This window comes from Esox lucius, chromosome 6 (assembly GCF_011004845.1).
Source record: "Esox lucius isolate fEsoLuc1 chromosome 6, fEsoLuc1.pri, whole genome shotgun sequence".
In the NCBI taxonomy this organism is placed as follows: Eukaryota; Metazoa; Chordata; class Actinopteri; order Esociformes; family Esocidae; genus Esox; species Esox lucius.
The window spans coordinates 25632811-25689899 of NC_047574.1; the positions used below are offsets into that span (position 1 = coordinate 25632811).

At 40.6% G+C, this 57089-nt stretch overlaps 1 protein-coding gene across 1 annotated transcript; it reads left to right on the forward strand.

Annotated features, from left to right (window-relative positions):
* The first annotated feature begins 215 nt into the window (after positions 1–215).
* LOC105025512 (synapse differentiation-inducing gene protein 1) lies at positions 216–33923 on the forward strand. Its single transcript, XM_010896238.4, has 4 exons — positions 216–572; positions 7583–8255; positions 15136–15273; positions 30675–33923. The coding sequence occupies exons 2-4, from the start codon at positions 7689–7691 to the stop codon at positions 30831–30833; spliced, it is 864 nt and encodes a 287-aa protein (XP_010894540.2). The 5' UTR covers positions 216–572; positions 7583–7688; the 3' UTR covers positions 30834–33923.
* Positions 33924–57089: the final 23166 nt, after the last annotated feature.

Sequence of the window (57089 nt, forward strand, 5' to 3'; positions counted from 1 at the left end):
ACGAACCTTTTCAAACATATGTTCTAAAACACTATTTCAACACGAAAAAGTCTGAAAACTAGTTCAAATAAACGCCATTTGTAAGACCGTGGGGTAAAGTATTTAATTTGCTTGGTACCTTCTGCGTTAGACTGATTGGACTAGCTTAGGTATGCTAAGAAAGGCTGATGCTAATCGACACTTTCGCCTAGTCTAACTACAGTGCATCTGGACTTCGCTTCACAAGATGCTCTTGTGGGAGATTGGTCTGTAGGTTATGGTGTATGCATTCCAGCAGCAGAAGCCAAAATGCAACACACTCATTTCAGGTACAAGAAAGAAAAGTCAGATTTAAAAAAAATTCTGTCTGCTCTTCAGAAAAGTGGAGGCTCTAATCAGATGCTTGAGTTTAGCATAACACCTTTTGGCAGATAAGGCGGAGACTGAGTTCTGACCAGATCTATATGGGATACCCTGTTAAGGATTCCCAGACAAAGGAAAGGAGCACTAGCGGATTGTTAAACCCTCGGTTCACTTATGTTTCCCACGAGATCGAGCATATTCGTCGCAGAACGCTCTTTTCACCTTGGGAGGTAAGTGTTTGTGAATACCTTGCCAATCAGATCACGGACTTGTAGGTTAAAGCAACGAATGATTGCACCAAGATTACATCGGTGCATAATATTCTAAATGATATGCAGTTCTAATAGAGGGACACATTTGGCCAACGTTGTATATATATATTTCATTATAGTATTAAACTGAGAATACTGCAGTCATCATAAGCATGCCTATGATTGCTATTTCCATTGTTTTGTTAGGTGATGTTGATTGTGAATGATAAAAAACACAAAATAAATGGGTTGCATTAGGTCAACAGAACAGTAGCTAGATCTCTTTTAATACATATTGTTTTTAATTATGTTTCACAATAGCAGACAGCCATGCAATATCCATCATGCCAACTCTGCACTCGCGCTAGCCTATCTAGGAGCGGTGTTAAATGTCTGGGGAGTGGGGACCGTCCCGTGCTCAACAAACAAGATATCCTTGAACGAAACCACCATGGACAGCTCCTCTGTTCTCAGGGATGAGACTTCGTGCCGCCAATTTATTACGCATAAGACTACGTTTTAGACTAATTTCCCAATCATTACATAGACTTCGATTAGCCTATATTGTAATCAGTTCAACAGGACATGTTCATATAACCGCACGAGCATCCTATGCTCGATTTATGTAATGGAAATTCAAGGAAATTGGAGACTGGTGAAATTGGCCAATCTGTTTTGGGGTTAAATTCCCCGCTGCACTTAGCCATGATAGCATGCGTTAATGGAACCAGTAAGAAATCCCCACCTACCCCAATTATCAGGAAACGTAAGCCTTATCTGGCCGGACTGATTGCTTTTGATTGTCATCTTGAAGCGTTGTGCTAGATATGTTACATTGTAACCTTTCTGAATTACGTAGCCTCCAAGTAACAATAAGCATCTCAGGGTATTTTGTTATAAAAGAGACGCTGCAAGCATTATAAATCACAACACCTGCAATATGGAAACCGAGACTAAACAGAGACTATATACTTTTGAATGCTAAACGTATGTTATATAAAATACAGTGGGGAGAACAAGTATTTGATACACTGCCGATTTTGCAGGTTTTCCTACTTACAAAGCATGTAGAAGTCTGTAATTATTTTATAGGTACACTACAACTGTGAGAGATGGAATCTAAAACAAAAATCCAGAAAATCACAGTGTATGATTTTTAAATAATTAATTTGCATTTTATTGCATGACATAAGTATTTGATCACCTACCAACCAGTAAGAATCCTGTTAGTTTTTCTTTAAGCCCTCCTGTTCTCCACTCATTACCAGTATTAACTGCACCTGTTTGAACTGGTTACCTGTATAAAAGACACATGTCCACACACTCAATCAAACAGACTCCAACCTCTCCACAATGGCTAAGACCAGAGAGCTGTGTAAGGACATCAGGGATAACATTTTAGACCTGCACAAGGCTGGGATGGACTACAGGACAATAGGCAAGCAGCTTGGTGAGAAGGCAACAACTGTTGGTGCAATTCTTAGAAAATGGAAGAAGTTCAAGATGACGGTCAATCTCCCTCGGTCTGGGGCTCCATGCAAGATCTCACCTCGTGGGGCATCAATGATCATGAGGAAGGTGAGGGATCAGCCCAGAACTACACAGCAGGACCTGGTCAATGACCTGAAGAGACCTGGGACCACAGCCTCAAAGAAAAGCCAGTCTCCAGACCTGAACCCAATAGAAAATCTTTGCAGGAAGTCTGTATTGCCTAGTGACAGCCCCGAAACCTGAAGGATCTGGAGGATCATGACTATAGGTGAGGGTAGGAACGAAAATTGACTGGTATATCGAGAGCTTTGCCTTCCGACTCAGCTATCTTTTCGTCACAATGGAAGTGATACCGATTCTCCGGCCAATCTCCCGCTCCATTGTCCCCTCACTCGCGAACAAGACCCTGAGATACTTGAACTCCTTTACTTGGGGTAATGCCTCATTCCCTACCCGGAGGAGGCACTCCATCGGTTTCCTGCTGAGACCCATGCCCTCAGATTTAGAGATGCTAATCCTCATCCCAACCACTTCGCTCTCGGCTGCGAACCGGTCCAGTGAGTGCTGAAGGTCACAGACCAATGATGCCGTCAGGACCACATCATCCACAAAAAGCAGCGATGAGATCCCCAGCCCACCCTCCCCACCCTGACTACGCCTCGATATCCTGTCCATCAACGTTACAAACAGGACTGGTGACAAAGCGCAGCCCTGGCGAGAACCCGAACACAGCTCTCACTTTGGACGTACAGGGAGTGGATAGCCCTCAGAAGGGACCTCCTCAACCCATACTCCCGCAGCATCTCCCACAGTATCTCTCGGGGGACCCGGTCATACGCCTTCTCCAGATCCACAAAACACATGTAGACAGGATGGGCATATTCCCAGGCCCCCTCCAGGATCCTTGCAAGAGTAAAGAGCTGGTCGGTTGCTCCGCGACCAGGATGGAATCCGCATTGTTCCTCTTCAATCTGAGGTTCGACTACCTGCCGAACCCTCCTTTCCAGTACCTTTGAGTAGACTTTCCCAGGGAGGCTGAGAAGTGTGATACCCCTGTAATTGGCACACACCCTCTGGTCCCCCTTTTTCGAACAGGGGAACCACCACCACTCCTTTGGCACTGTCTCCGACTCCCACGCAATGTTGAAGAGGCGTGTCTCCTTTTGGCTTATACATTTTATATTTGTATGACAAGCCTAGAAGATACAATTCACATAAAAATATTCAAAATAAGACTCGAGTAATGTTTTCAGTATAAGCAAATGTCTTTATTTGTTCCGGGTCTCTCTTATGCATTGTTGAGGTTAAGGTTGGTCAGTGGCAAAAGAGCTCAGTAACATAATTTTCCCAATTTTTTCAGGCTATTAAAAATATTGTTCTAATAACATGGCATTGCTAGGCCTATTACCTAAATGACATAAGGACATTTATGAAACCTACTGAAATTCATGTTACATGGCCTATGAAAAATCCAATCACAAACAAAATTGTCAGTAAAGGTAATTGGACTTTAATGAAAAATAATCTTAATTGTTTCCACAGTATTTTATTGGTGAGTGGAGAATAATTTTCACTTTACATTCTATCTTCACATAGTTCTTGTCAACAGGGAGCTATAGTTAATTTTTGAAGTGGCCCATCCAGCATCTTTTCAGGAAGATGAGAGTTCCATTATTGTTCTTATTGAAAGCAAGGCTAGTTATTTACTCACATGCTTGTGGAGGCTCAGTGCTGAGTTAAGCCTTTGAAAGCTTGGTCTTGCAATGGCCAAATATGCTTAGAGATAGCACTGTCATTATGTCCATGGAGCCAAAAGTTGACAGCTAGATATTCTACTAATGTAAATACAGATTTTGAAATGATGAACAGTTGAATGACTATCCTGCCTGTAGGTTTTAGCCTTGACCTTAGCATTGACCTTTGAACGGTATGGAAAGGGAATTGTGGCATGCTATTTTCTTCTATTTAATTAAAGGAAACATGTTTGATAAAACATGCCCAAAATCTGTTGGTTTACTTTCCCTGCGAGTATAAATACAAAGCAGCAGCAACAAAGAACTATTTTTTAAAAGACAAAAAACAACAAATAAAGAATTGAAGTTTGAATACCTCTTATACTCTAAATTGGTCACAGGGTGCTGCACAGAAATCTGCTTTCACAGGCTGTGGCAATGCACTCAACAGATGACCAGAAGGGATAGTGTGAACAGCTGACTGGAAGGGTATATTAGGAACAGCTGACCAGAAGGGTATACTATGAAAAGCTGACCAGAAGGGTATACTATGAACAGCTGACCAGAAGTGTATAATACTAACAGCTGACCAGAAGTGTATAATACTAACAGCTGACCAGAAGGGTATACTACAAACAGCTGACCAGAAAGGTATACCAAAACAAAGGTTGCAGAAGTAAGCAAGGTAACCTTTGTCAACTTTGAGTTCAGGTCGGGATAACCACTATCAAGTCACACACTTTTAAGCCAGATATATTAAAGGGGCAGTTGTAATGAGCCTTGCTTATTGAAAACCCTGCCTGTGGAAATTATCTATTCACATTTGTGGCCAGCATTCTAAACTATTTGTGTTGGTAAATGCATATTCAGATTTGTGTTAATGAATGTTAATGTTAATATTATTGTTTGTTGGTATGGTATATAAGCAAGATAATTGTGAACATGCTGTTTACCAGTGACATCTGTTGAAGTTATTTATGGGTGCATTACTGGCTCCAAGCAAATGAAAAATGTAGGAGCACCTTTCTGTGTTTGGTTGCATTTACTACAGCCAGGCACAGAACACCACATGGGCATGATCAACGGTAGTGTTTCAAAAATAACTATTATTTTAAAGATTGTCCATTTAATCTTTTAAAAACTATTATCATTTTCTCTGATTGCCATATTGTTAGTGAGGCTGTATCTACTACGTTTGCTATGAATTCCCAAACTTTTATGAACAGATCAATACAAAGGAAGACAATTGTACTGCAAAATTCAAAAATGTTCTATTGTGTTGAGAAGATTTTTGTTAATATTAGTAATTATTACATTAAGTAGTAGAGCATTTCGAAAGATTGGAACATTTGCGGCAGCAGTGCACTGGAATCAGTGGCTTACACCACTTGACTAACCTCAGCCACTCTCTATTCTCTCTAACACTTTTGGTTTCTCATCATACTTAAATTATATAAAAATATCCCCCAAACACCAGATCTCAAATTGGATGACTTACTTTTCATTGTTTTTTGTTTCTTTGCATTTTTACAGCGTTATCTCAACTTTTAAGTTTTTACTGAAGTCTCATCTCTTCAGTATGGTCTATGATTAAGTGTAGTCTGTCTTAAGGGTGTGAAAGTGAACGCCAAGGCACTGTCAAGGTTCAGTTTAGGAAGGACACGAGGCGCAGAGCTGTTGAACATCCTTTTATTAACTTTTTCCACTGAACAGAAATAACAAAAGGAGAGTACAACCATGAACTGAGGAGCAGCAAAACACAACGCAAACTACAAACAATGACCAACAAATGAAAGCAGAACTAAATCAACTTAGACAGGATCCCCAATCAGAGGCAGCTGCTCCATATTGCCTCTGATTGGGGATAAATAAACATAAGCACAGAGATGCCCTGACTGTGTCCTCCAGGCACATAGACCTGACAGGACCTAACAGGCACTAGATTGACCAACCATCCTTGCTTTGCTGTCGTGTGCCTGGAAGGCTCACCACTCTCCACTGGGATATACTCTCTCCACTGCTATTATAATACAGGAGCAAAGTCTCTGGCTTACTTGTGTTACCCTGTACCATACCTTACGCTCATGCAATGGGAGTGAACTCTACTGGCTATACACGGCCTTGTCTCAGGGTGGTTTGCAGTTGGTTGTGTCTTTTTGGTGATGTTGTGCTTGTCAAAATGGGTGGAGCTATTTCCTGCTATTTGGCTCTGTCTGGGGTTGTCATTGGTTGGAGCCACAGTGTATCTGGATCCCCCATCTCAGTCCCAAGTTTTTACACCGCAATGTTATACATGTGCCTAAGGACTATGGTCATTCTGAATTCCATGCTGAGGTATCCTTTTGGATCTCAGGAACATTCCCTCTATTTTCTCTGGTGTCCAATTTGAGTCTTTGGAGGATCTGAGTTCTTGGACCATGCCTTATGACCACCTAGCCTGATGACTCCTGGCAGTCTCTGTGCAAAGTCCAGCTGATTGTGTTGCAGATCTAGCATCTGCTTGACAAATCCCATCACTGCCCACATGGTCATCCCTGCAATTGTCCACCTGGTTGTGCAGCTGATCTTGATTTATTAATCCGCTGTTTGGCTGAACGTGTAAAAACGTAAAAATATTGGGGTGGCTTAAAAAGGTTACGTCCTCTTATAATCTTCACCTGGAACAACCAGTAGACGACTGGCCCACCCTCAGGGTCTAGCTCCGCTCCAGGTTTCTTACTAGATTCTGAACCTACTGGTGGGTTTTCATAGACACCGTGCCTCAATTTCTTGTTTTCGCTCTCTCTTTGGGATTTTAGTTAGGGTATCTGTGAAAACCACTGACGTGAAAAAGGGCATAATAAAATATACATGAATGATTGGTATCCAATGTCATGGGTGAACCCAGAGCTGGAATGTGAAGCTGACTGAAGCTGGCTAGGTTTGAATAGACCAGCTGGGTAGTAAGACCACTCAGAATGTCATGTCTATTAAATTCTTCCCTGCACAGGATCATTTGTCACCCTACACACAGTTTATTGCTGAAGCTAGCAAAAAAGCTTTTCCGTTACAGCCCTTGGCAAGGAAGAGCATGCAGATAGATAATGCAACAGTGGAATCAATGGCTCTGAGATGCAACATTGCTGTTTACGAGGGTATGTTGCATTTGCATGGTTCAGAACAAAAAGCTTGCACAGCAGACAGAGGGAAATGTAAGGTGAATGTGCTGTGCGTGTATTTGTGTCCATCCATGTGTGTGTGTGTGTGTGTGAGCACGTGCATTTATGGGCATATGTGTGTTTGCCATCCAAATGCATCTGTTGGTACACACCTCACCACATGAAATGCAAAGTGATAAATGCTGGGAGTTAGGTGGCACAGAAGCCCACAGGATTAATGCTTGGCGGGTTTGATGTTTTGTAACTGGCAGCTGTGCCATTAAACCTTTGCAGAGATTGTGGCAGATAATTGACAAAACACTTCCTCACTTTTTCATAACCTCCTTAACGTGAACATGACTGAGCTGGATTTACCTAAATCAATTGGCGCAATTAAAAACATTAACTACTGAAAGCAAGGTTATAAGAAACTAGGCAGAAAATCTAACACTAATGAAAAAAAGTGTCTTATTTTCCCCTGGAATACCAATTCAATAACCTGAATAAACAAAACAGCTAGTGGTAAAAATCTGGCTGACTTTATGCTGCATCGATGGAGAGAAAACAATGCAAATTGTATATCAAGCAGTTTAGATATGGTCAACCATTTTAATCTGACCTCCCACAGGAGAGTGCAGCCTGCCATCCCATGCCTTCCCCAACCCAAGGACCATGTGAGGGAGGCCTCTGAAGAGGAGGGGATTTGATCCAACAATCCAGCTCAGTAAGCCAAGATGGAAGGTGAACTGGGACAGGGTGCAGGGTTGGGCTCCAGCCAGCCTGTGGAGGCTGAGCCCACTACCCAGAGGACGATGTCGCCAGCCAAGGCAGGAGGAGATGCAGGGCTGGGCCCCTGCAAGCACAACGGTCTGATCAACACACACAGCCTGATGGTTGAGACTAAGGAAGGCCTTGTGTCGGTGTACTCACCCCCCCAGTACCAGGGTCACATGGTAGTCAACCTATCGCCCCAACAGGAGCAGAATGGGAGGGGCATGGGCAGTGGAGGGGCAACCCCACAGCTGCTAAACCCCAGCACTCTACCCCAGGGCATTGACCCCTGCTTCAGGCCTAACCTGATCCTGTACTCGGAGAACATGCTGCGGGCCTGGGGGGATGGAGGGGTTGGGGACTGCTGTGAGACTACTTTCATAGAGGACTTGGCGCCTGGCTCTTCAGCCGCCTCCAAGGATGCATTGATGTACGCCGACAGCAAGTTCCTGGACCTATCTGGGGAGGATGCAAAGATCCAGACCCTTTCCTACGACATTGATGACGATGATGAATTCCAGGAGCTGGAGGTAAGGCTCTGCTTGATTATATCATAATATATATCATAACATTTTACAGTGGTCTTCAACCCTCTCCTCAGGGACCCCCACATATATAATATATCCCAGAGCTAGCAAACCTGATTAGATTTGTCAGCTAATTTGCAAGGCCATGATTTATGAATCAGGTATGCTTTCATACATGTCAGTTAATCAGGGATGCATGTATTGTTCAGGGCTACAACAAATTTATAAAAGGTTAGAGGGAGAGAGTTTTAATGTCTGAACAAAAGAGTAGATGACCAACAGTAACAGACAGAAGTTTGGAGCCATCTACTCATTCCAGGTTATTTCTTTATTTCTAATATTTTCTACAACCCCCTTTCTAAAAAAGTTGGGAGGCTGCGTGAAATGTAAATACAAAGAGAATGCAATGTTGTGCAAATAATTTAAACCCTATATTCAATAGAACATATTACAAAGACAACATATGACATTTTTAAACATTTTATTGTGTCTTGAAAAATGTATGCCCACTTTTAATTTTATGCCAGCAATACGTTTCAGAAAAGTTGGGACAGAGGCAACAAAAGAGTGGAAAGTTGTGTAATCCTAAAAAACCAAACCTGGTGAAATATCACAAAACTAATTAGGTCAATTGACAATAGGTCACTAGCATGACTGGATATTAAAATATCATTCCAGGGAGAACGGGTTTGTCAGAAGTGAGGATAGTGAGGGGTTCACCACTCTGTGACAGACTGTGCAGACAAATAGTGCATTTGTCAAAGTAAAATTGCAAAGAGTTTGGGGATGTCATCATGTATCATTAAAGATTCAGAGAATCTGAAGTAATCTCTGTACACAAGGGACAAGGCCAAAAATCTATATTGGATGGCCGTGATCTTCGGGCCCTCAGACAGCACTGCTTTAAAAACAGACACGATTCTGCAGTAGAAATCACTGCATGGACTCAGGAACACTTCCGAATACCATTGTCTGTGAACACAGTATGTCGCTGCATCCACGTTAAAACTCTACCATGCAAAGAAGTAACCATATATAAACAAGGACCTGAACCGTCGTCGTCTTCTCTGGGTCCAAGGATATTTGAGATGAACTGATCCGAAGTGGAAAACCGTCCTGTAGTCTGACAAATCAAAATTAGAAATTATTTTTGGGAACCTGTAATGGCTACTCCGCATGGCGCTGTGTGCTCTCTCCCTCTCCGGTGCTCCACCTCGCCAGTCTACTAATCGCCGGCTGGAGCAGATGGCAGCAGTGTACCCATCACACCCACACACCTGTTTTCAGTTCGCCATTTCCATGTCTATTTAGGTTCCTTATTTTCCCCCACACCTCACAGGTTATTGTGTCTATGTTTGTTGAGACCGTGTGGTACTGCTATTTTTCTTTGATAAAGACAAGAAATGTCAGTCCTCGTGTCAGTATTGTTTTATTACTTTTGTTTTTGCCTCTCCATTACGCACTCACTATCCTCGCACCTCACAGAATCATAGATGCAATGTCCTCTGGACTAAAGAGGAGAGGGACCATCCAGTTTGTTATCAGCGCACAGTTCAAAAGCCAGCATCTTTGATGGTATGGGGGTGCATTAGTGCACATGACATGGGTGACTTGCACATCTGTGAAGGCACCATTAGTGCGGAACAATATATACAGGTTTTGGAGCAACATTTGCTGGCATCGAGACCATATATTTTTCAAGGAAGGCCTTGCTTATTTCAACAAGACGATGCCAAACCACATTGTGCACGTATTACAAAAGCATGGCTCTGTAGTAAATGAGTCTGGGTGCTAAACTGGCCTGCCTGCAGTCCAGACCTGTCACCCATTGAAAACATTTGGCGCATTATGAAATGAAAAGTAATCCTATCAGGCCAGCATGGGAAAACATTTCACTTTCAAACCTACAGCAACTGGTCTCCTCAGTTCCCAAACATTTACAGAGTATTGTTAAAAGAACAGTTGAAGCAACACAGTGGTAAACATGCCCCTGTCCTTTCCAGAAACAATATAATTTCTCAATTTCAACATTTGACATGTTATCTTTGTACTATTTTCTATTAAATACAGGGATAAATGATTTGCACATCATTGCATTCTGTTTTTATTAGCATTTTATGCCGTGTCCCAACTTTCTTAGAAAGGGGGTTTTAGAAAATAGTAGAAATAAAGAAAAACCCTTGAATGAGTAGATGGGTCCAAACCTTTGACTGTTATTGTGGGTCACCAACACTTTTGTTAAGACATTACATTTTGGAAACAGGGATCTACATTGCAGAATAATAGTGAAGACCAAAAGTATGAAATAACACATGGAATCATGTAGTAACCAAAAAAGTGTTAAACAACTCAAAATACTCAAAATAGATTATTTGCTTCCCTTCACCTTGATGACAGCTTTGTACACTTTTTGCATTCTCTTTACCAGCTTCACTAGGTAGTCGCCTGATAGTCACCATTGTCCTGATGAAAAACAAATGATACTTCCACTAAGTGCAAACCAGATGCGATGGCTTCTTGCTGCAGAATACTGTGATAGCCATGACCTACCTCATGAAGATCGTTGAGAGAATGCAAAGAGTGTTCAAAGGTTTCATCAAGGCAAAGGGCGGCTACTTTGAAGAGTCTACAATATTATATGGATTTTGATCTGTTTAACCCTTTTTTTGGCTTCTACGTGATTCTATATATGTTATTTCAGTAGTTTTGATGTATTCACTATAATTCTACAATATGGAAAATAGTAAAAAGAAGAAACAAATAGAACTGAATAGTAATCTTTTGACTGGTACTGTAGGTAATAACACATAACACTGTAAACATTCGAAGGTTATGTACTTGCATATACTGTATGTTTGCATTACTGTCTGAGACAAATACAAATGGATCAGATCGATTTCAGAATTTTTTCTGAAATAAATGTATCTCTTTTACCCTTTAAGCTGTTCACTAAGGCTACCCTTCTATACAGTAAGAGAGATCAATACTACATGTGGCTTCATATCTGATAAATATCAGGCTATTGCAAAGCTACCTCAGCATAAAAGGGGCTCTGCTGAGGCTAGAACTTAGGAGAAAAAGGGTAGGAGGGAATGGATATGATGCGGTGAGTGGAGAGAGGGGAGGAGGGAATGGATATGATGCGGTGAGAGGAGAATGAAAAGAGCATATGAAGATAATATGGTGAGACCAGACTGTGAGGAGACATGATAGAGGAGAATTGGGAGGAAAAGTGAAGGGCCGTCTGGACCACTGGGTGCCTGCTGATTCCGGCTTTTTCCACCACCTGTTCTGATTCAGTATAGCCCAGGCATTTCCCCGCTGAGGAGGCTATAGGACAGACCAGTCAGGAGAATTGATTTGTGTAGGCTGCATGGCTGTCTTGATATATATTATACCTGTGTCTAACTTTCAAAGAAACTTAATGTATGCCAGTCAAGGTTACTGTGTGTTGTAATGCTGTAGACAAAGCAACAGAAAATCTCCTCTGCCTCACTGCATAAGTATTTCTTCTGAGTGTGAACATGGGTCCTTTGAAGTTCACAGAAATGTAATAATGTTGTACAAAATGGGGTGCATACAGAATCATTACTGCAGATGACTATGACAATATTAGACAGTGGTTCAACATTATAGGACTGGCCTTCACAATGGACCTTCTTACTGTATTTGTGGAGATAGAAAACATGTATTTATAATACTAATTAACAAAAAACATTCTGATCTTCAACCAAAACCTAAAATAAGATATGTGAACCTGCGTGAACAAAAACTTCAACATTTTGATCTCAACATTTTGAAATGTTTTGACATTTATATGAAGAAATGTTGTAGGCTGAAACATTGGCTTTTAATTTTTCAAATATGTATTTCGTTTTCAGCGGTGGGAAGGACTTGATATTTTTCCTTTGTATTTAATTAACACATTTTGCAGTTCCCAGTTCCCATGTATGAAAAATAAATTACTCAATTACATTCAGTATCTGGTTGTGGAATTTTGGTCCAATTGCTTTTGAATACAGAATAATTTAGTTTTTTGTGCATGAACTGCTTGTTTCAAGTTCAGACCCAATATCTTGATGAATTTTATGTTTGGACATTGTCAAAGTCTTTTTTATTTATCAAATTCACCGAATAACACAGCGTCATTCTGAAAAAAGAAATTCTTGTGACATGGCACATAACATCTATGCAGTAATAATTGAACAATATATATAGCAAAAATATAGCAAAAATGTACACAACAATGTAAACTAGCAGCAATTTTAAAGAATGTAGAATGGGGAATATGAACCATATGGGTAGAAGTATTGCATTTTATAAATATCAGTTTAATATGCCTATGAATTGTACATCCAAATATTCTAATGTTCATTGAATGTACATAGAAAGACTTCAGAGTATTTGGAATGTTCATGTGATCAATATAATCATAGATCACTGTTGTTGGTTGAGAAGCTTTATGGCCTGAAGGAAAAAACTGTTTGTGAGTCTGGAAGTGCGTGCCCTGATGCTCCGGTAGTGTCTATCAGACGGCAGCACTGTGAACAGACCATAGCCTGGGCGGCTGTTCTCTTTGATGATGTTCCGTGCTTTCCTAAGGCATCGTGTATGGTAGATGCCTTGCACAGAGGGTAGATGGCAGCCGATGACACAATCCGCAGACTTCACCACCCTCTGGAGGTCCTTGCGATCAGCAGCAGAACAGCTGCCGTATCAGGCAGTAATGCAGTCTGAGAGGATGCTCTTAATGGGGCACCTGTAGAAGTTGGTGAGAATTTTTGCAAACATGCCAAACTTCTTGAGTCTCCTCAGGAAGTGCAGTTTTCACTGTTGTGTCTGCTTGCCTGGACCAGGTGGGGTCGTCTTTGATGAACACACAGAGGAACTTAAAGTTGGAGACTCTCTCCACCTTAGCTCCATTGATGTGTATGACCCCCCCTCTGTCGCTTCCTGAAATCCACAATCCTCTCCTTAGTCTTGCAGACGTTGAGAGAGATGTTGTTGTCCTGGCACCATGTAGCCAGGTCATCATGTAAGCGGTCTCATCATTGTTTGAGATGAGATCCAGGATAGTGGTATTGTCCGCAAACTTAAGGATGACTTTAAAGCTGTGTGTGGCCATGCATTCATGCATGAACAGGGAGTACATGAGGGGACTGAGTACGCAGCCCTGGGGGGCTCCGGTGCTCAGGATCAGTGTACAGGAGGTGAGGTTGCCCATTCTCACCACCTGGAGTCTACTCGTCAGGAAGTCCAGGATCCAATTGCAAATGGAGGTGTTAAGACCCAGCACAAAAGCGGGCACAATAGTGCTGAATGCCGAGCTGTAGTCTACAAACAGCATCCTCACGTATGGTCAAACACAGCTGGCAATATATCCAAAAGGGCTAGGCCGTTTCTTGGTGGAGGACAGGCAGGTTCAAACACAGCAGGCAATATATCCAAAAGGGCGAGGCAGTTTCTTGGTGGAGGACAGGCAGGTTCAAACACAGGTGAAGACTGTATAACCAGGCGAAGGTACAGGAGGGGCGAAGGCAAAAGATGTAGTCCAGTGAGATCTCTGAGGCAAGGGTTGTGGTCAATAATCCAAAAGCAGCAGTAACGATAATATATGGCGCGAACAATCAATCTCTCAGGTCTGGCGGGGACTGCTGGCTTAAGTACTGTGGTGGGAATGAGAGAATAAGAAACAGGTGATCATAATCAGTATTCCGGTAAGTGAGATCTGCCAGAGTGGGCGTGGCCAGGTGCCTGTGTGGGTGTGTCGTGCTGAGGAGAGGGGTGAGGACCAGAGGATGACACAGATCTCATGCAGCAAAACAATTATCTACAACACATAAACCCAAAAGCATCACTGAATTAAAGCAGTTATTTAAGAAAGAGTTGGACAAAATTGCTCTAAAGCCACCAATCAAGAACTACAGGAAGCATTTGGCTTTAGTCATTACAGCTAAAGGTAGCACAACCAGTTATTGAGTGTTGGGGGTCAATTCATTTCCCCACAGGAGAATTGGATGTTGAATATCTTTGTTCATTGTACTAATAAGTTTAAAAATGTTGTGTCATTTGTTTAATTAGATAAGCTTGTGCTAGTATTAGCTTTTGGGTGAAGATCTGTTAACATTACTGTAAGTGTTAAAAAAAAAATACTAAGATATAGCAACATATCTTAAAATGTACAGTGCCTTCTGACTTGATCAAACATTGAAGTCTTTCTCAGAATCCAGTTAATGGAGCACTTGACTATTCTATTATGGAGCCACATTTCTGACTCTGTGTCCTTATTACTGTCGGATTCAGGCAGCGTGTGTTGAATTAGATTAGTGAATTACGCATTTTTGGGTCTAGCTCAGATTCCATCTGAAGTTAATTAGCTAGAGTGTAGTCCTGCTAATCCTGCCTCCAGAACACGAATGTCCTGACAATGTCCTCACAATACCCAATTTTAGAGAGAGAGAGAGACAGAGAGAAAGAGATGCGGTGGGTTTAAATGGTTGTTTGTTACCGTCATTGTCCAGCTGGCATGGCTGGTTTTGCCCCTGTAAGTGAACATTTGTATAGGGGCCCCCTAGTTCAAATCGATAAGAGAGCCCACCTGTGCCAGCTGGTGCCTTTATAATACCAATGACATCATCTGTAGTCTAAAAAGACAGAAATTGATTTCAACTAAACATCCGCAAGGACATATGCTGCCCTAGAGAAATCTTCTCTACCTAAGGGTCTGGAGCATCAGGCCAGTCAGTCAAAAGGTTTCTGGTTCGAATCCCCTAGCAGTAAAGACAGTTAACCATAACACAACCCAAAAACAACCTATCGTAAAGAATGTGTTAGTAAATAGAAATAATTTAAAAAATCTAAAGTAGTAACTGTGCTTTCACAGAGTGAATACACGAGCGACTCGGAGAGTGAAGACAACTTCCTCATGATGCCACCGAGGGATCACTTGGGCCTGAGCGTGTTCTCCATGCTGTGCTGCTTCTGGCCCCTGGGGATCGCTGCCTTCTACCTGTCTCATGAGGTAAGGACTGGCTACACACGACCGCGGCTGGTCCGCCACCAGTAGTGAATATCAAGGCATACAGAATGTGTACACCTTCCTTTAATTAATAGCCTATATAAGACAAATTATTTATTTTTGGGTCATCATAGTATTGGGTGCTTCAAACATGCTTGTCAAGAAGATATGTACAGTCATGTGAAAAAGTACATTCCCTGGAAAGTCTTTTTTGTCTTTTTTAATTTCTTTTTTTTTTTTTACATATTTGGACATAGGGATAGGTGATTGTTTACTTTAATTGACAGAAATAAGTAAACAATATAACAAATGACAATGAAAGTTTATACTTTTCAATAATTTATACATCAAATATCAACAAAAAAGAATTTCCATAGTGCCGAGAATTTATTACAACCCTTGCTTCCATAATTGGCGTTGCCACCTTTGTCTGAAATAAGTTCATGTAGCCATTTCTTGTAACTGTTCATCTGTCTCTTACATACTTTAGATGTCATGTTTGAGAGCTTTCTTGCATACAGTACCCCTACAGAATTTTGATATGACTGAGATCTGTGCATTGACTTTGCCATTCCATAACCCTCCACTTCTTTTTGAGGCTTTCTGTTGTAGCTTTGTTACAACAGGATCATAGTCCTGTTTCAAGGTACATATTTGGTTCAGCTTCAGTTTTTTGACAGATGGCCTCATATGCTCCTCAAGAATTCTCTGGTACAATATGACATTTATGGCTGACACAATGATGGCAAGTTGGTCTGATCCTGAAGGCAGCAAAACAGCCCCAAACCATAATGCCACTGCCTCCTTACTTTACGGTTGTTATGGGGTTGTAAAGGGCAGTTTTTCATTTTCAGCAAATACTGCACTGGTATTGCGGCCAAACAACTACACCTTTCACTCATCTGTCCAAGGCATATTGTTCTAGCAGTTTTGGTCTTTACCCAGGTGTTTAATGGCAAATGTTAGTCATGTCTATTCCTTTTTGAGAGCAGAGGTTCTTCCTTCTTGACCTCCAATGTAGCCTTTAGTGGACTGGCCGTCTGGGGCCATGTGAGAATTTCCAGGGGGCCTATCACATTGTAGGCTGTTGGGCTGCAGGGCTGATGTAAAACAGTTTTTTTTTTGGTCCTGGCCTGTGTCGTACAGCTGGGGCAAGGTTTGGGGACTGCTTGGGTCGGCCAGTGGCACCTTCTTCACCTTCCCGGCTCATTTGTCCATCCTGTCCATGCCAGGGTTTCATTACTAGCCTGCCTCTTCCCCACCACAAACACACACTGAGGGGGGCAGAAAAAGTTGATAAGTGCAATGAGCATCGAAGAGAAAGGATTTAAAAGCACAAAAAAGTAAAGGTGGCTGAAAATGTACTAAAGGACTTTGATTGTGGCAAGACATGCCTGTAGATCCCTTTATGTTACCCTGCGGTTCTTCTATGACTTCTATGAGCGTATTGTTCAGGTTGACAGTGGTCTGGACCGAGTCTGTAGTCATGGCTTACAGTTAAGGTGCTAGGCATACATTTAAAGGAGCTAGACCCACAACTCAATAGCAAGTACACTCTTTGTAATAATTCAGCAATAATTATTATCGTCCTGGAACGAATAACAAAGTAATCATGAATAATAAATGTTAAAACATGGCTGTATAATTATAAATAAAGCATTCAGTACTTCCAGTGTGCCAGGGAATTGCCTAAGTGTTGGTTGTGTTCATATACCAATATTTTTGTTAGTTTTATTACAGTTGAGTATAATTGGTTTTATATAAGAAAAAGTTGAGTGTGGCTTGAAAAGCTAAAAATACATCAACATTATATTGAAATTAACATGTGCCATTCATCCACGACCATCACCTCATGTTACAACATGATAATGCATGGTCCCATGTTGCAAGGATCTGTACACAATTCCTGGAAGCTGAAAACATCCATATTCTTGCATGGCCAGCATACTCACCGGACATGTCACCCATTGAGCATGTTTGGGATGCTCTGGATCAGCATATACGACAGTGTGTTCCAGGTCCTGCCAATATCCAGCAACTTCGCACAACCATTGAAGAGGAGTGGACCAACATTCCACAGGCCACAATGAACAACCTGATCAACTCTATGCGAAGGAGATGTGTTGCACTGCGTGAGGCAAATGGTGGTCACACCAGATACTGACTGGTTTTTGGGCCCCCCCGGACACTCCCAATACAGTGAAACTGCCCAATTTAGAGTGGCCTTTTATTGTGGCCAGCCTAAGGAACACCTGTGCAATAATCATGCTGTCTAATCAGCATCTTGATATGCCACACCTGTCAGGTGTATGGATTATCTCGGCAAGTGCTCACTAATACAGATTTCGACAGATTTGTGAACAATTTATGAGAGAAATAGGCCTTTTGTGTACATAGAGAAAGTCTTAGATATTTGAGTTCAGCTCATGATAAATGGGGGCAAAAACAAAAGTGTTGCATTTATAATTATGTTCAGTGTATGTAAAAGAAATTGGATCATTGCATGACAGGAGAATGTTGCTTTGTCTGTAGTGTTCTGTACACAGTGATTTTGTGATAACACCACAAGAAAATCACAAGGTTTTATCCACTTAAGCCACCATGAAATTCAGTCATGCTATCATGCTATTTGCAGGAAAAGGAAATCTGTAATAACTTAAGTAAAACACTTGTCTATAACACATTTAATATCATTAATTCATGATATTCTCAGAAATGTAGACCATTTAGACCGTCTACAACATAGATCTCATATGGAAATGTAATTGGCCTATACAATAGTTGCTTTTCCAGCCAGGATATTAGAAGGACATTGATTCGGTTGCTAGATGAATATGTTTGACAGTGGTCTTCCCTATGTAATGATCTAATATCTCTGTGAGCTGCTCAAAGCCTCTGGCAGCAGCCAACTACCCCCGCAGCACCACCCCTGTCTGACTGCACGTCACGACTCACACACCTACATCTCTCTTATTCTCCAGGTTAAAAAAAACCCTGCTCAGTTGGCATGGGCAACACAACCCACGCTAAAATCAATTCTCTAAAATCCAGCTACAAAGCCTTGCAGCCTCAAGATGAAGTTAAAACAACAGAAACCCATGTTGGGTATCATCAAAGATTAGATATTCAAAGCTGCCATTGAAAGATCCTGAAAGGAACATGTTTGAAAAGGTTTTTAGTCTCAGTGATCTGAAAATACATGGACAAGCTCATGTTACATAAATCTGTTCTGATCATCCCCCTTCCACGAGTGATCCTCAAAACGTACACATTGTGTTTTGAGGACCATTTTAGGTGGTCTGCCTAAAGAATTAAGGGAAGTGCCAGCCTTAAGAAAGACACTGACATATTGATGTTTGTTAGGATCAGCAGTAAAAGCAAGGAATTGCTACAGTGACAATCAGCAATTTTATTTATGTGTCCTCTACAGATGAACCATGTTCCTTTCAACCCACACATTGATAGTTTGAGTCATGGCACAGGTTCCCTTTATGCACCTCCCACAGCGAATTACTTCCTGTTGTCAGTCACCTTGAATGCACTTTAATCAAAGACCAGATTATTGCTTATGGGGTCGCTCTAAGATGTGCCTTGTTCTCATTTTTACAGCTGTTCACATTAGAAGGGAACATCTTTGTCAATGGAAGGATGTCAGAAAGAGCTATCAGAAATGTTACACTTTGTATCTGCCTATCGATAGCAACTGTAAAGGCTGTAGCCATTTTAATTGGTTACCTTTATCATCTGCACTGCTCAAGACTTTAATAAACTTTGTGCTTTGAGGAAGTGTGGACAAATCAATACACAGCTCATCGGAGCAACAGGGTGTAGGAGCAGAGCTTTAAACTGAGCCAATCCAGATTTAATGGGTAAGATTAAAAAGCGCCCCCCCCCCCCCAGTCCACTCCATCACAATGACAACACAGTAGCTTTACAGCTGCCTGTTGAATTTTTCTGCACAGTATTACATCAAGTCTTTGGTCCAATTGTGTGTTTACCAAGTAAGATACAGAACATCATTGTCATTATCACCCTTGTCATCATCATTAAAGGTGCTACACATGGGATTTGTCCCCCCATTTGGAGGATAAGCGAATTATATAAGCACTATGGTTCATTCAAACAGTGAGTAGGCGAATATCAAAGCCAATCAGAAGAAAAATGTCCATAGTATATCCAAGGTAATAGTGGGATGATGACACCATCATATAATATGGACATTTATAGTGCAAAAACAAAAAGAAATGCCATGTGTAGCACCTTTAATTGTTGCTACTGTGCGATGTGACATCGATCACCATCTTCCAGTGTTCTTGCTCCCACGTTTCCTGTGTTACTGTCTCACAGTGGGTGCATGGACGGCTTTTATCCAGCTGGAAACTCCCCTACTGAGTCAGACTGAATTAAAAACGATTACGTTGAAATGTAAGCTTGTTCAGATCAATGCTTGTTCAGTAGGCTTGTTCAGAAATTTTCCTTGGATACTGTTTGTGTTTTGTCTTCTTTCTACTTCCATTACAAGGCCACCAGCAGTGTCTCTCTGCCTTACCTGGCAGCCTTTGACAGTTAGTAATGACTATTGATCATACACATTTACAGCAATGAATGACAGTTGATCATATTGACAGCAGTGAATGACAGTTGATCACATTGACAGCAGTGTATGACAGTTGATCACATTGACAGCAGTGTATGACAGTTGATCATATTGACAGCAGTGTATGACAGTTGATCATATTTACAGCAATGAATGACAGTTGATCATATTGACAGCAGTGTATGACAGTTGATCATATTGACAGCAGTGTATGACAGTTGATCATATTGACAGCAGTGTATGACAGTTGATCACATTGACAGCAGTGTATGACAGTTGATCACATTGACAGCAGTGTATGACAGTTGATCATATTGACAGCAGTGTATGACAGTTGATCACATTGACAGCAGTGTATGACAGTTGATCATATTGACAGCAGTGTATGACAGTTGATCATATTTACAGCAATGAATGACAGTTGATCATATTGACAGCAGTGTATGACAGTTGATCACATTGACAGCAGTGTATGACAGTTGATCACATTGACAGCAGTGTATGACAGTTGATCACATTGACAGCAGTGCATGACAGTTGATCATATTGACAGCAGTGTATGACAGTTGATCACATTGACAGCAGTGTATGACAGTTGATCACATTGACAGCAGTGTATGACAGTTGATGTTTAGCATTTTTTTATCTTTTTTTAAATTTTATTTTACCAATATTTAGCCAAGTAAGTCAGAAAGAAGGATCACTGTCAATGACCTGGCCAAAGGGATTTAATTGCAAGATGACAAAACAACGCAAGGAATCACACAAATTATGCAACAAATACAAATGAACAAACAGAAAACTGGATATACACGGAAATAAAAAATAATAAATTACACCAAATACAACACATATATTTGATCCATTCAGAAGGAAAACTTATTGGATAGAAGCTTGGAAAGTTTGTTTTTAAATGAGTGTGATGAAAGTATCAAGCTTAAAGGTCTTTTGCAATTTGTTCCAGTCATTCACTGCAGCCAAATGCAATTAATGATAACTAAAGAAAGTGTAGCTTTTAGGAATGATCAGAATGAGATATCTACAAGAGAGGAGGCTACTATTGGAATAACAGATGTTAAGAAGTGAGCTGAAATAGAGGGGACATTTATCAAAAGGAAATTGGTATCAGGGAGTCATATGTTGTGTATGTAGAGAGGGCCAGTTAAACAGTGTGTAAAGGTCACCACGACATGACCATGTGCTGACATGACCATGAAAAACGACAGGTAAGTTGGCTAAAGCAATAATGCTGCCAGTACCTGGCAACGAGGCAATTATAAAAGGCTTTTAAACTGACCTTACATGTGAATTGAATCTTCTATGTCTCATTATTCCATAGTGAAATACTGCTGTGTCCCCTCAAAAATGATTAGTACACTTATTAAAGATTACTAACACAGTTATAGATTCTGTTCAAAAAGGAATTTAGAAAGAAATGCTACACACACTTATAGAGATGGAAATGGCTCTCATTACAGTCAAAAGGGCTGTGTCCTAAAACACAGAACTACCAATATTAAACCTGATTAGGTCCACCAGCTGCTGTGACATAGTACATATTGTTGTCTATGTCGTTTGCCCAAATAAAATTGAATTAATCAATGAGCCCATTTGCCAGCCCACAGATTAGACTAGAGATGAATCACCCCGACTGGCCATTTAGCTGCTCTGTAAGAACAACTAACAGCTAATTTAGTTTGGTTGAGACAAGTATTGTGCTTTTCCATTGGGTATTATCATTATCAAAGAGACACAAAAACAAACAAGAATAGAATGAAATGTATTCTGTTATTGGCAGATTTTGTGGACTCATTCATTTTGTCTAGAATGATCCATGCAAACAAAGATGAATTGCCAGAACATCATTAAACAGTCACCTAAAGTGTTGTCTAGTTCCTGATTTGTCCCAATGTCTCCCCACACTAAACAGAATACATACACTGGACGTTATTTTCTGATCCCTGGGAAACTTTAGTTCTCTCTTTGCGGGGATTGTCTTGGAATTGTTATTTAACTGTCTAGTGTTGATTCATAAAAATGGCACGATGGATAAACACAAGATTTTCATGCTATATCGTGTCTTCTATATCGTGTTTTCATGAAGAGTTATCTTATTATTGTTGATCTTATTTTAATCAAGCTCCATAAAATGACATGGACAAAGTTGAATAGGTCCCGGCTCCGTAGAGAGGTCTCTTACTGTTCTGATACCAAACTGCAACAATCTGTTTTTGCTAAGCCAGTGTGCATAATCTGATTCACTGCTTAGAGCATGCTCCACACAAATGGGGTAAGCTTTTTACGTAATATTTTGGCTCGATAGAATGTGAGAGTGGGCCTTGTATGGAATAAGCTGTGAACAAATACCCTCCTTGGGCAATGATGGACATATTCCACAAAGCACATATTTTTTCACTCTGTATCATGGGTGGGCTTTCATGTTCTTTCCTCCTATTTGCCTTGCAGAAATATCCACAATGACCTACTTCTGTACACTTTCATGGAGTGGATACAGTACATTAATGTCACTGTGGATTATAGTGTAGGAGGACTGTATTTAAGTCTGTTGTTAAAATGGAAAATACTTTTTTTTCAGTCAATCCCCTCAGATCTCAAGGGTTGAAGGAAATTGTGTAATGTGTTTGTAAAACACGTTTTCCATCAACCTCAACATGATGTTGTGTTTTTTTCCGGTTTGTCCTTGTTGGGTCTAAGGAACTGCAGTTGCTCCATGGTTAATTTGTTTTTGCTTTGATTGTAATTAATTATGCTGACTTGAATTGAACCAGTAATTACAAAGAACTGTTTCTCGCCTGTGCAGAACATTAGGGTCGTTAACCATATTTGCACACTTAGTATGCTCATTAGTTGCAGGGAGGGCTGGCAGGAAAATGGGACTGTCTGTAAGATTTCCACAAGACTTCTTGTGACATCCTGTAGTCAAAACAGATGATCGTTAGATATAATGATGTACTGTGGATTGGGAGCACTGGAGCTCATTTTGCAGTGTTTGCCGTGAATCTGAAACAGGTGTATTTCTGAAGGGCTCTTGAGAGTTACTGAGGAATCTTGAGCACTGTACTGCATCATCCAATCCTTTAGACAACAACACAGTTGCCATTCTATGAAATAAGTCTGTCATATATTCATAAACAATCATTTTCATTTGGCCCTGCATGTTCAATTGTCCAGTTGGCTGGCAGCCAAAACAACCATGTCCTGCAGACCTTTCCAAACATGCAAATATGTAACATCTTTTCTGCCATATATTGTATCATGAAATTCATTACAACACAGATTAATGATGGTTCACTCTCATGTTCAAAAAGGCCTATAACACCTTTGGATAGCTCAGTGACGTGATATAAGGTGCATGAGTCGTCTCAACATGATGAACACAGTGAAGGTCATTGTTTATGTCCATGCCTGGTGCCCCCTCCCTCTGGGTAAATGAATGTCACATAAAACACAGAGAGTAATGAAAAAAGCCTCAGACAGATTTGAGATGTCACTGGGGCAGCGGGTCAGAATGCTACCTGATACCCGGGCCAAGGCCCACATCTGTCAGCTTGACGCAACACTAAATGATTAGTGGTGCCTTTTAGTAAATCTGTAACCTGGGCTGCAGTCACCCTGCTCAGATCTGGTTTTGATCTACAAGGTCTCTGTGGAGGGTTATATTTTAGTGGATGTTGGGTGGGAGTTTGATCTCTTTATATGAACTAATACTATCAAACCCAGATAATCCATGTATCAGGGATCTCTGCACTGGGTATGATAACCAACCTTTGGTGTCCATGATAGCATTGTTTGGAGCTGGATATATGGAGAATGTATGTATTTCTTGTGGGAGTTTTGGTAGGCTACACCCACACACAGTAAATCCATCCATCCATTTATTGAAATATAAAACACACAAGGAATGAACAATTATTAAAAAAATATCTGAAAACTGGACAGATAAAGTCCCACAATACCCTCTCCTCCCAACCAGATATGATCTGTTACTCTCTGTTACTAATGTGGTTGTTGTCACTAAGTGTCTAGCTCCTCCTCTGATCTTGCCCTGATGTTAGTTGTTGACAGTGAGTTGACATACTGAAATGTATCATATCAACAAAGTATATTTGTTTGAGGTGGAGCACATTTTGAAGCACCCATCTGACAGAAAAGGTGTAGTGTTTTCTAATGCAGGAAGATGAAAAGAGAAACATCTGTAGATATCTGAGTAAGTTATTTTTGGGAAGCTCTTAAGTTTCCCTCAGTAAATCAAAACAGACAAAGGCATCCTCTATTTATAGAAACCTTATGGTATGTTTCACCAGGTCTGTCTTTTGCTTAAAGGTATTATTATGCTTAGAAGGGGCGAAGACTGAGTTTCTTGGCAGCAGAAATATCATAGGTCTAAGATCCTTTAATTTGCTTTCAGATACAGACTGTGCTATGTGTAAGGTGGTTATAATTATAAAGTTATTTGTCCATAGATGACATGGGACATGATCATAGACACAATAGAAAAGAGGTGGCAATCCTTTGCTCCATCCAGCTCAATGATGCAGAACCATCAAGCCAAAATGTGACGGCATGGATGATAGCAGCCCAATAATAAGTATACTATTTGGAAAGCCAGTCCTCCATCCAACTTGGATTTACAGAGGTGTTGTTAAACTATGCAACTGAAATAAGTTTACATTTTTATAATTTAGTTAATCTAATCCGCATATAAAATGTAAGTATAAATATTATGAGACATTCTGGGAAAGTTCAAGTAATTGCAGGAGTAAAAGACCATTTTAGTGGCATACATTTTTCCCAGCGGAAATGCTGTGAGGGTTCTGCAAAAGATGGATTTTCATTTTATCCATCAGACAGTGGAAGTTTGCTATACATTTTTATTGCGAAGTAAGTTAATTTGTGTTTGGAGATCTTGATGATCTGATCAAGATGGGTCCATATGGATCCATACGGGCATTAGGTCACACCTTTTCCAAATGATTGACCAAATAGGTTTACAAATACATTTACCAATTCAATTATGACAGACTAGACTACTAGATTTCAGTTATATTGAGGGCAATGTCATCTTAATATAGATATATTATTTAGATTGTCATGCTTAAGATGTTTTGTTTGGTATACAGAAATTATTTTATCAATGTTACCTATGGAAATCTGATTCTAATCCTATCAAATATTCTGTATTTCTCTTGAGTTGGATGTGAATTTGTAAATGTGTCCTTCCAGCTACTTTAACTTTGCCTTACTGCGTTTCTTTGTGTATGCCTAATTCTGAGATAAAGATGCAATTGGCAGTGGGTTCAAGTATTTAAACCAGATATAGCAAACCTGAATTATACAAACCTGTAGACATTCAAGAGCAGAGAGATAAAAACTAAGACTGAAATGAACTCTGGGTACCTCCAAAATGAAAACACACCAATTCCATGAAACCAATTAAAAAAAACTGTTTTTTGGTATTAGAGAGCATTGCTTTGACCATTGCTGCAGCAACAACAGAAAAATATTACATTGCCTTGATCCCTTGCTTATAAGAAACAAGCTTTTTGCTAAATTAGAGAAATCATCATGTGTTCTTTTTTTTGTAAGATTTCCTTGCTGTGTATATCTCCTTATCTCTAATAAGTGCTAGGTTTAAACTTGGATTACCAATGTTAATTTCACCATTCACAAAGGATAAGGCTTTCTATTTCATCTGAAAATTTAAGGATTATTGGGTCGAATTACACTTTATAGTCTCTTTAGTAAGTTCCTCTGTAGTATATTTTTCATTGAGTGATGTGGAAAAGAGAATTAATTCCCATGCTCAATAAAATATACCACAGTTTGAGGACCAAGAGGTTCACAACAGCTAGAGTTAACCTTGTTGATATCCATGTAGTAAGTAATTAGGACATTTCCGCAATCATTTAAGTACATTTTATCCAGGGTGACTCAATAAGATGAAAGCTACCAGGAGAGCATCTAACTGATGTTGGAGACAGTGCTGAATACAGATAATGAATGTAGCTAAATGAAGTTCTCTGTTCCACAGGCCTGGACATGGCTGAGGTAGTTTTATGCCAGTAATATAAATTGATCACAGAATGAATGAGAACAACTTGCCGCACATTTCAGGCCCAAGGACTGAAATGTGCTGTACATCCTGAGAGAAAGAATGAGATACAGTACATCTATTTGATTCTAGTTTGGATTGCAGAGCCATAAGGAAATGTGTGCCTTATGTATGTATACCAAAGAGGTGTTTTCTTTTTAACAATGGCACTCCACTATTATTTCAGTTGAATAATATTTGATCACATTGACTGAATTCCATTCTGAATTCTGGGTTACAGAATGCAGTGGAGTAGATGTTTACAGATGTACAGATGTTTCTCTCTACATTAAAACCTTATCATTGTAATGGAAAACGTATTGTCTTATCCGAGTTTTGCCATTTCTGTATTTAGTCCTTCTAAGAATCATGACAACTCTGTGAGAGAAAAGGCATGTTCACTTAGCTGAAGCCTATTATTAGCATGAGCTATGTTATATAATGGAGTGAGGACTCAAATCTGGTTTTGTTCAATCTAAAAAACCTAAATAACCTTGTTATTAAAGATCCAAAACATTTATGTTAAGTTACAAGTTAACCATAAGAGTTACAGTTTAGGTGTGATATCCCTCCCTGTGATTAAACATAATTGGTTATGGTTTCTTCACACACAGACAAATTGGTAAAACGCCTGGATTGAACCATGTCAGTGATTCCAACACATCTGTTGTTTTGCAATGTTTGGTGTGACAATTAAATTGGCATGATAAAGATGGACCGGTTGCAGCAAATGACATCTTAGCTGCAAGCCTGGCATTTCCTGTTATCAATGAGTGGCGCTATTCAGCAGTTCACAGCTCAATATGACAGTGTGTGTGGACAGCAGGAATATGGTGTGGCATGTGGCACCGATGTATCCCTCTCACAATAGCATTTTGCATTCAAAGATACATTCTGTATCTTCACTGAACGGCACAAATCCAAGAGTAATTATTGGATGCTATGAATATTCTTTCTACTACTGAGCCTCTTTAGTCAACCCTTAAATCCACTGTCCTCACTCTCTCTTTCTTTGTCTTCTGTTGCTGACATACTGTTTTTGAGTGGTGGTGACGTGTCAGTGGATCTCCTGGGTTACTCTGAGGTTGGCTACACGCGTGAATATTTCGGCTGCCTTGTTACTAGCCACACACACAGGAAGAAACATCCTGTGGAGCTTTCAATAGCCCACAGGTCACCCTCTACGTAGATCTCTCCCTACTGTACCTCTCTCTTACCCTACCTCTCCAGCTCACATTCAAAATGCATGGAGAACAAGAGTGAGTCATAGGAAGTGAAATGGTATTAGCTGCTGCCGTGGAAGGTTGTATCTTCAGTGACATGTAATAGGTAAGAGATTGTCAGTGAGTTCTATACTTAGATGTGCGGGAATAAAGGCTTCATGAGGCTTGCAGATTTCAAAAGTGGAACATTATGAAATATGACATTTCCAAATATTTCCTAACATCAGCATTTGGCATAGGAAATAGAAACATAACTACTAGGGTGAAAGGGTAGCCTAGTGGTCAGGAGTGTTGGGCCACTAATTAATCCCAAAGCCAACAAGGTAAAAAACCCTGTCAGTCCCGACAGACAGTCTCCTCCTGACTTCCCCCTCCATTGACCCACAACAGTTCTTGAAACCTTGGGTCAAGGACAAGCAAGATAATCAGCATTTAGCTCTTACCCACCTTGTGATGAACTTGGTCGGGAATCCTTTTATGGGGACTGGTTCATAAATGAATGGCTTGGAGTTCAAAGGTGCACAATTAACATTGTTAGTGGGGGGGCTGTCTGGAGGCGGGCATTTGATGGCCACCAACAGGGCTGAAGATAAAAGAACTGCTGGCTAGCAACACCACTGCCTTTTCCCTTAGATAAAACATTAGAAGTGTCCTCTGTAAGGTATTAGGGACTAACTGTTTACTGAAAAGTGTATCATGAATAATACAGAGCGCCCTCCAAAATGATTGGACCCCTTAATATAGATTAGCAAAAAAGGCTATGAAAACATGTCACTTGTTTATCTGCTTGATCTTAAACTCACAATATGAAATAAATCTAACCTTTAATTTAGATTAAAATGTTCAAAGGAAAAAACTAATTTTGAATCAAGAATTATCCAACAAAGATCCGACGATAACCTTGTTAGCCTCCTTGCAGATGCTGATCCATGTATCCTAACCAAGTCCCTGGAGCCTTTGGAAACAAAACAGCTCCACAACATCACATCTGCCACTATACGTCACAGTGGGGATTAGGTTTTTGCGCCAAACCCACCTTTGGTGAATGTCAATATTTAAGTGAGTTCAATATGTCAAATCAAAGATTCAGTGATATTAATGACTGTAGAGGTTCTCATCTGGCAAGATGTTAAAAAACCTGTTGTCAAGGTAACATCTAATTGTAGTGTATGCAACTTGTTGACCCCAAGAATGAAAAAACTTCTGCAATTCTCAGCATTAATCAATCAATCAAATCAACATTTATTTATAAAGCGCTTTTTACAACAGCAGTTGTCACAAAGTGCTTTACAGAGACACCCGGCCTTAAACCCCAAGGAGCAAACAACAGCAGTGTTGAATTTCAGTGGCTAGGAAAAACTCCCTAAGAAGGTCGAATTTTAGGGAGAAACCTAGAGAGGACCCAGGCTCAGAGGGGTGACCAGTCCTCTTCTGGCTGTGCCGGTTGAGATATTAAGAGTCCAATTGGAATAATAAATAATTTTCTCTTGGCTAAATCCAGAGTATATTCGATTTTAGACTAGGTCAGAAGTATGACCAGGTGGACAAGGACAGGAACAGCAACGGTCCCCCCAAACCAGGTAATCCGCAGGTGTGGACCAGGACCTCATCTCCTTCTAAAATTTAAAATTGAAGGAAACTTTGAAAAGTTAGTAGTACATCCCTCATGTCCCCCAGCACAATAATATAGCAGCGTAACACCTTGGAAACTGAGACGGGGGGGTCCGGTGACACTGTGGCCCTACCCGGGGGAGGCCCCGGACAGGGCCCAACAGGCAGGAAATCAATCCAACCACATTGCCAGGCATCAACCAAAGGGACACCCACCAACCGCAACCCCCCTGAATGAGGGCCGAGTATTGCTAGCAGCGTACAGCCCAACTGCACAAGTGCACAATAGAGAGTCAACAACAAGCCAGTGACTCTTCCCCCGAAGGGCATTGGAGGGAGGGCATCCCAGTGGCGACGAGAGCCCACCTGGCAAGACAGCAAGGGTGGACAGTATCAAGCCTACTGGTCACCTTCACGCCCCCGGGCCAGGCTACACCTAATTATAAACCGTGCTGTAGAGATGAGTTTTTAGTAGACACTTGAAAGTTTGCACTGAGTTTGCATTTCTAACCTTAATTGGCAGATCATTCCACAGGAGTGGAGCTCTATGAGAAAAGGCCCTGCCGCCAACTGTTTGTTTAGAAATTCTAGGTACAATTAAAAGGCCTGCATCTTGCGATCTAAGGTTACGTGTAGGTATGTATGGCTGGATCATTTCAGCAAGGTAAGTAGGAGCAAGTCCATGTATTGATTTATAGGTTAAGAGTAAAACCTTAAAATCAGCCCTAACCCTAACAGGCAGCCAATGTAAGGATGCCAGGACAGGAGTAATGTGTTCAAATTTTTTTGTTCTAGTTAGGATTCTAGCAGCTGTGTGCAGGACTAATTGAAGTTTATTTATTAATTTGTCTGGATAACCAGAGAGAAGAGCATTGCAGTAATCTAATCTAGAAGTAACGAAAGCATGAATACATTTTTCTGCATCAGTTTTTGATAGAAAGTTTCTAATTTTTGCGATGTTTCGAAGATGAAAATAAGCAACTCTTGAGACATATTTTATATGTTCTTCAAAAGAGAGGTCAGGGTCAAGGGTAACGCCAAGGTTTTTTACAGTTTTTTGGGATACGACCATGCAGCCGTCGAGGCTTAATTCTGGGAGACTTTTTTTTGCTACTTGAGATGGGTTTTTTCTGGCATGTAGCCATTTCTTTATATAGTCGTTGCTTAATTTATGAAGGTCACCAATCTTTTTTCTCATTTCATTTGTGTGTTCTCTGACCTTCTCTGTGTTGACAGATGACTGAGGGAGCTTGGCATTTATGTCACCTCCTATTGTATCCCCAATGAAACAGGAAGCCAAGGACGACCACTTATGAGTTGTTAATGATCCCAATTAACTTGAAGAAGGTTTATATATAAGAAGATACTTCTATTTGATTTGGTTAAATATGAATTCCTAGGGAATTCTAATAACTGTAACATGAAGAAAACAAACTTGACTATTTTACATCAATTAAAGGTTTAATTTCTCTCATATGAGTGTAACATCATGCTGCTAAACAACAATTTGATTTTTGGTTCATTTCTACCACATGTGCCATAATAATGGAGGGCAGTGTAGATAGCACGATGAGAAATTCCTGTAGAGACTTTCGACCTGACTACTTGGTATTCATTAGAGGATCCGTCTTTAGGATTTAGGATTTCTGAAGGCTTCAGACGCTTTTGGAAGGTTGAGTCACAGTCAGTATCACTGTTAATCCATTGTGTGTTGTCATGTTTTGTTGTGCGCCCCCACACTCACCATCCCCAGACATCTTACTGGGAATGAACCATTTCCTCCAATTAATTAACAAATTCTGTCTGCCTGTTTCTCTCTTTTTATCTTCCCCTGGTCTATCTCACATTCTGTCCCTCTCAGACAAACAAGGCTGTGTCTAAGGGGGACTTCCACTCAGCCAGCTCCAGCTCCAGACGTGCCCTCTTCCTGGCTGTGCTGTCAATCACAATTGGAACAGGCATATATGTGGGCGTGGCTGTAGCGCTCATCGCATACCTTTCCAAGAACCACCACTTGTAGTCCTACACCCCATGCCCCGCCTCGCCGTACCAGAGCAATGACTGAGGTGGAGGGTGTGGTCCACTTGGCTGCAGTGGAACTTGGAATATGGGCCTGCGGATTGCGGGACTATCACGAGAGGCAGAACCTGGCTACGTGCATGACTCAGATGGTGGGACATAACTTCAGAGGGACATGATATGGAACATAATATGGTAACGGTCAAGTTGTTATTTGACTTGAGAAACAGATACTGGAGACTGTTATTTTTTTCCATACATGGATTATTGTCTCCAAGATGCATTCTTTGATGTTAAACACACCATATTTGTGAGACATGTTACATGCAGGTCGTAACGTCATACAAATGTAGTACAGTAAAAAAGCCCCACTTTCACATCTACTGGTGGAAAATATACAAAAGGAGCGCATCTTTACGATGTTAAACAATTGTGTGTGCGTTTTTTTACCAAGCAAACACACGGCCTTTGACAGATCAGAATAACATGCACTAAATATTGTACTAAGGGCATACTTTCCATTTATGGGGGCATGTTCTCTGCTCGGTTAACGGTGAGTGGTGCACTGGGCTGCTTTATATCCAGCTACATTTACTACAAAATCAGTCACGTCTGGCAGCTCCTGTTACGTGTAAAGAGGCTGGATAAAAGGGCTGTTAATAAAGCTGTCAGTCATCCATATATTCAACCTGTATACATTTATTCTACATCTCAGTCAACTGATCAGCAGATACCACATATAAGACTTACTGCAGCTCACAGACATAAGGGCCCATTTCTCTGTGAATAATACAACTCCCAAAGGCAAGATAATCTTGATTCTGTTATCTCAAGGAAGAACGGATGTGTCCTCATAGCACAATATTTTCTGAGCATTCACCAGAAACGTCACGTTCTCGCTGTTAACGTACGACGACATGCTTTGGTGTTTCGTATGGAAGAAGTGCACCGGCAGCAGTTCTCTGACAAAACCTGCTTATTACCCAGAAATGCCTCTCCATGTTGATAGGCATAAATCAATAGGGAAGAGGAAGTGCCCGCGCCCTTGGAGGCAGAAGCCATGCTGTAAATACTTCTGTATACATTTTGTTTATACACAAACTGGGATAGAAGCGATTCATGCCTATCTGCAAAACATTCTTTGCAATATTATTGATTTTTTTGCTGTACACTGCTACCATGTCAAAACTGTCAATGTTTTGGAGACTCATTGGAGAGTCCGTGTTTGACATGAAAGTGCTTGCAAATTAAATGTAGTATTTCCAATGAAATAACGTCTGATGTGCCTGCAGTTTCAAAATCTGACTTGGGTTGGTTCAGGTGCAACTTTCCTAACGTGACTGTCCTTTTTTCATGCACGTTAGCATCATTTATTACGGCATGCTATTATAGGGAAATATTATTCAGCATAGATACATTGTTTAGGATATTTTTTGGGAGGGAATTTTCACTTCATATAGTTGGAAACAGAAGGGGAGACAGACAGGCAGCTGAACAATGGGAAGGGTGGATGCTGGGATTTATCCCCAGTCTCTGATGGGGAGCACTGCACCACATAATAATAACATATATAACCACAAATTATATCTTAAAGGCTGGGTAAGTAAGGTATCAATCACAATAAAATAGATTTGCTACATAAATTCTCATAAAATAGGTGTTTACTGAAGTCTGCATTCACCTGGTGTACATTATGGACCCTTCTCAAGCATCAGGTTTCCCTACTCTGTCCCCTGTCTCCTTGACCAAACCACACATCTCCACTCTATTAAAAACCTGTACCCTGGAATGACTAATTACCTGCACATACTGTGTCATGGCAGCAGAAACATCTCACTGCCTGTCAGAAATATTAAGTTGCCAGGCACCGAGATGATGAATCCATTTTACATGACACTGCGGGCGCAGTGATAGCTCTAACCTTTCTTCTTCTGCCACTCCTCTGCCACTGTGAGAATGGTGAGTATGAGAGAGAGACCCTATGGATCAAAGGGAGGGTGGTATTCTCTGTAATGAATGGGACTGTCATTTATCTGTCCACGGATGTCAGGCAGTGGTAATTAACGTGGCTTTAAGACTTCCATGTCTCCAGCTGAACTCCAAGGCGCAGAAAACACTGAAAAATAGGATGGCTTAAAATATGCCAAAAGAGCTTAAAGAGGCAACAGTATTTTGGGAAAATGGTATTTTGGACAGAGGAGACAAATAGACAGAGGAGTTATGGCAAGGGAATGGTGTGGAGAAAGAAAAGAAACAGGCCAATTACCCCAAACATACTGCTAAAGCAGGAGAATTTCAAGGCAAAAATTGGAATGTTGGACTGGTCGAGTTAGTTACCCTACCTGAATCCAACTGAGTATGTGTTTCACCTGCGGAAGACAAGACTGGAGGAAAAAAGAGCCCCCAAAGAAACAGTAACTAAATACGGCTGCACTTCAGGCCTGGCAGAACATCACCACGGAAGACAACCAGCGTCTGGTAATGTCTATGGGCAGTCATCAAATGCAAAGGATTTGAAACCAAATACTAAATAAATTACTTTATTTAAGATTACGTTCATTTATCCATTTACTTTTGGTCCCCTACATTTGGGTTGTAATTCCTACAAGGTTGACATTTTATGGAAGTATATACCCTGAAATTAAAGTAGACAGCTTTGGTCATTGTTTCAGTTCAAATCCACTGTGCTGGAGTATAGAGCCAAAACAACAAACACTGTGACTGGCTGTACTGTGCCAGGGTTATAATTTGAGAGTACTGATAACTTTTACCAGAATGTTTAACATTTTCAAAGATTTTGTGGACTGCTCATAGCACGTAAAATACATAATATAATATATTAAAAGCAGATTTTAATATACAAAATAGAAGGACATAGCTGTAGGACTGAAACTTCTCCCTAAGTTTAAATCATTACCTTAATAAATGCGGATGGTGTTTAACATGAGTTTAAGCTGATGCAATGTGCCATACAGGTGCTGACTAACAATGAGTCCAGTTATTTACATATATTGTATGTAAGAAGAGAGATTTAGCATGAAATGCTTTCTATTTTCACACATTTTATTTTACTCTGTTAATGTGGTTTTGTTGAACATGATTTGTGCCACACTGGTGATAGTTGTAATAAAGTGTTGTAGTTTGAAGAGTTGCAATATTGGACAAATTGCTAGTGATGTAACTGCTGCTTAGATGCTTTTTTCATTAAATGGGTTATTTTCTCCTGAACCTAATGATCTTTTCCAAAGAATGGAATGGATATATGTATACAAAGATAAAGATAGCTAAAAAATTTACATATTTTATTTATAATTATAATTTTATAAGAATGGAATGGATATATGTATACAAAGATAAAGATAGCTAAAAAATGTACATCTTTTATTTATAATTATAATTTTGAATTTGGCCATCACAGAAGTACTCATAGTTCCCTACTTTGTAATCAGTGTAGAGTCGACCTTTAAGATGTATTGACAACACTGGAACAATTAATTAAATCTCTCATTGTTAGGCTGAGGGCACCTTATCAGCAAAAATGTCTATCAAGTAACTATCAGTGAAAAAATATGCCACTGGGGAGGACGCAAACATAGCTGCTGCTAACAGCTGTCTGCAATGAGTCAGCCAATGAACCCACAGGCCTTTTTAATAAGGGTTAAATGGTGGAGGGTTGTGAAGGATGGGTAATTAGCATAATGCACAGTAGCTTCCCTCATGAATATGTTAATTGGAAGGACATCTGATCTGAAAAGCAGGGATGATGAAAATGAAGACAGTTATTATGCCTTGCTTTCACGAGTATCCACTATAAGCATTGGTTATGTTTGTTTAGGGGCAGCCTCAACTTCCCCTGTCATATCACATCATTCAAATTTTTTCCTTATCATAGTTGGCAGGGTTAGATGACTAAAATTTAAATGGCTGAAGAAAGAAATTCAAAATTCGATTAGCACAACATCACAGTATGATTAATATCCCCATATCACTGCATTCAATTATTATTATTTTATTTTATATAAATATCACTGTGTATTGTTTGTTGAGTCAGTTGTTATTGGACTGGGTAAAACCTGTACTTTTTATTTGTCAATGAATGAGGATGAATATTTTTCGTTTTGCCAAAAAAAATGTTTGGTCCATGTACCTCTGAAACTCTTCCTAGTATATACACACTTTGTGGTCAATAGGGCCCCCCCCAATATAAAATACATTGAAAAATAGTGACTCATTGTAGAAGGTTAAGTGCCTTCAAGAGGAAATGCAGCTCTCCTCCAGATATGTAGGTGCTGTGCGTGGTTCCTGGTTAGAAGAGCGGTGTGAGAAGAAGCAGAATAGCTTGTCGATTTGTGCTTCACGGAATTGGGAAGGAAAAAAACAAGGCTTTAAAAAAGTAAGACTTTGAACAAAAATTCGATCCACCTTCTCAACCAATCAGTGAAATCTGATTTTGATATTGTAACAGACACACAATGTTTTTATTTTATTACAATTTGAAAAGTACTTAGCTGTTTTCACAGAATAACACTAAATTGTGTTTTCCATGTTTTGAACAAACTGTTATATGCATACCCTAGTTTGTATGAGCTGGTAGCATAGCTAGCATACAAAAATCATAGTAAAAATCATTTTAAGCTCTAACACAGTTAGCTGATTGGTTACGATGACATAATAATGTATATGGGGAGACATTCAATCAGAACATTTCAAAGCTTGAAAACAGAGGTGTTGTTCCTTGGAATTTAACATTTACAGTATGTATCTAGAATTTATTCAGTATCATGTTATTAACAAAATCTAGCTGCACTGTTATCGCATATACAAATCTTTAAAAGAAAGTCACACTCAACTTTCATGCTTCTCATGTTTTTTTTCTATTCCACATCGCAATTACTTATCTTAGAAACAAAACTGGTCTAAAAGAATAAATGAGTCAGGATCTCACTTGACTAGCGTAGCAGTAAAGAAATAAGATACTGCTGCACATTTTTACTAAATATATGATACAAAATGTAATCTTTTAAATCAATCTTGCATTAGTAGCAGCCATTTTTTATAGTTTAAATATGTCTAATATCGTCTACTAGCTAATGTAATGCAATCGTCAATATTATTGGTAAAGTTTGCTAAGTAGTGGTAAAATGTCAGAATTATGATTTTCTAATCTAAGAATGTTAACAATGTTTACAAATGTATCATTAAAGATGTACAGTTGTGCTCATAAGTTTGCATACCCTTGGATAATTGGTAATATATGTACCATTTGTAAGGAATACATAAGCAGGCAAAATAAATATTTTATTTAATATGGGATTCACATTCAACTGTAGGTCATAACAGAATGACACAAGCATAAAACAGAACATGGCAACAAAGAAAAACATTTACTGATCCCTGCATCTTGCAGGTGGTATAGCTGCCCATTCATCTTGGCAAAATGCCTCCAGGTCATGCAAAGTCTTTGGTCATCTTGCATGAACCGCACGTTTGAGATCTCCCCAGAGTGGCTCGATGATATTAAGGTCAGGAGACTGTGATGGCCACTCCAGAACCTTCATCTTTTTCTGCTGTAACCACTGGAGGGACAACTTGGCCCTGTGCTTATGGTCATTGTCATGCTGGAAAGTCCAAGAGGGTCCCATGCGCAGCTTTCATGCAGAAGAATGCAAATTGTCTGCCAGTATTTTCTGATAACATGCTGCATTCATTATGCCATACATTTTCAAGATTCTCTGTGCCTTTAGAGCTCACACACCCCCAAAACATCCGTGAGTCACCATCATGCTTCGCAGTGGGGATGGTATTCTGTTCACTATAGGCCTTGTTAACCACTCTCCAAACATCGCGCTTGTGGTCGTGAACATAAATCTCTATTTTGGTCTTCTCACTCCAAATTACAGGTTGCCAGAAGCTGTAAGGCGTTTCAAGGTGTTGTCTGGCATATTGTAACCAGGCTTTTTTGTGGCATTGGCTCAATAAAGGCTTCTTTCTGGCAATTCGACCATGCAGCCCAAGTATCGTTGTATTGTGCTCCTTGAAACAACCACACCATCTTTTTTCAGAACAGCCTGTATTTCTCCTTATGTTACCTATGGGTTTTTCTTTGTATCCCAAACAATTCTTCTGGCTGTTTTGGCTGAAATCTTTCTTGGTCTACCTGACGTTTGGCTTGGTATCAAGAGATCCCCTCTGTAATTGATGGTTGGGAAGATGAAGTGGCCTCGTATCACGTACAGTAGCACATTTTCGTACTTTGTAAAACCCGTAGCTTGCGATGGTAAGGCGATGAGCAACTTAAAAGTTTGGAAACGTACCAATACCTACACAGTAACAAAGTTACAAAGAGCTACACACATTTTAAGTATCCTGTCAATTTTAGGGAACAAATTAATAGGCACAGTGTGTGAGAGAATCTTTTATACTTTAAGACGGCTTATTGCTCGTTCCACATGAATACAGACATTAGCAATGCATCGTGTTCGAGTGACCTGCTCATTTGTCAACTGACTTGGCTTGCGTGTAAATTCTGGTAAGACCAAGCGTACATCCCATTCCTCTAACAGGTCCCTAATTGTGAACCCACGGTTCTCCATTACCTCATCTCCAGCACACAAATGGTAGAGAAAACCCAAGTTCTGTGGTGTGAACCTGTCGCTACATTTCCCACCATAAGCCTCTGAAATGAACATAACCTTCCTAAATATTTCACAGTATTACTGGCATAGTAGTTACTGTAAGATTCAGTTCTTGAGTCCAAATTTTTTCCCTTCTGCAAAACACTCTCTGGGCAGTCAATAACACATTGTGTTTGACAAATTCTCCTGAAAAACCTGTGGTATAGTAACCTTTATCATCTAACGAGGCAGCCATGGAATGAGATCCTTGGAGTGCTCAGCAATGACATCTATCCAGAATTTCAATGTTTTACTGACCTGACCAGGTGATCTTTTGAAGCGTCTTGCTAAATCAGCAATAACAAAGTTCTGTCTAAGTTTCATTAGTGTCAACAGAATTTGGTCTACAACTGGCATTGTTGACAAAGTGGGGGCAAAACACTGTAAGCAATACACAAGAGTGTTGAATTCTAGTAGTGGAATCCCTGTGTACAGCAGACAGTCTGTATGATCTTTCAACAGTGCAGTCACAATGCCACATGTGATGATAGGTCCTTGGGAGTAGGTGTGGTCCTCCATTGATGGGTCTGACCACTGTGTTTGGGCTTCATGGAAAGTCTTTGAAATAGGCCCTGGCTCCTCTGAATCCTACACCAAAACAGGCTCATCTGCTGGTGATTATTAGTTGAACATGAATATACACTCACCTAAAGGATTATTAGGAACACCTGTTCAATTTCTCATGAATGCAATTATCTAATCAACCAATCACATGGCAGTTGCTTCAATGCTTTTAGGGGTGTGGTCCTGGTCAAGATATTCTCCTGAACTCCAAACTGAATGTCAGAATGGGAAAGAAAGGTGATTTAAGCAATTTTGAGCGTGGCATGGTTGTTGGTGCCAGACGGGCCGGTCTGAGTATTTCACAATCTGCTCAGTTACTGGGATTTTCACGCACAACCATTTCTAGGGTTTACAAAGAATGGTGTGAAAAGGGAAAAACATCAAGTATGCGGCAGTCCTGTGGGCGAAAATGCCTTGTTGATGCTAGAGGTCAGAGGAGAATGGGCCGACTGATTCAAGCTGATAGAAGAGCAACTTTGACTGAAATAACCACTCGTTACAACCGAGGTATGCAGCAAAGCATTTGTGAAGCCACAACACGCACAACCTTGAGGCGGATGGGCTACAACAGCAGAAGACCCCACCGGGTACCACTCATCTCCACTACAAATAGGAAAAAGAGGCTACACTTTGCACGAGCTCACCAAAATTGGACAGTTGAAGACTGGAAGAATGTTGCCTGGTCTGATGAGTCTCGATTTCTGTTGAGACATTCAGATGGTAGAGTCAGAATTTGGCGTAAACAGAATGAGAACATGGATCCATCATGCCTTGATACCACTGTGCAGGCTGGTGGTGGTGTAATGGTATGGGGGATGTTTTCTTGGCACACTTTAGGCCTCTTAGTGCCAATTGGGCATCGTTTAAACGCCACAGCCTACCTGAGCATTGTTTCTGACCATGTCCATCCGTTTATGACCACCATATACCCATCCTCTGATGGCTACTTCCAGCAGGATAATGCACCATGTCACAAAGCTCGAATCATTTCACTGTACTGAAATGGCCCCCACAGTCACCAGATCTCAACCCAATAGAGCATCTATAATAATGCTTTAGGTGAGTGTAGATGATTAGATCCTGGGATTATTTGTTAAGGATCTGGGAAAACAAATACACTAATTAATGATACTTTTCAAAATATTTTAAACACTTTCTGTGGATACACAGACTAGGTTAAATAATTTAAAAATAAATATTCTGTATTTATTAGCTAAAACAGGAAAATAAATGATCACCTGCCAAAAAAAGGGTACATGTTGTCTGTAGCAGGTAAACATTTCAGGTTACCTGCCACCATGGCAGATAATTTATAATAGTATTAATAGAATAACCTAAGAATAATCATGGATTAATGTTACACATGTACCATATTTCCAATGTCAGGTAGCCTACCTCTGACTGTTTACAATTATAAAGCGTTTAACAGATTTCATACGTTATTTTTGACATTAAAGACATTTTCATACGAGAAGCTATAGTAGATTCTAGCAATAAACTGAAGACAAATGTGCGATATCAAAACAAGTACATGTACATGTCTGTCACCCTTCTGCTGAGGCGGGCTCTCTTCTCTGGTGGCCTCTCATAACCCAGAAAAAGGGTTGGGTATGGGTTATCCTGCATTGGGGTCTTATCAACAAAGTGAAACGAGCAAACAGAAAACATTTTGGGGGGATCTTTTAAGTTTTACGTTTTTGAGCCAATATCTTTTCGCTTCGTCATCATTAAGGAGGCGATGAAAACTGTACCATCTCTGACAGGAACATTCCGATTTCATTTTAGTTTTATGGTTGAAGCACTCCAATTCAAGCCAGTTATTAAGTTTTGTCTGGTTGTCTGTACAACCACAAACAAAACACATATTGTCCCCAAGCTCTGTAACATTGCAAAATTGAGCGAGTGAATATAATAATAGTGCGTCCCACTTAGCTGGTTTCTAAATCCAAAAATACAGCTAGTCAACTCAGTATTTCGCTACTTCAGCCGGAAGTGCCAACCATAATCGTTTCTCCCATAGATAATGTTTATAGCTATTGTTTCTTCAGTAACCTCCTCAGGAAACTTGTGGATACACAGACACTAATTGCAATTTAAAAAGCTCTGGGAAATTTAGGTGATTTCTGTTATTATTATTTAAAAAGGAGCCAAATAACTATGTGATAATAAATGGCTTTATTTGATCACTATCCTTAAAATAAAAGACAGTTTTTTTGCATGATCAGACATATTTTCAAAATCAATGCCAAAATGTCACTGTTTCTGCCAGGGTATGCAAACTTATGAGCACAACTGTATGTAGTTTCAGCCTGTGCTAAGCAATGGACAAAGTGGTCCTAGCCTCAACAACGATGTGTGACGTCACTTGGAATCTGTTTTCCTTATATGGAAGACTGAATGAACAGAATGTTAGCTTAACATTTTGCCGATTGTCAAACAACTGTACCTTTTGTATAGCTCAAAAGGTTGGAACAGTGTCATAGGCGATAACGTGTGTTGCGAAGCAGAAGGCTGCGGGTTCGCACCCAGTGCGCGCCCCACCATGGGTGCGGACCGACTGCGGAGGAAGCATAACTGTTAAGCGGCACCACGTTGACAACAAGCTATACAAAAGGTACCCAACACTTAGATGGCAATTGTGTCATCTAAGGAAACGCTTTTGTATTAGCGTAAACATTTGGAAGATTGTCATTATCATGCAACATGTGTTAAGAGGCAAAGGACCGCAATTTCGAGTCCAGTGGCAAGGGATGGCAGCTAAAATTCTTGCCACCCCAGTTGTCAGGAGTGTCTTCTGTAAAATATAAGTATTTCATTTTATTGAGTAGTATTATATTATTTCTAATTTCATTGTTAATCTCTACGGTAACCTGTTCCAATATCTTTGAGTCCCTCCTTACCCGTAAAATGGTTCAGTCCCAGAGTCTCCCTGCTCCTGTCACCGTGCTGCTCCCCCTCCCTTCCAGTGAAAACACTGTCCATGGTTCTCTATGTCCTGAGCAGTCAGGATTTCACTAGACTAACCTAAAGTCATGAAAGAAGGTACTGCTGCACATGTTTACTAAATATACGATACAAAATGTAATTGTTTGATCTTGCATTAGCAGCAGACATTTATTATAGTTAAGATATGTCTGATATCGTCTACTAGCTAATGTTATGCAATCGTCAATTTTATTGGTAAAGTTTGCGAGCTAGCAAATTTGCAGAGGCTTGCCATCAAAAGCTTGTCCTGATAGCTAGCAAAGGGGAATTGAACAATGTTGATGTAGCTTGCTATGGATAATTCAATGGCTAATTTCATCTGTGGAGAAAGTTAAGGTTTATCTACAAAAATGTACAGATTATTTAGTGTTATATTTAGTGTATATGTTGTATTTTAAGCAATATAAGGCATTCATTTTCAGGATGCATTGATTCATGCTTCTGCAGAATAATATGAAAAATTATACAGCATCTTTTCCCTACATTTTTAAGTTACATATATAATACAGGTGATTCATCAAAAAGTCAATTTATTTCAGTAATTCCATTCAAAAAGTGAAACTTGTGTAATGTATACATTCATTCCACACAGACTGATATTTTTCGAGTGTTTATTTCTTTTAATTTTGATGATTATAACTGACAACTAATGAAAACCCCAAATTCAGTATCTCAGAAAATTTGAATATTGTGAAAAGGTTCAATATTGAGGACACCTGGTGCCTCACTCTAATCAGCTAACTAACTAAAAACACCTGGCAAGGCCTTTAAATGGTCTCTCAGTCTAGTTCTGTAGGCGACACAATCATGGGGAAGACAGCTAACGTGACAGCTGTCCAAAAGACGACCATTGACACCTTGCACAAGGAGGCCAAGACACAAAAGGTCATTGCTAAAGAGGCTGGCTGTTCACAGAGCTCTGTGTCCAAGCACATTAATAGAGAGGCGAAGGGAAGGAAAAGATGCAGTAGAAAAAAGTGTACAAGCAATAGGGATAACCGCACCCTGGAGAGGATTGTGAAACAAAACCCATTCAAAAATATGGGGGAGATTCACAAAGAGTGGACTGCAGCTGGAGTCAGTGCTTCAAGAACCACCACGCACAGACATATGCAAGACATGAGTTTCAGCTGTCACATTCCTTGTGTCAAGCCACTCTTGAACAAGATACAGCGTCAGAAGCGTTTCGCCTGGGCTAAAGACAAAAAGGACTGGACTGCTGCTGTGTGGTCCAAAGTTATGTTATGTTATGTTCTCTGATGAAAGTACATTTTGTATTTCCTTTGGAAATCAAGGTCCCAGAGTCGGGAGGAAGAGAGGAGAGGCACAGAATTTAATTTTCCAACAGGATTTGGCACCTGCACACAGTGCCAAAGCTATCAGTACCTGGTTTAAGGACCATGGTATCCCTGTTCTTAATTGGCCAGCAAACTCGCCTGACCTTAACCCTATAGAAAATCTATGGGGTATTGTGAAGAGGAAGATGCGATACGCCAGACCCAACAATGCAGAAGAGCTGAAGGCCACTATCAGAGCAACCTGGGCTCTCATAATACCTGAGCAGTACCACAGACTGATCGACTCCATGCCACGCCGCATTGCTGCAGTAATTTAGGCAAAAGGAGCCCCAACTAAGTTTTGAGTGCTGTACATGCTCATACTTTTCAATTGGCCAACATTTCTAAAAATCCTTTTTTGTATTGGTCTTAAGTAATATTCTAATTTTCTGAGATACTGAATTTGGGATTTTAGTTGTCAGTTATAATCATCACAATTAAAAGAAATAAACACTCAAAATATATCAGTCTGTGTGGAATGAATGTGTACATTATACAAGTTTCACTTTTTGAATGGAATTACTGAAATAAATCAACTTTTTGATGATATTCTAATTTTATGACCAGCACCTGTACTTAGGGGAATCCCAACACTCATAGAGATTTTGCACACTCGGAAGACTCTCAAACAATGAACACATAAACATCAAAGTGTAGAACATATATGATATTTATTAGCAAGACATTACACTGTCCATTTTCAGAAGCTGGATTTGTATAAGTGGAAAACAATACAATGATATGCCTCCCTTCTGCCACTCTATGTAATATTTTCTTGAAAAGCCACTGCGCACACCTGCTCTATTTCAATAGTAAATACTGTTTTAATCTCACCATTTAACATGTTTAGTCTTAATGTCTACATTTATTTCAGACACACCTTCAATTATGTCATTTTTGTGGTAACAGATGGCAACCAAGGTTGTGGAGAGTCGTCCAAATGAACATTGACCCCTCAAAAGAAGCCATGGCACATCTATGATGGCAGATGGCATGTGAGATTATAGAATGTCTCTGGTATGTAAAAATGTGATATTGATAGTCTTGTTACCTGTATAAAGCATTCAACATTTACATTACTGACAATACTGTCAGCTGTACAGAAATACAGCACAATCTGGGGCCTCCCGAGTGCCGAAGTTGTAAAAGTAACTTTCTTATAGTACAACTGCGTTATTACAGCCAGTTGTTTGAATCCTGGTCACTGCATACGGACAATGACTGGGGGTCCAGCATAGAGTGCCGTAGATTAACTGTCCGGGCCAGACAGGTAGATTGAAAGACAACCTAGCCTTATCATTTTGTGCTCCGGCGACTCCTTGTGTTAGGTTGGGTGTCTTTGAACTTAGTTGTGATTGGAAAGCTGGAGAATACCTACTCCGTGTTGGGCGAGCTGTGTCATCAAAATTATTATTTCTAATCTTGTTAATGACTATATTTCCTAGTCATTTTGCTTTATTTCCTATTCAAACAAACTTAATGTATGTTTTCATGGAAAACATTTACATTTTCTAATATGGATGCTTCTAAACAGTACAAGTGGGCCCACGGTTTGGTACATATCATGGTTTGTGGGTCACGGTAACGTCATAGTTTCGGTATGAAGGATATCATCATGTTAGAAGTGTTTCCACATGAGTAGCTGACAGTGGCAAAGCAATGTCTGCAGTCTGTACTTTGTTTACGGTCTTCTTACCTTCATCATCGCGTTAAACGCTGAATTCAAAATGTTCCCACACAGCAGATTTGAAAGACAGTGGTGCCTCTTCAAATTTGCAACTCTGAACGCATTTTAGCTCTGATCGCACACAGTGAGAAAACACAATTTCAGTCAGAATGTTAGACACTCGTGATGGTTGACTGCTTTTCTCCCAAAACAGTTGTTCATGAGGTAGACGGCTAGCTAGTACCAAGCTAGGTAATTTAGCTTGCTACATAGCAGACATTGGCTGTTCCCTCAGATACCATAGGAAAGTACAAATTAAATTTGAAGCTGTTGGACAACAACTTTGCTTTGTGCTTGAAATCTGCTGAAAGGAAAGAAAACGAAACTCATTGTTTTTTGCAAAATGTCTTTCAAACTTGGCACACATGGGAAATAAATCTGTGGAATTCCATGTAAAGTGTGAGAAACACAAAAACAACAAAAACGCTGTGAAAAGCTTTAGCATTTCTTTATTTATTTCGGTCATATCACTGACGACAGTCCTGCGAAGTAGGGTTTTCAGATTTTATTGACTGTAAACCACACAATCACACACGAACGACACAAATAACCACCCTGAAGGCTATTTTTTATTTTCAATACTATAAATCGACCTGCCCAAGGCCATTTTTGCCTGCACACTGTCATTAAAAATAGCCCAATCGGGCAGGAAACTTACGCACCTGGCAACACTACAGCCACGTTATTGTTATCACTAGGCCTATTGATCTTACAACAGTGGATACTTCAGTCGAATTGGTGTCCTTATGTATTCTTTTGCATGAGGTGTTTTTGTGAATTTGGTCTTCAACTGAATTCGTAGTTGCATTAAAAAGTCTTAAACCATCTCAAAGTTATCTTCCTGAAACCTGCAGATATCCTGTGGGGTGCCTTTAGGGAGGTCTTCTGCTGTGATGTCATTGCAAATTGTCCATTGGTTGTTTAAGGGGGAGGGGCTTGGGGTCCCTGCAATTGCCACATTTTGAAACATTGATGTGAAGTAAAGTTTGTCAGCCCTCAGGAGCCCCCTTGATAACATACCGTGTACAGTTGCGTCCCTAATTTCTAAGTGATTCCTAAACTTTGAACGTTAGTGTGCATATGCACACACCAACACACACACGCAAACACATACACTCAGAGGACAAAACAAAACATAATTTTTTCCAAACAAGATGACGATACAGGTTTGTCACTGAAAGCTCCACTCGGATGTTTCACCGAAAATTCAATATGATCATCTTAAGGGGCAAATTGAAGATGGCCGAGATTAAGCCAGTCATAATACACCATAAGTAGGAATTTAAAAGGCCTCTGCCTTACCATGTTAAATTATGTTTAAAGGGTTTGCTCTCGGGTTTCCATGAAAGCCACAAATGTTAATTAATGTGCAAGTGATGTATCAATGTACAAGAGCCCACTAAAGAGGCATTGAACAGTGATGACTCAACCCACTTGCTCTCCTCTCTGAATTATTTATTCATCCAGCCTTCTCTCTTGATGGGCCAGACATACATGTTCCAACTGGGACATCATGGATAGGGCAATGCTATTTTATGAACAATACTGGCACTGTGCCTAATCAGGCTGTAATGAACAATCAGAGTTGGGTCGCATCACATACACACAGTGTTACTGTCTACACACTGTTCGCCCTAATCACGCCATGCAGAGTTTCCCGTCAGATCACACTGACTCCTAACTGTTTTGGGCTGTTCTGTCACACCGTGGCCTGCAGAGGATCAGAGCAGCAGACCAAAATGCTTTTGACTGTGAGATGAGGCTCCAATAAAAAAATGGGAGCTGGAATCAAGTGTATCCGTGAAGCGGAGATCATGCATGAGTCACGGAGAACACCACAACACTGTTGCTACATATTCTGTAATTACAGATTGACCCTTCAGTTAAAGTGAGTCTGCTTCTGGGTCTGGTGCCTCATAGGGAATTATGACCAATCTTAGCTGCATATGTAGTTATTAGTGTCTACTGATTTAACACTACCTTTGTTGTTGATAATCAGTGATACATGGATATACACAGGAACACCATCAAACCATGCAGGGCCATTTCCAGACATAAGAGCCCAGAGCTCTTATTGCCCAGTGCAACACACCCCCTCCATCGGCCATGGTCTTCCCACAGTGCATTCTGGTGCCATCACTTCCCCAGGTAAGCGCTGCACATGTATATGGCTGTTCACGTGAAGTTAAAGAAAACGGCAAGCAACGGACCAGATGACCAAGCTTCTTCCACTGCCCCAAGGTCCAGTTCCAACACTTGCATGCCCATAATAGGCGCTTTGGATAGTGGACAGGGATCATCCTGGGCACTCTGACCAGTCTGCCGCTATGCAGCTCCATACAAACAGGGTGTGATGTACTGTGTGTTGTGACACATTCCTCCTGTAACCATCATTAACATATTCTGTGACTGTGCCACAGTAGACCATCTGTCAGTTGGGACCAGTTAGGATAGCCTTCGTTGCCCTCTCACATCAAGGAGTCTTGTACGCTCAACACCCTGTTGCCAGTTTGTGGTTTGTCCCTCCTTGGACCACTGTCACCCACAACCTTGCCGTTCCAGAGATGCTCTAACCCAGTCATTTGGCCATAGCAATTTGGCCCTCGTCAAAGTCACTCAGGTCTTTACTCCTGCCCATTTCTCCTGCATCCAACATGTTGACTACAATAATTGATTGTTTGCTTACTATCTTATCTACCCAGAACTTGCCATGTGCCCTTGTTAGGAGTTAATCAGTATGTCATAATGTCTTGGCTTATCAGTGTAAATGCAGTACAGAATGTGTTCAATGCAGAGGGGGTTCTAATCTATTCAACCAAGTACAGTGGGGAGAACAAGTATTTCATACACTGCCGATTTTGCAGGTTTTCCTATTTACAAAGCATGTAGAGGTCTGTAATTTTGATCATAGGTACACGTCAACTGTGAGAAACGGAATCTAAAACAATAATCCAGAAAATCACATTGTATGATTTTTAAATAATTAGTTTTCATTTTATTGCATGACATTAGTATTTGATCACCTACCAACCAGTAAGAATTCCGTCTCTCACAGACCTGTTAGTTTTTTTTTAAGAAGCCCTCCTATTCTCCACTCATTACCTGTATTAACTGCACCTGTCCACACATTCAATCAAACAGACTCCAACCTCTCCACAATGGCCAAGACCAGAGAGCTGTGTAAGGACATCAGGGATAGAATTGTAGACCTGCACAAGGCTGGGATGGGCTACAGGACAATAGGCAAGCAGCTTGGTGAGAAGGCAACAACTGTTGGCGCAATTATTAGAAAATGGAAGAAGTTCAAGATGACGGTCAATCTTCCTCGATCTGGGGCTCCATGCAAGATCTCATCTCGTGGGGCATCAATGATCATGAGGAAGGTGAGGGATCAGCCCAGAACTACACGGCAGGACCTGGTCAATGACCTGAAGGGAGCTGGGACCACAGTCTCACAGAAAACCATTAATAACACACTACGCTGTCGTGGATTAAAGTCCTGCAGCACACGCAAGGTCCCCCTGCTCAAGCCATTGCATGTCCAGGCTTGTCTGAAGTTTGCCAATGACCATCTGGATGATCCAGAGGAGGAATGGGAGAAGGCCATGTGGTCTGATGAGACAAAAATGTAGCTTTTTGGTCTAAACTCCAATCACCGTGTTTGGAGGAAGATGAAGGATGAGTACAACCCCAAGAACACCATCCCAACCATGAAGCATGGAGGTGGAAACATCATTCTTTGGGGATGCTTTTCTGCAAAGGGGACAGGACGACTGCACCGTATTGAGGGGAGGATGGATGGGGCCATGTATCGCAAGATCTTGGCCAACAACCTCCTTCCCTCATTAAGAACATTGAAGATGGGTCGTGGCTGGGTCTTCCAGCATGACAACGACCCGAAACACACAGCCAGGGCAATTAAGGAGTGGCTCCGTAAGAAGCATCTCAAGGTCCAGCAGTGGCCTAGCCAGTCTCCAGACCTGAACCCAATAGAAAAACTTTGGAGGGAGCTGAAAGTCCGTATTGCCCAGCAACAGCCCTGAAACCTGAAGGATCTGGAGAAGGTCTGTATGGAGGAGTGTGCCAAAATCCCTGCTGCAGTGTGTGCAAACCTGGTCAAGAACTACAGGAAACGTATGATCTCTGTAATTGCAAACAAAGGTTTCTGTACCAAATATTAAGTTCTGCTTTTCTGATGTATCAAATACGTATGTCACGCAATAAAATGGAATTTAATTACTTAAAAATCACACAATGTGATTTTCTGGATTTTGTTTTAGATTCCGTCACTCACAGTTGAAGTGTACCTATGATAAAAATTACAGACTTCTACATACTTTGTAAGTAGGAAAACCTGCAAAATCGGCAGTGTATCAAATACTTGTTCTCCCCACTGTAATATAGCCTTCCTCAGCCGGAGGTTTTATGCTACATTATTGACAGCTCTGGACACTTGCCACAGCCCAGATGCATTTATTAATTATTACAATTGATACTCTTAAAATGTTCACCTGGCACAGCCAGATGAGGACTGGCCTCCCCTCAGAGCCTGGTCCCTCTCTACTCTTTAGAGGAGTTTCTTCTGGCCACTGTGAATCAATTTCTGTTGTTGCTTGCTCTTTGTGGTTTCTGGTTGGATGTTTGTAAAAGCACTTTGTGACAATTGTTGATGTAAAGCTTTATAAAATAAATGTGATTGATTGATGAATTGATTGATAAGCAAAACATTATATATTATTACAGTTTACAACCAAAAACCCCAGTACTTAATGTCCATCTATGTAATAAATTATAGGATACTGTAGTACTGTATAATAGGTACGCCTGCTCTATTAAAACTATAGGAATACTGCAAAATGTATTACATATACATTTTTCATGTGGGAAGAGCAAAGCCGCGGGTTATGGAGTTCTGCTTAATAAGACAGTGGTGCAACCCACACAGTGGCTTATCAAATTGACTGTATTCAATGGGTGACATGCATTATTCAACGCTAACTTGTCTAAAAATTCATCCACAGCATTATATTAACATGTGATGCAGCATACTACTTGTTCGCTTGGGGGAGGCAACTGGACAAAGTACCCCAACCATCAGGATTCGGAATACATATCTCTTCAGGATAAATTTCCATAGACAGAAGCAGAGTACAGAATCCAAAGTAATGCACTATTATGTCCCTATTCTTCTTTTCATATTCTGCATTGTTAAGTAATCAAACGTCAACCTGAACAAAATACAAATGTCTGCTTCAACTCATTCTTGAATCAAGAGAAGGCTGGGTTTTGATGCTGTGTACATTGTTACCATTCAGGTCACATGACCAGACCCTGCCCTTGAGTTGATGAACAATGTGCAGCCCATTTGTTTTTCAGACGGCTGTAGATTCAGTCCTGTTTATGCAGTCGCTGTGTGAACAGAACATGCATTCCAATCACATACATGAAATGGAGACTGATCCGAGAGCTAACAGCCACCGACCGACATTTGCTGACATTATTACCATCTTGACAAGCCACAAGGCTCCCACTCTGTCATTTCAGCCGAGCATGTCTGTTGCTGTACCGCGATGGGAGGCAGGCTGGGGGGGGGGCGGGTTGGGCTCTGTAGCGGCCCTCTTTAGTCTGAGGCCTTTAGAGCTTTCTAAAACAAAGACATAACAACAGATGCTTGGTTTGCCCTTTCCTTCCTGCCATTCACTGAAAACATAGTGTGATTACTACAATTATTAATGTTTTCTTTCTCCATCAAAAGCAGCATGTAGCAAGTCAAGAAGTAGTGGTGTGTGTGGCAAGGTGATCATTTATATGTTTAGCGTGGCCTGTCTGTGTTCTCTAACTGGGAAGGCAGGGGCAGGGAGGATTGAGCGCACTGCTCCAGGCTTGGGACTCATCAATCACAAGCCCCAGTAAACTGAATGAGCAACACGGTCTCCCCCATCCATCTCTACTTCACCTGTTTTCATTTGGTCTATCTTTATGGATGAGTTCTATTCAGTTAAAAATGCACCTACTTTCCAGCCTTCCCCATCTGCATACAGTACGAGTATGCAGCTAATATCTACTGTGTATGCAGTGTGTAGACCACAGGTGTCAAACCGGTTCCACGGAGGGCCGAGTGTCTGCAGGTTTTCACTCTCACCTTGTACCTGATTGATTAATTAGTTCACTAATTGGTTAATTTCTACCCCCACCTGGATGTTCAGGTCTGACCTGGGAACCAATTTAAAGGAAAACCCAAAGACCTGCAGACACTCGGCCCTCCGTGGAACCGGTTTGACACCCCTGGTGTAGACCGTCATCTTGAACTTCTTCCATTTTTCTAAGAATTGCGCCAACAGTTGTTGCCTTCTCACCAAGCTGCTTGCCTATTGTCCTGTAGCCCATCCCAGCCTTGTGCAGGTCTACAATTTTATCCCTGATGTCCTTACACAGCTCTCTGGTCTTAGCCATTGTGGAGAGGTTGGAGTCTGTTTGATTGAGTGTGTGGACAGGTGTCTTTTATACAGGTAACTAGTTCAAACAGGTGCAGTTAATACAGGTAATGAGTGGAGAACAGGAGGGCTTCTTAAAAAAAAACTAACAGGTCTGTGAGAGCCGGAATTCTTACTGGTTGGTAGGTGATCAAATAGTTATGTCATGCAATAGAATAGAATAGATTAGATTAGAAGCCCCTCTGCATTGAACACATATAAAATACTTGTTCTCCCCACTGTATATCTCTTTTTTAAAATGCAGTATATATGTACATATACATATACATATATATATATATATATATATATATATATATATATATATATATATATATAATCAACATTTATGATTTATTGATAATGACAGTAGGTTTAGACAGAGGAGAACGTTTTTGTTGAAAGAGCACTGAGTCAGATCTGAATCACGCAGCGGCCTAAATCGATGGACCAGCCAAGCCAACCATATTGTCTTGTGTTTAACAAAATCTTTTTGAAATTATGCTATAAATCCTAAGTACAATAAAATGAGGCTACATAGTCATATAAATTGAAAAGCCCTGCTATTATTTGAGATTTGCTGATTAATAAGTTATAGAAATATGTCAACTTCAGGAGACGTTAAATTACAATACATTCCGTTTAGTGGGGATTAATACCTTTGTCAATAGACTGGGTAAAATGTAGGACAACATTCTGTCATATTTGTCGAGAGCATGAAATTACTGATCTGTGTTGAGATAATGTGTATTTTTACCTATCATACACCGAACAGCCATAACATTATGACCACCGGCCTAATATTGTGTAGGTCCCCCTTATGCCACCAAAACAGTCCTGACCCGTTGAGACATGGATTCCACTAGACCTCTGAAGGTGTGCTGCGGTATCTGGACCAAGACATTATCAGCAGATCCTTTAAGACCTGTAAGCTGCGAGTTGGGGCCTCCATGGATTGTCCAGCACATCCCACAGATGCTCGATTGGAATGTGATCTGGAGAATTTGGAGGCCAAGTTAACACCTTGAACTCGTTGTTGTGTTCCTCAAACCATTCCTGAACCATTTTTGCTTTATGGCAGGGCGCATTATCCTGCTGAAAGAGGCCAATGACATCAGGGAATACCGCTGCCATGAGGCGTTAACAATGGTCACCGTGACTGGTCTGCAGCGACGCAGCCCCATATGCAACAAACTGCACTGTGTGTTCTGACATCTTTCTATCAGTACCAACATTAACTTATTCAGCTATAGTAGCTCGTCTGTTGGATCAGACCACACAGGCCAGCCTTCGCTCCCCACGTGCATCAATGAGCCTTGTGCCGGTTCACCGCTTTTCCTTCCTTGGACCACTTTTGATAGGTACTGACCACTGCAGACTGGGACCACCCCACAAGGGCTGCAGTTTTGGAGATGTTCTGACCCAGTCGTCTAGCCATCACAATTTGGTCATTGTCAAAGTTGCTCAGATGCTTATGCTTGCCCATTTTTCCTGCTTCTAACACATCAACTTCGAGGACAGAATGTTCACTTGCTGCCTAATATATCACACCCACTGACAGGTGCCACGATAACAAGATAATCAGTGTTATTCACTTCACCTCTCAGTGGTGATAATGTTATGGCTGATCAGTGTATAAGACCCAAATAATTAACCTGTATGAATTTGTAATGTATTCGTAAAAGTATGGTGTGTGGACCACCAGATTGTTGTTTTCTTCTAAATTGCTTTCAGTCTTAAAACATGACTTTTGTTCCATATCTGAAGTGTCAGCATTCAACATTTGTTCACCTTATGGCCATGAGACCTGAAAGTGGTTCTCTAGTGTATTAAATGACATAGCTAGGCATCCTATTGTGCGTTTCCAGTCGTCTGTCTGCAGGTATAATGCCATGCTCAGAGATAAGCGGGTGGTCTTTTTAGTAACGTAACAACCCATCCAGCCACAACTCATAACTTGGCTCAGCCATACTGATGTTATATGCTTATACCCACTGGTTTATACTCATTAAAAAAGCTAGCACCTGGCACTCTTTGTCCTGTCTGTGGGCTGTATTTACTTTGGATAACATTGGAGAACATACAAATGGTGGTCTTTTGTTTAGTCTTTGGCCACTGGCAAAACCACTCGGTGGAAAGGGGTGGCAGCTGCCATCCTACAAAAAGGCCTTACCCCCCCACTCACCACCCCAGGTGTCAGGAGTGTCTGCTATAATATATTCATATTACATTTTTGTATTATATTTTTTCTACTTTTGTTGTTAATCTCAATGGTAACCCGTTCCAATACCTTTGAGTCCCCCCCTTACCCATAAAATGGTTCAGTCCCATTATAGTTTAGATGTCTGATATTGTCTACTAGCTAATGTAATGCAGGCGTCAATATTATTGGTAAAGTTTGTGAGTTAGCAAAATTGCAGATGAAGTAGCTTGCCATCATTGTCATGTAATACTTGTCCTGATAGCTAGCAAAGGGGCATTGACCAATGTTGATGTAGCTTGCTATGGGTAATTGAATGGCTAATTTCATCTGTGGAGAAAGTTAATGTTTATCTAGAATAATTCTAAATTAGACAACACTGGACATCTATATAGCATCAACAAAATGGAATGTGTTGTCATATGTAATTAACAGTTGTAATACAAAATGTGTTAGTATATTAAATTGCTACTCTATAACCTCAGTAGACTATATTTAGTTTTTGTGTATTATTTCAAGCAATATAAGGCATTCATTTTCAGGATGCATTGATTTCTGCTTCTGCACTTGGCAGAATAATATAAACAATGTGTCCAAGTAAAATACTCTATCTGCCACCCTATGTAAAATGTTCTAGAAACATCACTGTCTTTGGCTGTGTATTTTATTATATCATGAGTTTGTGCCACAAGTTCACTAGAATGTGAAAGTAATAACGTTAGAAGCACATTTATCATTTTAAACAAGGACAGGTTATTATGATCACTGCATTCAAATGACCAAGGCCCTTGGAAAAAAGAAATGTTCAATTTGTTTAAGTGGCCTCACTGCAATATTACCTACAATTAAAAGAAGCTTCAGGTGGGTAGGAGCTCGTTTGAGGAGCGAGATGATCTGCTCAGTTTTAATTGAATGGAATCAGTTGTCACTCTTATTTTAAACCAATGATTTGTTTTCAAGTTGGGACTTCTCAGATGTATGATGAATATGCGACTCTTAAGCTATTCCAATATTACATAATCCCATCTCTAGGGAGTCAGGCTTTGATCTAAACAACTAAGTTCTCATCTTGCCGGATGAGAATTTTAGCTTCTCGAATTCTGCGCTGTGTGCACATGATTACAGCCATGACTTGAAATCGAAATGATGATATACCAGACTGAAGTACAAATAAAGCAGTCTAAATGGAAATATGTCCAGCATGCATTAAGATGATGACCTCTTTAAATGTCAAAGGTGGACAGGGCATTGCAAACTTTCTATTGCGTAAAATCCTCCATTCTGCTGTTTCCAAATCCAAATCAAATCAAGGTTGTATTTGTCATATTGCTTTATTAATAACAGGTTTAGTCAAATGGTGAGATACTTATGGGCCTTATTCCAAAAATACAGATGTTTTTGTCATGTATGTTTGTAAGTGTGTTGACGTCTAGGTATGTGTTTGTGGGCGGTTAGAGTCCTGGGTATATACATAGTCCTAAAGACACCAAAAAGGTAGACGAAAGCACATAGCAAGGTAACCATTTGATAATCATATAAGAGTCTTGTTTGTTAGTCTTATGTTTATTGGGTAGATGCTGTACAGGGTTCTTTCGGTTACAAACTGGAGGCACTGATACCACATGACATGCAGTAGTTTTAAGAATATTCTGTGGGTGGCTGGGCTAATTGACTATGTTTAGGGATTTCTCGTGACACTGTCGTGTGGAGGTCTTGGATGACAGGGAGCTTGGCCCAGATGACGATCTCAGCTATTCACAACACCCTCAGAGGTGCCTCGCAGTTGAGGGCGTTGCAGTTGCCACGCACACCAGGGGGTGAAGCTGCCTGTCAAGATGCTCTCAACAGTGCAGCTGCAGAACTTCTCGAGGATCCAAGAACCCACGCCAAATTCTTTCAGCTTCCTAAGGCAAGAGAGACGGCTTTCTTCACAAATGCCTTACTGTGTGTGGGCTGTGTTTGTTCACTGGTGATGTGGACACAGAAATGTAAATCTCTCTACCCACTCCACTCCAGCCCTGTCAATATGGTTGGGGGAGTCCCCCCCCGCTCCCATGTTCTGGTGCCAAAACTAGATAGATTGTTGTTTTGGCACCACGCTGTGAGACCTGAGACCTACTCACTATAGGTTCTCTCGTCGTCACCGGCGATCAGATTACTGTGGTGTCAGCCACACCGTTGTGAGTGAATAAACAGATGCACTGTGAAGTATATGAGTATATTATTGTACACGGGTCCATTGTAAGGCTTTTATTTTAAATGTTTCCCCTTCGAAGAAGTGTTCACATTATAGGTCATATTAAAAGTGGAAAAAGTTCTGACATGATTCATTCTTTTACATCACAAAAACCTGGCTTTTTAACAGGGGTGTGTAGAGTTTTTATATCCACTGTATATTTCCAAATATTTCATTACAATTCAGGTCAAAATATATGTTAACATTTTGTACTAAAGAAATAAGGTTTTATGATTGTCCCCGGTGACCACTGTCCACCCTGTTGATCCCTTTAAGAAAAAAAATCATATTTCCCAATGACATCACTCTCATGAGGTGACATCACATCAGTGGAGGGAAATTCAAATATGGTATGCTGAGTGATTTTCTATTTACTATCAGATTTTGATGTTTTTATTAAGGGATTTTGATGTGTTTGAACATAATGTGTTCACCCTGTTGGGCCTAAATATAGAAGAGATCAATCAAATGTAATTATTTCAAAACATAATATTTTAAATTGTCATGAAGCATTCAAGGTCATGCTAGCCAATATATTAACACAGGAAGGCTAAAAGCTAACGTTAGCTCAAAATGTCCATCCTGTTAGTGTCCAACTGTATATATAATAATGTTGACAAGATTTGTAGCCATATTTAGTGTTTCCCCTATATGCATTCAACAGCGAAATATTTGTATATATTATTTTATAATCCAGGGCCCACCGAGGGCCTACTGCACCAGCGTAAGGTCTGACGATGAGGATTTCATCCCAGTACCTAACAGCAGTCAGGGTACAATTGGCTAGCACATGGAGGTCTGTGTGACCCTCCAAGGATATGCCTCCCCAGACTATTACTGACCCACCACCAAACTGGTCATGCTGGATAATGTTGCAGGCAGCATAACGTTAACCACGACATCTCCAGACTCTTTCATATGTGTCGCATGTGCTCAGTGTGAACCTGGTCTCATCTGTGAAGAGAATGGGGCGCCAATGGCAGACCTGCCAATTCTGGTGTTCTCTGGAATGCCAATCGAGCTGCTTGGTGATGGTCCCACTAAAGGACGTTGGGCCCTCATGCCACCCTCGTGGAGTCTGTTTCACAAGTATCCCGCTGGAGCTCATTTTGTAGGGCTTTGGCAGTGCTCCTCCTGTTCCTCCTCACACAAAGGAGCAGATACTTGTCGTGCTGCTGGGTTGATGGCCTTCTACGGCCTTCTTCAGCTCTCCTTTTGTAATGGCCCATCTCCTGATATCTCCTCCATGCTTTTAAGACTGTACTGGGAGACACAGCAAACCTTCTTGCAATGTATGCATGTATGGATGTGCCATCCACGAGAAGCTGGACTACCTGTGCAACCTGAATGGGCTGCAGGTACCGCCTCATGCTACCAGTAGTAACAAGGACACTAGCAAAACGCAAAACTAGAGAAGAATCAGTCAGTAAGGATAAGGAGAGAGCAATTGTCTGTGGCCACCACCTACAAAACAGTTCCCTTTCTGGGGGTTGTCTTGCTGTTGCCTCCCCAGTGCACCTGTTGTCACTCTCATTTGCACCAAAACAGGTGACATTGATTCACACTCTCTTATAATTCCTAACTGGACAGATTGATATCCCTGAAGTTTAATTGACTTGGTGTTATACTGTGATGATTACATGTTACCTTAATTGTTTGGAGCAGTCTAGTTACACTGCCTGGCCCCAAAAAATAGCAATATTTTGTTGGACTGCCTTAAGATTTGATTACAGTGCGCATTCACTGTGGCATTGTTTTGACAACCTTATGCAACATCACAGCATTTATTGCATACATTTTTGAGGACCGGAGAATCTAACCACTCCATGAAGTCTTCTCCAGCACATCCCAAAAACATTCAATGTGGCAAAAGTAAGGACTCTGTTTTGGCCAATTAATGTGTGAAAATGGTTCCTCATGCTCTCTGAACCACTCTTGCACAATTTGAGCCTGATGAATCCTAGCATTGTCGTCCTGGAATATGCGTACCATCAGGGTCATGGGTACATTCAGGTACTTAGCTGACTTCAATTTATTGCAACATAACGTTTCTGAGCCTAGA

Bases quoted from the DNA above. Each gene is read 5' to 3' on its own strand.
- LOC105025512 (XM_010896238.4), top strand. From the start codon at position 7,689: ATGGAAGGTGAACTGGGACAGGGTGCAGGGTTGGGCTCCAGCCAGCCT. The intron at 8,256-15,135 runs GTAAGGCTCTGC...GTGCTTTCACAG, and splicing joins ATGAATTCCAGGAGCTGGAG to AGTGAATACACGAGCGACTC. The intron at 15,274-30,674 runs GTAAGGACTGGC...TGTCCCTCTCAG, and splicing joins CCTTCTACCTGTCTCATGAG to ACAAACAAGGCTGTGTCTAA.